This window comes from Cervus canadensis, chromosome 12 (genome assembly GCF_019320065.1).
Source record: "Cervus canadensis isolate Bull #8, Minnesota chromosome 12, ASM1932006v1, whole genome shotgun sequence".
Taxonomy (NCBI): Eukaryota; Metazoa; Chordata; class Mammalia; order Artiodactyla; family Cervidae; genus Cervus; species Cervus canadensis.
In genome coordinates this window covers 20,566,787-20,638,488 of record NC_057397.1, presented here as the reverse complement: position 1 = coordinate 20,638,488, position 71,702 = coordinate 20,566,787, and the positions used below count along the sequence as shown (strand labels likewise).

Sequence of the window (71,702 nt, the reverse complement as noted above, 5' to 3'; positions counted from 1 at the left end):
AAAATGAGGACTGCACCCAGGGAGGCAGCACCTCAGACAGCTCTGAGAGACTGCTCCAAAGAGGTAGTGGGGAAAGGTTGATATATAAGGTTTTGGTGAAGGCGGAGTTCAGTGTGTCAGGGGAGTGTGTAATTTCCTCGGTTCTGTCTCATCACAACAGAAATCTGAAGCGATGGACCAGTGTTACAGCCTTCGGACAGAACAGTGTTACAGTCCTCGTGCAGACCAGTGTTACAGCTCAGTTTTATTTAGAAAGTAAAGGAAAATACATCCTCCAGGCGTGAGGGCGAAAAACCCAAAAGAACAAAGAGAAGAGAGGCCCCAGGCTCGATTTTGGCTCCTCTTTTTATATGTTTTTCTCTCCTCCCCCTGGGCCTGCCCTATGTGAATTAGGCTAGCCAAGAATGCTGTTTGTTTTACCTGAGGTCCTCACTCGGGTCCTCAGACCTTCCTTTGCTCTATTTTCATGGACTTTTCCCTTCCTTATCTTTTAGCCACTGCCATTCTGGACTCCTTTTTCCTATTCTAACTACCTAACAAATGTAATCAAGCTTACTTTACAAGAGGCTTTCTCCTAGTCGTGAGGATCTGATGTCACCCTGAACAGATTTAGTGCTTCTCTAGATATGAGGAGATGCAGGGATTGAGGTCATAAAATCTGTTCCTAACAATATCCAACCATCTAAAGACCTGTCCCACCAGATCCCTGGAGCACAGAGCGCCTCACTCCACCCTGAGCTCCCTCAGGGGTGTTGAAGGTCAGCAGCTGCAGCAGCACAGGCTTCAGTCTCCACAGGGGCAGATGGCAAATGCCCTTGTTGTCACTGTTGTTTAGTAGTTGGCAAATGCTCTTGGCAAGTGCCAATTCGTAGTTGACAAAATCACACACTCCCCTCCCCCATCCCTGAGGAAATTGTCTTCCATGAAACTGGTCCCTGGTGCCAAAAAGGGTTGGGAACCACTGACTTAAAAAACCTTCAAGGGTTCCCCGAGTAAAATCCAGCACCTTTAGCTTGTCATGAGTAAATTCACAATCTTGATTGAACGTACTTCTTCTTCTTTAATCTCAAGTCACAGATACTACACCCTCTAAACCCAAACTTCAAGGGTAACTTATTCTTTCTCCCTTTCCAGCCTGGGCAGTTGCAGACACTGGTCCTTAGCCCGGAGCATGGGAAGGGAAGGGGCCCTTCTTCCTTCTAGGCCAGAAGCTCCTGCTCACCTTTCATCTGCATAGAGGATACTCTTGCTTTCCAAACCCTTCTCTGACTCTCATCTCCCTTCCCTTTGTGTCACCTGAAGGTCACTGTCCCTCTGTGAAGTCCTGCTGTCCAGCTCAGTTTCTGGATCAAGGCACTGACCACAAAACAGGTGAAATTGTACCTGAGGGCTTTCTTCTCACTCCTTTTCAGAAATTGTAAGTTCTCTGAGGACAAGACAGTCTGATAAGATTTTTTTTTTTTTAACTTTCTAGTACTTAGTGCTGCCTGGAACACAGGAGGGGTCCAAAAACTGCTAACTGACTCAATCTCATCATCTCTTTCAGCCTGAAACTTGAAACTCTGCCACAAAGATTCACAGCCTCCTTACCTCCAGGGATAAGTCTACCTTTCAGCTCCTCAAGGACAGAGGTAACTCCTACCTGAAGACTAAAAGGCTCCTCAGTTTTCTTTTAAATTTAAATTAGATGGTTAGGGGAGGAGCATAAGTATAAATACCCTCCAGAGACTTCAGAATTGAAGTCTTCTGTGAATTGACATTAACCTTTCCACAATATCTGCTTTCTTCTACCAGGAGATGGTGAGTGAGACCAAGTTTTTAAGTTGTAAATAACCTGGTTTTTCTAATTGCCTTCTTTTTTTTTATACTCCAAGTACTAAACAAAAAGCAATGAAATTTTTTGTTAGCTTAAAGAGTGAAAATACTTGTTCTGTGAACATTTAGTTTGCCAGTGAGTCAGATGAATTTGGGGAAAAAAATGCAAATACTTTAAAAACATTCTACCTTATAGATTCTGTTGAACTGTGAATTAGATAATTTTAAACAAAACTATTCTTTGAGTGAAAGTTTTTGATCAAAGCCTACTCAAACCAAAAACATTTTCAAAATAAAATTCTGCAGTCTTTGAACAAACCTGGAAGTAAAGCACAGTGAAAATTTGCTAATTAGAGAGGAACAGCTTTTAGCGGAAATGTGCTAAGGTATGTATGCAGTTGAGAAATGTAAGATTTTTGACAATTGAAAGACATTTTCTGTGATAAGAACACATATTTAAAAAATTTCCTCAGTTTGTCTTGGTTGTGCTGGACTGTGCAATTTCTTAGCCTTGGCAATTTGTCTGTCTGGGTAAACATAACATAAACAGGCATGTCTGATTTGGAAACTTCTGTGAAATTCAATTCTTAGGAGAGTTCTACAGGAAAGGATTATTCCAGGAGAATAACTATTGCGAGTTAGATCTCTAATTTGTCAAAAACAGTGATCTTAGAAGTATTCTTAGCTTATTAACTGTTCCACAAAGGGCTTCTGGCCTTCCCAGCTGGCTCAGAGGTAAAGAATCTGCCTGCAATGCAGGAGACATGAGTTTGATGCCTGGGTCGGAAAGATTCCCTGGAGGAGGAAATGGCAAGCCACTCCACTATTTTCCCCTGGAGAATCCTGTGGGTAGAGGAGCCTGGTGGGCTACAGTCCATGGGGTCCCAAAGAGTCTGACTAAGTGACTGAGCATACACACACATGTGATGTCTTACCAGTTGTTAGTCTCATTTAATATATATTTTTTCATCTTAGATATAGTATTTTTTACATCTAGCAATTTAATTTTGTTCTTTCTACAATTTACATTTATTTTCTGCGACCTTCTTGAGCATATTAAGTACGCTTCTAATAGCTCTTTTAATGTTTTGTCTACTGACTATGTCATTTTTGCATCTGCATCTTGGTTTTCTTCCTATTGGTATTGAGACAACATGTTTTACCACTTAATTGTTTGTCTTGTAATTCATGACTAGACATCAGTGCTGTCAATTATGTGCTATTGGATGTTCGAATTTTTAAAAATTTCTTTAAATATGTTTGGATTTCAGTTCTAAAATGCAGTTAAATTGTTTGAAATCTATTTGATCCTTTTGAGGCTTATAGCTCTATCAGTGTAAGTAACTAAATAGTCTGTTTAATCTGATTTCAATTATAACCAAATACCTTGAAAAAAAAAAAAGTGGGTCTGAGAGCGAATCCAATTCCCTTTATTCAGTCAAGGCCAGAAGTAGAAATTCATCCAATATCTTTTTTGATAGCAGTTCCATGAGAACACTTAAGTTCACCTGTCAACTTTCAAGTACATAATGCTGTTAACTGTAGTCACCATGCTCTCGATAAGATGCTTTACATGCATCTACATTAGTTAGAGATGGAACTTATCCATCTTATAACTAAGACTTTGTACCCTCTGACTAACCTCTCCCCGTTTCCTCCACCCATGAGCCACTGGCTATCCACCACTGTTTCTATGAGTTCAGTTATTTTGTTTTGTTTTTGCCATGCCACATGGCTTCTGTTTCTTAGTTACCCCACCTGGGATGGAACCCAGGCCCTAGGCAGTGAAAGCACTGAGTCCTAAACATTGAGGTAATTTCCTACAGTGTCTTTTAAAATCCTCTCCACATGGATGTGTGCTAAGTAGCTTCAGTCTTGTCCAACTCTGTGTGACCCTATGGATCGTAGCCCTCCAGGCTCCTCTGTCCATGGGATTCTCCAGGCAAGAATACTGGAGTGGGTTTCCATTCCCTCCTCCAGGGGATCTTCCCAACCCAGGGATCAAACCCCTGTCTCTTATGTCTCCTGCATCTGCAGGCAGGTTCTTTATCACTGGCGCCACTGCATGCACAATCACGTAGCAAGTCAAATGAAACAGTCACATTCTTAGAATGAACTTCATGGTAATGATTATTTGTGACTGAAAACTGCACACATTTTTGTTTATAATTTTGTTGCCCCCTAACTTACAGACTCTAGAGGGGCAATTCACAAATCAAAGGATGAGGTCAAGCGTTCAACCTCAGCAAGGAGGGCTCTTGGGTGAAAGTACTGATGCAGGTAGTGGTTGCTTGCCTGCTCAGTTGCGTCCCACTCTCTGTGACCCCATGGACTGTATGCAGCCTGCAGGTACCTCTGTCCATGGGATTTCCCAGGCGAGAATACTGGAGTGGGTTGCCATTAGGCTGCTGATAAGCAGAACTACACTTAACAGGAAAGGCTAATGGCTTCTGCAGAGCACGTTTGCTGCATGCTGAATTAGCCCAGCACAGACCTAAGTGTCAGTCAGTTCAGTCAGTTCAGTTGCTCAGTTGTGTCCCACTCTTTGCAACCCCATGAATCACAGCACACCAGGCCTCCCTGTCCACCACCACTCCCAGAGTTTACTCAAACTCATGTCCGTTGAGTCCATGGTGCCATCCAGCCATCTCATCCTCTGTCGTCCCCTTCTCCTCCTGCCCCCAGTCCCACTCAGCATCAGGGTCTTTCCCAATGAGTTAACTCTTCGCATGAAGTGGCCAAAGTATTGGAGTTTCAGCTTCAGCATCAGTCCTTCCAATGAACACCCAGGACTGATCTCCTTTAGGATGGACTGGTTGGATCTCCTTGCAGTTCAAGGGAGTCTCAAGAGTCTTCTCCAACACCACAGTTCAAAAGCATCAATTTTTCGGCACTCAGCTTTCTTTACAGTCCAACTCTCATTTCCATACATGACCATTAGAAAAACCATAGCCTTGACTAGACGGACCTTTGTTGGCAAAGTAATGTCTCTGCTTTTTAATATGTTATCTAGGTTGGTCATAACTTTCCTTCCAAAGAGTAAGCATCTTTTAATTTCATGGCTGCAATCACCCTCTGCAGTGATTTTGGAGCCCCCCAAAATAAAGTCTGACACTGTGTCCACTGTTTCCTTATCTATTTCCCATGAAGTGATGGGACCAGATGCCATGATCTTAGTTTTCTGAATGTTGAGCTTTAAGCCAACTTTTTCACTCTCCTCTTTCACTTTCATCAAGAGGCTTTTTAGTTCCTCTTCACTTTCTGCCATAAGGGTGGTGTCATCTGCATATCTGAGGTTATTGATATTTCTCCCGGCAATCTTGATTCCAGCTTGTGCTTCCTCCAGCCCAGCATTTCTCATGATGTACTCTGCATAGAAGTTAAATAAGCAGGGTGACAATATATAGCCTTGACATATGCCTTTTCCTATTTGGAACCAGTCTGTTGGTCCATGTCCAGTTCTAACTGTTGCTTCCTGACCTGCATATAGGTTTCTCAAGAGGCGGGTCAGGTGGTCTGGTATTCCCATCTCTTTCAGAATTTTCCACAGTTTGTGATCCACACAGTCAAAGGCTTTGGCATCGTCAATACAGCAGAAGTAGATGTTTTTCTGTAACTCTCTTGCTTTTTCGATGATCCAGTGGATGTTGGCAATTTGATCTCAGGTTCCTCTGCCTTTTCTAAAACCAGCTTGAACATCTGGAAGTTCACGGTTCACGTATTGCTGAAGCCTGGCTTGGAGAATTTTGAGCATTACTTTACTAGCGTGTGAGATGAGAGCAATTGTGCAGTAGTTTGAGCATTCTTTGAAAATGCCTTTTTTGGGGATTGGAATGAAAACTGACTTTTTCCAGTCCTGTGGCCACTACTGAGTTTTCCAAATTTGCTGACATGCTGAGTGCAGCACTTTCACAACATCATCTTTCAGGATTTGAAATAGCTCAACTGGAATTCCATCACCTCCACTAGCTTTGTTCGTAGTGATGCTTTCTAAGGCCCATCTGACTTCACATTCCAGGATGTCTGGCTCTAGGTGAGTGATCACACCATCGTGATTATCTGGGTTGTGAAGATCTTTTTTGTACAGTTTTCTGTGTATTCTTGCCATCTGTTTTTAATATCTTCTGCTTCTGTTAGGTCCATACCATTTCTGTCCTTTATCGAGCCCATTTTGCATGAAATGTTCCCTTGGTGTCTCTAAATTTCTTGAAGAGATCTCTAGTCTTTCCCATTCTGTTGTTTTCCTCTATTTCTTTGCATTGATCACTGAGGAAGGCTTTCTTATCTCTCCTTGTTATTCTTTGGAACTCTGCATTCAAATGGGAATATCTTTCCTTTTCTCCTTTGGTTTTCGCTTCTCTTCTTTTCACAGCTATTTGTAAGGCCTTGTCAGACAACCATTTTGCCTTTTTGCATTTCTTTTCCATGGGGATGGTCTTGATCCCTGTCTCCTGTACAATGTCACAAACCTCCGTCCATAATTCATCAGGCACTCTGTCTATCAGATCTAGTCCCTTAAATCTATTTCTCACTTCCACTGTATAGTCAGAAGGGATTTGATTTAGGTCATACCTGAATGGTCTAGTGGTTTTCCCTACTTTCTTCAGTTTAAGTCTGAATTTGGCAGTAAGGAGCTCATGATTTGAGCCACAGTCAGCTCCCGGTCTTGTTTTTGCTGACTGTATAGAGCTTCTCCATCTTCAGCTGCAAAGAATATAATCAATCTGATTTCAGTGTTGACCATCTGGTGATGTCTATATGTAGAGTCTTTTCTTGTGTTGTTGGAAGAGGGTGTTTTCTATGACCAGTGTGTTCTCTTGGCAAAACTGTATTAGCCTTTGCCCTGCTTCATTCTGTACTCCAAGGCCAAGTTGCCTATTACTTACTCAAGGTGTTTCTTGACTTCCTACTTTTGCATTCCAGTCCCCTATAATGAAAAGGACATCTTTTTTGGGTGTTAGTTGTAGAAGGTCTTGTAGGTCTTCATAGAACCTTCAACTTCAGCTTCTTCAGCATTACTAGTTGGGGCATAGGCTTGGATTACTGTGATATTGAATGGTTTGCCTTGGAAACGAACAGAGTTAATTCTATCGTTTTTGAGATTGCATCCAAGTACTGCATTTTGGACTCTTTTGTTGACCATGATGGCTACTCCATTTCTTCTAAGGGATTCCTGCCCACAGTAGTAGATATAATGGTCATCTGAGTTAAATTCACCCATTCCAGTCCATCTTAGTTCGCTGATTCCTAGAATGTCAACTTTCACTCTTGCCATATCCTGTTTGACCACTTCCAATTTGCCTTGATTCATGGACCTAATATTCCAGGTTCCTATGCAATATTGCTCTTTACAGCATCGGAGCTTGCTTTTATCACCAGTCACATCCACAACTGGGTACTGTTTTTGCTTTTGCTTCATCCCATCATTCTTTCTGGAGTTATTTCTGCACTGATCTCCAGTAGCATATTGGGCACCTACCGACCTGGGGAGTTCCTCTTTCAGTATCCTATCATTTTGCCTTTTCATGCTGTTCGTGGGATTCTCAAGGCAAGAATACTGAAGTGGTTTGCCATTCCCTTCTCCAGTGGACCACATTCCTTCAGACCGCTCCACCATGACCAGTCCTTCTTGGGTGGCCCCACACGGCATGGCTTAGTATCATTGAGTTAGACACGACTGTGGTCCTGTGATCAGATTGGCTAGTTTTCTGTGATTATGGTTTGAGTGTGTCTGCCCTCTGATGCCCTCTTGCAACACCTACCGTCTTACTTGGGTTTCTCTTATCCTGGACGTGGGGTATCTCTTCACGGCTGGTCCAGCAAAGCGCAGCCGCTGCTCCTTACCTTGGACGAGGGGTATCTCCTCACGGCCGCCCCTCTTGACCTTAAACGTGAAGCAGCTCCTCTCCGCCCTCCTGCACCCGCGCAGCTGCCGCTCCTTGGGCGTGGGGTAGCTCCTCTTGGCCTCTACTGCGCCTTCGCAGCCTGGCACTCTCGGCCGCCGCCCCTGACCTTGGGCGAGGGGTAGCTCCTCTAGTCCGCGCTTCTGCGGTCCGTCGCAGCCGCTGCGCTTGTGCGTGGTCCCTCACAGCCACCACACCTAACTGTAGCTGAAAGCAAACCTGTAACACAGCTTAGCCTCACTTATCCTCTACAAATAAGAGAAATCAGACTGAAATGCCTATGGTATAGTTTCTCAACTTGAAATCCTTGCTTCTTTATTGGTAAAGAATTTTGTGCATTTTCCTGGGTCAGAGTATCTGTAGCTATAAACAAATTCTGGAAGGAGGGAATGATCTCTTAAAATGGTAAAATCTAGAGTTTGTAACAGGAATTCTATTTCTGTAGACACAGGGTGTCCCACCCGACCAGAAAATTGGAAGTTTTCTTTTTACCTAATCTTCAACCTGTATTTACTCTTTCTGTTGTCTTTATCCTTCATCTGCCTGTTTGTTTTGAATAATAAATACTGAATTTATTTTGTTGTTGCATAATATTCAGATAAAACCCTGTGATTGATATTAACTCAACATTTAAACATGTTTAAAGGTTTCTAGCTTATAGTGACCCCTGGTGTTGTTTTAAAAAACATGCAGTATTCTATTCTTATCTTTCATCTTTAAGACCATCCACTGATGTTACCTGGGGCTTCCCAGGTGGCTCAGTGGTAAAGAATCCGCCTGCCTGAAGAGACATAGATTGGATTCCTGGGTCAGGAAGATCCAGGGTATGGCAGGAGGAGGGTATGGTAGCCCACTCAGGTATGTATTCTTGTCTGGAGAATTCCATGGACAGAGGAGTCTGGCGGACTACAATACATGGGGTAGCACAGAGTTGGCCATGAATGAAGCAACTTAGCATGCACATGCACACACATTTTGGAGATATACATAGCTCTAGATCATGCACTTTATTTTTATTTTTTTTTTAATTTTTTTATTAGTTGGAGGCTAATTACTTCACATAGATCATGCACTTTAAACTATTGGGTAGTCTTCAGTTGTATAACTTGAGTATACTGCTATTTACTTATCTGCATCCCCACTAGTGGGCAATTATGCTTTTCCCATATCACTTTATCCTTTGTCAGAGTGCCTGTTGTTGTTTAGTCGCTTAGTCATGTCAGAGTGCCTGCTGCTGCTGCTGCTAAGTGGCTTCAGTCGTGTCCGACTCTGTGCGACCCCATAGACGGCAGCCCACCAGGCTCCGCCATCCCTGGGGATTCTCCAGGCAAGAACACTGGAGTGGGTTGCCATTTCCTTCTCCAATGCATGAAAGTGAAAAGTAAAAGCGAAGTCACTCAGTCATGTCCAACTCTTCACGACCCCATGGATGGACTGCAGCCTACCAGGCTCCTCCGTCCATGGGATTTTCCAGGCGAGAGTACTGGAGTGGGTTGCCATTGCCTTCTCCAGTCAGAGTGCCTTGGTCCCTGATAAACATTTCCTGAGTGAATGGATAAACTAAATGGATCATCCGTGAGTAACAAGGAAGCTTATTGTGAAGCGTGCTAGACTTCTGGTGTGGACTGTAGTTGAGAATCGCTACTAGAAATTGCAGTGTCAAAAGGATGCCCAGGAAGCTCCAAGCCCAGCCCCTTGCTTTGTTTTCATGATCTTAGAGGCAGATAGACAGGGTTGGGGAAGAATAGCCTTTTACTGCTTTCAAGCTCTGTATAGTTTTTCAGTGTTATGATTGGCATTAATATCCTCAGTCATCTCTCAGCTGAAGAAACAGTACATCTCAAGGATGATCTTTCTACTTTTGAATTCAAACAGCACTCTATTAGCCATCTTTTGAATTGTATGGACACACCCAGCTGGCAGGCTACAGGCCTCACAACCTGAGTGTGGCCTATATTTACTGAGTCAAGAATAAATCTGCCTAGGCTGCTTTGTTGTTACAAGGAGACCAGTTATTTAATGCTCAAGTTTGAGTTCAGATACTCTGGTTCCTCAGTTGGTTTTCATATCGTGACAGAGGGCAGCTTCCAATGAAGAACTTGACAACACTGACTATGCAGTGATGGCAAAGTTTTGGCATAGGACATTATTTACTATTTGGGGATGATGCATTTTGTGGCTGGGGCAAAGCAATGCTGAAATGTGGTTGACTGAAACCATGCTTAGAAATTTCTGATTTTTGGCAAAATGCCACACATACTTTCTCCTGGTATCTAGCGTCTACATCCTCTGAAGCATCTTGATGCCCTTCTTGAAAATCAATTAACTTTAACCGTTCATTTCTGGACTCTCAAGTCTTTTCCTTTAATCAGTATAACCTTATGTCAGTACCACACTGTCTTTTTTTTTTTTTTAATAAATATTTATTTGGTCATCATCCCAAAGTTGGTGGTTGTTCTGTTGCTCAGTCATGTCCGACTCTATGTCCACATGGACTGCAGCACACCAGGCTTCCCTGTCCTCCCTGTTTGCTGAAATGCATGTCCATTGAGTCAGTGATGCCATCCAAGAAGCTTATTCTCTGTCATCCTCTCCTCCTTCCTTCAATCTTTCCCAGCATCAGGTCTTTTCCAATGAGTCGGCTCTTCACATTAGGTGGCCAAAGAATTGGAGCTTCAGCTTCAGCATCAGTCCTTCCAATGAGTATTCAGGGTTGATTTCCTTTAGGATTGACTGGTTTGATCTCCTTGCTATCCAAGGGACTCTCAAGAGTCTTCTCCAATACCACAGTTCAAAAGCATCAATTCTTCAGGGCTCAGCCTTTTTTATTGTCCAACTCTCACATCCATTCATGACTATTGGAAAGACCACAACTTTGACTAGACGGGCCTTTGCAGGCAAAGTAGTGTCTCTGCTTTTTAATATGCTGTCTATGTTTGTCATTGCTTTTCTTTCAGGATTAAGCATCTTTTAATTTCATGGCTGCAGTCACTATCCACAGTGATTTTGGAGCCCAAGAAGTAAAGTCTGTCACTGTTTCCATTGTTGTCCCATCATTTGCCATGATGTGATGGGACTGGATGCCACAATCTTAGTTTTTTGAATGTTATGTTTTAAGCCAGTTTTTTCCCTCTCCTCTTTCATCAAAAGGCTTAGTTTGCTCCTCTTTGCTTTCTGCCAAACTTGGTACTGTGGCTGTTGTTGTTTAGTGCTAAGTTGTGGCTGGATCTTTTGCAACCCCATAGACTATAGCCCGTGAAGCTCCCCTGTCTGTGGGATTTTCCAGGTAAAAATACTGGAGTGGGTTGCCTTTTCCTTCCCCATACACTGTCTGGATTATGTAGCCTTGTGGTAAGTTTTGAATTTGGGAACTGTAAATGCTCCACATTTGTTCTTTTTCAAGATTGTTTTGGCTATTCTGGTCCCTTGGATTTCCATATGAATTTTATGAACTTGCCAATTTCTGCAAAAAAAAAAAGAAAAGAAAAAACCTACCTAGGATCTTGGGAGGGCTTATGTTGAATCTGTAGATCAGTTTGGAAAGCATTACCATCTTCGTAAGTCTTCCAGTTCATGCACAGGGGATGTCTTTAATTTCTTTCAACATTTGTAATTTTCGGTGTACAAGTCCTACAATTCTTTGGCTAAGCTTATTCCTATTATGGGCTTTTAAGATGGATGCTGTTAAAAGAGTTGTTTTCATTTCTTAAATTTTCACTTTTTAAATTTATTGCTACATTACACAATTCTAATAAAAATGCTTTAAGTAAACAATACCACCGAAGCAGACTCATGAAGTAGGAAATCACTTGGTGGGGACTTTTGCTGTTTGTTTTTTTTAATATGTACTATCTGCTCTATTGAAGGCATCCATTCCATAACTTTTTTAAAAAGGCTGCATGAACTTCCTTTCAGGAAACCTGTGATTCTCAGTTTATTCCTTGGTGATGTTGGGCATTTTTCAAAAAGATAATCTCCTTGAAACAGGAATGTTCTTGGGAGACTTGTATAGAAAGAAGACAAGCATTTCACACAAAGATCTCTATTGGGTAGGTTTCCAGAAATTTAGGGATATAAAGAAATGAAGGGGGAAAGAGGAAGAGATAAAAAGCCTGTAATATGTGATAAGAAAGACGTAAAACTAAGAAAATTTTGAAATTCTTTTATGTTTTAAATGCAGCTAGATGTGTGTACTGAAATACATACTAACACTTCATTAATTTCAAGAACTGATGGAGTTTCGTTTTTCAAAAAAAGTATTTTGAGTGGCCAATTATTATTCTGGGACCACACAAAATGTCTGAGTTGTGGTGTATTTTATATGTTCTTTTTTTTTTTTTTTTCTGGCCATGCCTCCTGGCTTGCGGAATCTTGGTTCCTCTGACCCAAGATTGAAACCAGGCCCTCAGCAGTGAAAATGCAGAGCCTTAATCACTGGACCACTAGGGAAGTCCCTACATGCTACTTTTTATCCTAACCTAGAGAGAGATGTGAGGTAGCTACAGTAGGTGTTGCCACCATTTTAACAGGAGGAATTTGAAATCATAGATTTTCCAAATACAAATGAGATCTCTGGTTTTCCTAAATGCTAACAACTTATGATCCAGTTACGTATAAATATACATATTTTTAAAAATTAGGGCACATTTGAGAATAACAAGTGATTTCAAATTAATTCCTTTAAAAGTACAAAGATATAGAAAGCTGTGAATGGATTAGGATTTATCTGATAAATTCATCTTGAGAGAGAGGGTAGCAGTACAGGGGAAAAGGAGAAGGAAGATTTAGGAGGACTGTAAGGATCTGTGAAGATTTAGTCCTTTGTTTCTCAAGGCCATCACCTGTATTAGAATTTCCTTTGCTTTTGTTTAGTTGCTAAGTCATGTCCAACTCTTTGCCACCCCACTGACTATAGCCTGCCAGGCTCCTCTATCCATGGGATTCTCCAGGCAAGAATACTGGAGTGGGTTGCCATTTCCTCCTCCAGGGGATCTTCCTGATCCAGGGATTGAACTCATGTCTCCTGCTTGGCAGGGGATTCTTTACCACTGAGCAGAATTCCCTTTACAATGTGTTTAAAAAGTCCTGGGCCCTGTCAATGGTATATATCCAGTGTATTTGACACTAAAAAGTGGATAAATTTCCAATACTCCATTCTTCTATACAACGAAATTGACTTAAGTAACAATCATGCACTAACAATGGCCAAAAAATAAAGACTGAAAATTTTTATTGTAAAGTCACATAATCAAGGCAGCCAAAACTAACAGTTAAAAAGTAGCATAAACATTAGAGAAACAAAAAGGAAAAGAATCTCTCTATAGTGTTTGTATCTAACTAAGAGTTTTAATTCTGATCTTTTGTTAAGAGATCAACATGAGATTTCATGTAAATAATTGTCTAGCAATTAATAAATCAATTTTAATAAAACTGAAAGATCAAAAGTTACCTTTGGTAAGTACTAAATCATACTGCTGATGTAATACTTTATTACTTTAATCTTAAGTGGAACAATAAGCAATTAAGGATAAATTCCAATTTTAAAGATGCTTTAAATTCTGTAAAACATTCGGCATGTGCACTGAATTTGGCATGTGTCAACTGGTCTCACAGAAGGACTGACAGATGATGGAGTCAAGAGCCATGACTCCCTTACTGGAAGGGGCCAAGTACCTGGAGGGGAACCAACAGGAGGTGTGGAGAGGTCTGCAGATGAAGGAAGGCAAGGAAGGGTGGAGGAGTTCTTTCTCTCACAGCTTCCTTGTGATGTAGGAGGTAAGATTATTGATCAAGCAAGAGGGATTGGAAAGAGGTGGGGCTTAGGGATTTAAGAGCAATATAATCTGATGGAGGGTTGAGAGCTGACTAGGGAAACAGCACAGTAGACTGAGGCAGGACGAAACACCAGTTTTTAAGACACCCAGTTCAGTGCATCTCTTAATAAATCACATTAAAAAGGATGTCTGGTGGTTCAGTGGTAAATAACCTGCTTGCCAATACAGAAGACACAGGTTCGATCCCTAGGTGAGGAAGATGCCCTAGAAATTGGAAAAGGCAACCCACCCCAGTATACTTGCCTGGAGAATCCCATGCACAGAGGAGCCTGGCGGCTACAGTCCATGGGGTTGCAAAAGAGTCAGGCACGACTTAGCAACTACACAACTGGGAGGTATGCTGCCTGCATGGGAGGCAGGGAGGGCTGCCTGAAAGAAATGGAGGAGTGGAGGAAGTAGTAGTTTCTGCTTCAAGACATCCCAGCTCTACTTTTTAACATTTTAAGCACGTTTTCAAAACAATGAGACAGGAACTTGACATGAAAGATGACTGTTTTGTTTTGATCTACTGGTGTAAATCTGTTGGAAAATAGTGTGCTGCATTTTCTTGTGTTGCAGCACTAGAAACAGTGTTGCTCACCAGCTCATCAAGCTCCTCACTAGCTTGAAGACAGTCACTCATAACTATCACCATTATCATTAATAATATGTGTGAACAACAACAGGCCAGCTGAGTAGGGCAGCTGGAAGGTCTGTAAATAGTACTGGACTGATTAACTTAATAATCACGTGCCAGCAGCCTCTAAGTAGCACATGACCACACTTTACACACCAAACTAGCTATGATCTTCAAAACAAAGTCTGAGGCTTTTAAAAGGAGTTAACTTTTAAAAATGGGAAATTATGATTCATACTGTGAGTAATGTCATGTCAGTCGTGGTTGCTGGTTGTTTGAACATAATCTTTAAGAAATTGTTTGAGAAATGTGCAGATGGGGAATGAAATCCCCAATCAGGCAGAGTTAACAAAATTAAGCTGTGTACTATGATCTTCCTGATACCCTAATGTATTTTTTGGTTAAAAGATGTCATAAACTTGTTACTAGAGCGATTTTTGAACAGTCCCCCATCCAAGTTTTTTAGATATTTAAGGGCAGAGGGCAGAAGTTTTCCACAGTACCTTACCTAGTCAACCTTCAACTTGAATATTTGCATAATTCATTACTTTCAATATTTTATTAAATGCGAAGCTCTCTGTAAAGTTCTAGGAACTTAAAAATGAGTCATTCATAGTTCCTTAAGGGTTTTAGATTTAGATGAGATGAGTTTACTTGTGTAACATGAAACAGAGGTGGTGGAAGGGAGAGTAGTCACTATCTAGAAGCTGGCAGCTGGCTGAGCTCCCAATTGTTTTGAAGGATGGCTTTGAGATGAACAAGATTGGAAGAATGTTCCTGGATGATGAAACTCATACCAGGCATGTGTGAAGGTGAGAAGTGCCAGAAGATAACCTAGAGGTACGCTGGTACCTAGGAGATTCTTAGGCTGAGAAGTTTAAGTTGTATCTAACACACAAAACAAAATCAGTGAATGTCATAGGCAGGTAAGAGATAGGATGAGTATGGTCTTAGATAAAGTAAATAACAAAAGATGAGTTGGGAGGTAAGCTGAGCAATAAACTGAAAAATGTGTTGGGTGCTGTTAATAAATGTTGAGTGTCCAGCAGGCACTGGGCAAATAGCTTTATTAGAGAAGGATTTCCATTTTGGCAGGTCAGACAGATACTGAAAGATACTGGGTTAGCCATATAGTTTGTTTGGGTTTTTCTGTAAGATGTCATGGAAAAACCTGAATGAACTTTTCACCAACCCAACAGAAGGATCTAGGTGAACTCTGGGCATGTCAGGGAAAGACTCCTTGAGAAGGTGACACTCAAGTTGAGACCTGGTAGAAAAAAAAGCTTTAACAACTGGACTGACCTGAAGTACTTAAGGTGTTTTAATAGTAGCCTCTTAAGGATTCCTAAAAAGAAACACCTTCTTTTGTCTGCCTGGGAAATCTACAGAAGGACCTAAAATGTTTATTAATGAAATAATGTGATGACGACAACATTCAGTTTCTTCTCTGCTCCTCCAGCACCTCATGTTTTCATCATTTGCATTATCATTACTTTTGAGAATTTGGAAGAGGCCTAAATAACAGATTTAAGAGCAAAGAGGGAGACACTACAGAAGGCAGCAAGGAGAGAAAAAGATTTAAAAATGTAAAGGAGCAGTGGTTTAGAAAGTTCAAATTAAGTCTCAGCATTGTCCATTTAATACAGTAACTTGGGGGGGCTGGTCCTTGGATTTTTTGTTTGTTCTTGTTTTCATTTATTAAGGAAGGGACAGTGCAGAGGGTTGCTAATATCCTTGGCTTTAAGGGAAATATAACTTGCTGAGAATTATTATGGACACATGAAGTATCAGGAAACTGCAGTAGTGTTTTCTCTGTTGTTGTCATTCAGTTGCTAAGTCATGTCCAACTCTTTGTGACCCCATGGACTGTAGCATGCCAGGCTTCCCTGTCCTTCACCATCTACCAGAGTTTGCTCAAACTCATGTCCATCAAGTCAGTGACGCCCTCCAACCATCTCATCCTCTGTCACCCCCTTCTCCTCCTGCCCTCTCTCTTTCCCAGCATCAGGGTCTTTCTCTAGATATGTGCATATGTCAAAAAACTAATCTTGATACATTTTAACTTATCACTGGGAAAGAATATCAGGCATATAAGTTCCTACACTCTGGAAAAGGGGAAGATGAGGACTGAATTAGTTTTATTCTCCCTCCCACCCCAAAGAAAGAAGTCAGACAAGAAACATTTGAAACTTTTTATTCATTAGATTTGTCACCAGCACATTCCAGTCATGATTTTACATACTAAGGTGTATTTAATTTGTAACGATGAATGTCATTGATGACTAAGAGGAAGGTCAAGCCCCAATATATTTTTTAAAGGCCTAAGACTGTGCTTTGCTTAGCAATTTTCTGGCTGAATTCCTTCTTACCGCTTACTCTCTTTGTGCCTATTACTATGCTGTGCCTGATAGAATCAGCTCCTTTCTTCAGTTCTTGCCAGCTCACACCTTCCCCCAAGGCATAACAACAATTTAGCCTCTTCAGTTCCCTGCTGTACATCGTTGGCATGGTGTAATAAGACTCCACTTCAAAAAAATAAATAAATATATAAAGTAAAATGATTTGCCTCTGTGGGATCTGTAGGAGTGTTAAAACAAACAAAAAATAGATAAAGTGGTACCCTGTAGGTCCTTCTCAACCTTTCGGATACCGGGTCAGTGAGATGGAAACTGAGAATCCCTAACGCTAACCAGCTGTTTAGTGTTTATCAGTTCCCAACATGACAAATAAAGGTTCGAAGACTGTCTCCCAGTAGCGTGTGTTCGGCTTGGCAGCCCTTGAAAAGGGTGTTAATACCCGTTTTTCCGCAAACACAACTCTAAAGCCCTCTAATGACAGCCCTACCACCCGCAAGCTGTTAACTCATACCAGATATTCCCCGATTTAACAGGAATTCTAAAAGTATCATATATATTATTCCACCTGTAACTTCTGATCACCAGACTTTTAATACTTAAACGCTGCGGCTTCAAGCCATTGCCCGTTGATTGGTCACCTTCACAGAATCAGGAGCTCCCGGGGATTGCTACAGAATTCAGGGTCGAGCTGAAAGGGGTGGTCGTGGCGCTTTCGACCTCTTCCACCCGACCCAGTTTTAGCTCCCTTCTTCCCCGTTCCTGGTCTTAGAGCGTGCCACCCGCACTGTGGGACCCGGCCTGGGACAGCCCTCCCGGCGCCCAGTCCGCTCACAGGCCCTGGTCCGGTCCAAACGAGGTCCCGGACCCTCGGCTGCCCTCCACCTCCGCGCCAGGTCGACCTCTTCCGCCCAGGCTAACGCAGGATTCGGCGGGTAGGCGGGCGCAGGGCCACTCGCTGTAGTGGAGAAGGTCAGGCTCACCTTGGGGCACTCGCGCCCGGACGACGGCCAGCACCGTCCCAGACCGCCCGGCGGAGTCTCCGGGGTCACGGGAGGACTCCCAGGTCACCAACCCCGGCATCCGCAGCAGCAGGTGCCAGGACAGTTGGAACCGGCCCTACCCGGAAGCACGCCGACTTCCGGCAGCCCGCTGACTTCCGGGCCTGCGCGGAGCTGCGCTGAGCGCGCCCGCCCCTCCCCCGCCCGCTTCCCGGCGTGCCCCGCGCAGGAAGGGCCGGAGTCGACAATAACAAACCCGTGGCGGCCGTGCCCGCGGCCCTACCGAGCCCGGCGCTGCCTCGGGTTCCGTCGTCCGGCCCCTCGGCTCTGACCGGCCGCGGCTCGCCCTTCCCCGGCCCCTGACGCAGAGCCGAGGGGCCTGCCCGTCCCCGTGCCCGGAGGTGGCTGCCTCGGCGGCGCCGGCGGTTGTGTCGGTTGGCGGCGCGGATGGGCGGTTGGTAGCCGCCGCCGAGGACGAGGCGGCGGCGGAAGATGGTGCCGGGGGCCGCGGGCCCTGCTGCTGCTGCCGGCGGAGGAGGAGGCGCTGCCCGGTGAGCGCGGCGTCGGGCCCCTCAGGCGCGGGTCCCCGGGCGGGAAGCGGAGGCGGACGGCTGCGCGGGGCCTGTGCGGCCCGGAGTCTTGGGTGCCCCCGACCTCCCAGTGCCCCCCGACCTCCCGGTGCTCCCAGCCGGCGTCGGGAGCGCCGGGGCCCGGGACGCACCCTCGCCGCCGGGCCGGGCCTCGAGGTGTCAGACGGCGAGCAGGCCGGGGCGAGGGTCGCAGACACGGCTATGTCCGGACCCCGGAGCGCGAGGCTCCCCGAGGGCAGCGTCCGGATAAAGTTACTCCCGGGAATGACTCAGCCTCCGCCGGCCCGCGGGTGGGTGCGGGCCGGGGCGTATGTGCGGATTTCACAACTTCCCCGGCCGGAGCCGGGCGTCCCCGCCGGGAGTGGGGGGGGGTGGGGGGGGTGGGTGTGCATCTCCCCGGCTCCCCGCTGGACGCGCCGCGGCGCTGGGGCTTGTTTGGTAACCGAGTCCCCGCACCGGGCTCCTGCCGTGTGGTCACAGCGCGGGGCCTGCGGGCCGGGGCGGGCCGCGGTGCTCGCGGTGGATACGGAGGCTGAGAGACCTTAAGCCGGAGAGGGGAGACCCCACGCGGGCAGCAGGATGCGGGCCGCAGGAGGACCGGCCTGCTTTGCTAGCCGCCGTATTGTACAGTTTCTCGGTTGTCGTGTGTGGGTGGTGCTTGTGTGTGTGTGTGGTTTCTTCACAGGGTGGGGAGGTTAGCAGCTTAGGAGGGGTACTCAATTTGAGGTAGACAGCCCGCGTGATGAGGAGTCTCGTTGGTGCGTTTCCATGTTTGATACACACAGGGTTCTTCAAGGTCCGGTGTTCCTGTGGGAAGACGCAAGGGGCCGTCGAGGAAGGCGGCTGATTGGATCTGTAAGCAGGCCCTCCTGGGGATCTGAAGATGGTTTTCTCCTTTCTGTTTTTAATGTTGTAACAACAGAATATGGTCTGAATGAACATATTTTCTCAACATTTTAGTGTTTAACATTGTGTCTAAAACCTAGAGTTTTATAAAACCAGGGTGCTTTATATTGATAAACGGTTGTGTTGGTAAATGCCTGTTGATGGAAATCAGATACGGACTCAGACACGGTTTTAAAAAGAGTAATTTAATTTCGTCTGTTTGGAATGCTTTATGTTTGTCACGGTTAGGATTGTGTCTGGCCTGATTCTTGGGTGGAGATGTTGGATGATAGGAGAGGAGGGCCGCATTTTTCTGGCCCTTGCTGAACACACACACTGTCAGAATACAGGGCAGGTTTACTTCCAACAAATGAAACTCATTGAAGGGGCAGAGGGCACAAGACCTTTGTTTTTGGGGGAGGGGGAAAAAAAAAAAACAAAAAGCCCCACACTTTTGAACCTAAATTTTTATTATGTAAGCTTGTTCATTTCAGTCAGAAGCCTGAGAGGAGCTCTTATTGGGCCTCTAATTTTGAGACTATCTTTACACTCTCCTGCATTCAGCAAATGTTTGAACACCTGCTTTATGCTTTACTTTGCAGATGTGTGGAACTTTTCAAAAAAAGCAGTGGGTAGTAAAATGTTCTCTTCCAGACGGTACTGTTTGGTAACCCCAGTCAGCTTTTTGTATTCAGAAAACACTGGCTCAGGCACCTCCAGTGAAAGTCTAGCAGCCCCCTTCCACACTCACTCACTCAGGTGGTTGTTGCTTCCTTACGGAGGCAGACCATGGAGCCGTCTCTGCAGGGCTTACAGGAATGTGTACCATATTGTCTTTGCCCAGTAAGAGAAGGGAGATTGAAGTCCTGTATACAGTCAGTTACTATTTAAGCATTGTCTGAAATCTGAAGGCAAGACCCAAGAGAAGTGAGGAAGCTGACTATTTCTGACCATCTTGGATTAGAAGGAAACTGCAGCAGCTCTGAGGTCCTTGGCATATACAGGGAAAGGAGAGATTACTGAAAGGTGGGCAGACAGGAGTGAGGGGAGAGCAGTAGGAACAGGTGGTTTGCTGGAGGCTCAACAGATACTTAGAGGAGAGTAGCATCCTGTAAACTGCTATGTTTGGAGGCACAGTGGTTTGTTCAGTAAACCTGGTGAATCTGGGAAGCAGTTTAGATTGAGAGTCATTCATTATTTTCATGAAATGTTAAACCCCAGCAAGACCCAGTTTTAACTCTAGCAATGAGCAGTGAACAAGGGGAACTTTATATGTAAGCTTTGTGTGAAGTTGTAGAAAGCGGCAGTGACACTGGTAATTTTAAGGAAGATCAGTTGCAAGTTCACACTGTGTTGAGATGCACTGAAATAGACACAGTGCTGGAGGAGCAGATTGCGGAGTGCTGGGTTGACGATTCCATACTTGCTATGCCTGTCATTACACTGCTGTGGTTCTTCCGTTATTGTGGACCTGAGAAACCTGTAACCTGGGCCTCTTGTTCAGGGCCCTGGGAGGGTGGCCTTTCTCCATCCCTCAGTGAGGCTGCTGTTCTCTTAAGTGGCTCTTTGCAGGCACAGTGCTTGAATACCTCCATACACCCCTTCTTCCAGCTATTTAGTGACTTCCCTGAGGGTTATGGGATGTTCCTCCAATTTTGCTCTCTGTTGAATTCTCCTTTAAAATTTTTTTATTGTAATTATTTTTGGTCCTGCCATGCAGTCTGTGGGGTCTTAGTTCCCTGGAAGACCAGGGATGGAACCCTCGCTCCCTGCAGTGGAAGTGTGGATTCTTAACTACTGGACACCAGGGAAGTCCCTAAATTCTCACTTTATTGGCTTGTAATTGTGCTTAGAGATGAACGTAATTGTGACTGGTTCAGGACTATCTAGGTCATATTTTTCTTTCATATGCTGCACATAATTGGCTAGTAATCATCAGAATACTGAAATATTAGTCAATATTTCCATGACTGTGTTTTTAACCATTATGCTGCAAATTCCAGCTGCTCGCATCCTTTTTTGATACTGCTATGCATTTACATGCTGTGAAAGATTCGAAAATGTTGTAGATACTATTGTGTGAGACGTTAGATTTTAAACAAACAGAATTCACATTTACATTTAAGGACAGTGTCATACGTTGTTTCATCACTAAGTCGTGACTGACTCTTGCAACCCCGTGGACTGTAGCCCACCAGGATCTTCTGTCCATGTTATTCTCCAGGCGAGAATACTGGAGTGGGTAGCCATGCCCTCCTCCAGGAGATCTTGCTGACACAAGGATCAAACCTCGGTCTCCTCCATTAGTAGGCAGATTCTTTAACACTGAGACACATGGGAAGCTCACATTTGCGATTGTTTAAAAACTACCATGTGCAGTCCTGATGTAGCATCTTTTAACAGTTATTCTGAGAATCTATCAAATGACATGCAAATTAAAAAAAAATTTTATTTTTTTTTTAAATTGAAGGATAGTTCCTTTACAGAATTTTGTTTTCTGTCAAATATCAACATGAATCAGCCATAGGACATGAAGATTTTTAAATTACATTAAGGATAAAGTAATAATAATCTCTATCGGGACACAGATTTTAGACTGTTATTTACTAATATAATCAATTCCAATTTATCTTTAAGTCATGTGTTTTCCGCAGCTTTTATGAATGTCAGGACACCACAGTGTGAAATACGTTTATATGTACTGATAAGGAGAGAGTCTCGTGTTGTTGCGCTATTCAGCTCAAACAGATTGCGTGTATGCGTGCTGTTACCTCATTTTTGAGAAACTACTTTGTCCATGTATACTTCCTGTATCTGGAGGACGACCCCAAAGGCCCAGCTCTATCCACACTGCCAGGGGTCTCCCTCTCACTCCATTCCTGTCCTGCTGTCCTCCCATCAGGTCTGGTTACAGCACCCTGGACCTTTCTGGAAAGGCTCTCTAGGGAGTGTGAGGAAGATGGCTGACCTACTCTTCTTTCCTTCTTTTTTCTTTTCTTGGCAGAGAAAGAGGAGGATCAGGTGGGAATAAATCTGATCTGGAGAGGTTGAAGCCCAGTTTGCAGTCCCTGGGTGACCTGGACACTCCCATTTGTGGTGAACACCATTAGTTTCATTGATGCAGCACCCGTGGCCCTCAGGTTCAGTTGCCGAATTACAGTTTGCAGAATTGCAAATCAGACAGAAGTTTTCCTACTTATTCTTTCTCTGAAGCTTTTGGTCCACCTTGTCCAGCATTATCCACATTTCATGTGGTCTGCTAGACTTGAGAGCAACTTGAGGGTCTTTGGACTCCTAACACCTGGCATAGAAGTATTGGTTGCTTAGTTATGTCCAACTCTTTGCGACCTCATGGACTTTAACCTGCCAGGCTCCTCTGTCCATGGGATTCTCCAGGTAAGAATACTGGAGTGGGTAGCTGTTCCCTTCTCCAGGGGATCTTCCCAACCAGGGATCAAACCTGAGTCTCCTGCCTTGCACGCAGATTCTTTTTTACCATCTGAGCCAGAATCTGGCTTTGTTGGGTGTTCAGTAAACACAGGGTGAATAATGACCAGCTGTGTGCCATTTGGGAGGTCAGTTATTGTCTGGGGCTTTCCCTTTGTCTCCCCGTGTAAGGAAGCTGTTTCTGAGTTTTGAATGGATCAGACAGGTTGACAGTAAGCTAGAGTGACAGACCTGATTGTTGTGGTGGTATTGCCTCAAAGAAGAAATTGCAGATATCCAGTGATAAATGACGGACACTTGCGCGAATATGGGAGATGCTTTCTTGTTTTTACAAGCATGAAAGTACAATTGTAACACCTGTATCTCTGGGAATAAATGCATTGGAATCAGTGTTTTTAAAAATACCCCCTCATTTATAGCTTACTGTATCCCAGAAGGACCCAGGAGGAACAGATGTCCTTTCACGATGTGAGATTGTTCTCCCCACATGAGATATTTCATAGGACTTGACAGCTTGAGAGAGTTCTGTAAGTTCAGAGTCAGAGAGGGAAGACTAAGGGCCGTCTGTGACCAGGGGCGACTTCCAGAAGGGCTGATGGACCCAGAAGGGCTTTCTGACCACACTTGAATGAGTAACTTTCAAATGAGCAGAAATGGCAAGTATGGGAAGACTGTGTAAAGTGAGAGGATGGGTTTCATGTAGGGAAATAGCTGGAGATACTTTTGGAAAGGCAAATGGGTTGATTATGAAGTTCTAAAATGTTGGTAAAGTTATGGCTGTCACCATTTTTGGAGTTGTTATTATATTCCTTGCACCGTGCAGTAATCTGAGATGCATTATTGCTATCCCTCTCTGCAGAGGTGGTATTTCAGTTCTTGATGTGCAGAGGTCATCTGAGTCTCCGTGGGAGAGTCGGCATTCAAGTACAGGTGACTCGCCATTTCAGTGGTCATCTAGCCTTAGGCCAGAGTTGGTGGGTTCTCTTTAAAGGGGTGGGCAGATGATGGAGTCCAAGGAGACTGTGTATGGAGTGGGTCCTGTCCCGAGGTCAGTGGGGCAGTGGCTGTGAAGAAACAGATGATAGGTTTGTGACCTGCGGTGGCCACAGCCAAGCTCCAGGGGGCGGAGCATCTGGCCTACGTGCTTGTAAGTGGTGGGCGAGTTCAGGAAGGGCTCGAGCAGAAGAGAGTTTCCAGGCTCTAAAATAAGGATTATGTCATTGGAAAATCAGGGGTTGGATTATATAGGAAAAAAGGGATAGGATGCAGACAGAAATAACTGACGTCTTGGGTAGCAACAGAGTGATAGTTTTGTTCACAGAGGAAGTTAGGGAACAGTTTTAAAGGGAAAGCACTGAAGTGAAGTATAGACCTGCTGAGTTTGAGAGACAGTGTGGTTTCTGGTTGGAGATCCTTGCAATGGCTGAGCACCAGTCCTGAGCTGAGGGCAGAGGTCTGGGAGGGTTCATAACCCTCAGTGGTGGTTGTCTTGCCTTCTCTGCATGTATACATTCTCTGTGTTCTCACAGCCCTATGACTTGGGAAGTCTCCTGCTTTGTTGTATCAGAATAATTTAGGTTAGCTGAGGTCCATCAGAGTCACACAGTCAGTAGTAGGAACAGGACTTGAATATAGGTCTTCTGACGCAGGATCCACGTTCTTTTCACAGTGCTCTTCTACCTCGTATGTGCATATCTAGGGAAGTGTGTGGAGTGAGGGGGTAGTTCTCCCTGGGAGCCCGATGGAGGCCAGCCTAGGACCAGCAGGTGAGGAGCCTTGTCCCTTAGCTGGACCAGCTTGAGATGGTGGGTTTTCAGGTCCTTTATTTCTTTGTAACTGTTTGATGTTCTTTTTTTCTTTTTCAAAAATGGAAACAAGTATTTTTAACCCCCAATTGTGATTTTTAAAGAGACCAAAGTCCAGCATCCAGAGATAGCCTTTTAAAAAAATTGATGTTAAATTGTTCCAGACTTCTTAATGCTTGTGTCTACACATACATCCCTCAGTATTAGTTGATAAACTAAAACCCACAAACAGAATCACATGGTACATTCTGTAACTGAATGATAAATATGTCACTTATCTATAGGTATGGATTTAATGAACATTTTAAACACATTTGAAACACAATAAAACATGGGTGGGCTGCACATCCCCACCAGGAGGAGGCAAGACTGTCCCTCCTGACCCCGAAGAGGACCCCCAGAGCTCTGCACCTGGAGCGCTCTGGACTCCCTGCCATGCAAATCTTCCTTTGCTTTTACCGTTAATGTGTATCCTTTCACTATGATAAAACGGTAATCCAAAGTATAGCACTTTCCTGAACTCTGTGAGCCTAGGGGACGCCTGAACTTGTAGTCTGCTGGTCTGAAGTGAGGGTGGTCCCGGGCACCACCGGACTTGTGGCTGGGATCCCAGGGGAGAGTGGTCTTATGGAGCCTGGTCCATCTAAGTCCGGGTTTGACTGAAACCACTGCACACCCATATGTGGAGTGCATTTTGGGTGTCAGTGTTGCTGTTTATGAAGTATTTGTAATAGTGTGGAAAGACAGTTACTTGTGAAGGACAAGTAATTGATGAGTCAAGATATACTGGATGATGCTCTAGTATGAAATCCTCATGTAGAGTTTTTGTGATTGTTCAGTTTTTCTCTCACACCACAAGCCTCCAGGGCGGGCAGGGGTCTGCACTGACATTACTCACCCTGGACTGGCTCTGCCACTTGGGAGCTCCTGACAGTCAGCTATCCATCACTTCAGTCTGCTGGCTTCCTGCCCTTCGTTCATTAAGGATTTGGTTCTGATCTGCAGTGGGACAGGAACACGTCTCTCAGTGTTAGCGTAGAGCCGCTGGCGTGCATTTGGGGAGTAACTGCCTGTTCTGTGATCAGTAGTGGGGTGAGTGTAGGTGATCTTACTTATCCTTGGTGGAGATGACAACGTTGAAAACCTTAGGGATTTTCCTTAGGGAACTAGCTGAAGAATCCTGTGGTCAGTGTCAATTATGTGACTTCTCCACAGTCTTCACAGGCATATAGGATAATTCTTTGCTGTTAAGTCGCTTCAGTTGTGTCCGATTCTGTGCGACCCCTTAGACGGCAGCCCACCAGGCTCTGCCGTCCGTGGGATTCTCCAGGCAAGAACACGGGAGTGGGCTGCCATTTCCTTCTCCAGTGCATGAAAGTGAAAAGTGAAAGTGAAGTTGCTCAGTCGTGTCCGACTCTTCGCGACCCCATGGACTGCAGCCCACCAGGCTTCTCTGCCCATGGGATTTTCCAGGCAAGAAAGAGTACTGGAGTGGGTTGCCATTGCCTTCTCCGAATTCTTTGCTAGTGTGGGATTATTCATTCATTTTATTGAGAAAGTATTTTAGAGCTGGTTTCCAGGAGTGCAGGATGCTTGCTTTAAAGAAGCTTGTTATTCAAGAGAGGTGAGAACAGTGTGGAGAAACATCCCAGTATCTGCAGCAGAGTAGCGCAGTGGATATGAAGTCAGCACAGCGAATGGCAGGATTGTGTGATTAACTCCATGAAAGAAAATGTGTGTGTGTGTGCTGGGGTGGGGGGGTTTGCAGTTGATCATGGTGGGTGATGATCACAGTGGGCAGAGGAACGAGGGTCCAGGCTGGGGAAGAGCCTCAGAGACTTGAAGTAGCTCATTTTGTTCAGAGTTAAGCAGTGTGGCATTTGGGAGTGAAACCTGGGGAGGGGAGGAGAGGAAGACGCCATACAGTGTCTGCCGTTTTACTGGACTGTCTGGGCTTGGATCCTGTGATATTACTGAAGCCCTGATTTCTTAGTTTCCTTATCTGTGAGCTGAGGATGATGATAGTATCCCTCTTAAAGGATTCTGTGTGTGTGTGAGTATTAGTTGCTCAATCATGTCTGACTCTTTGCATTCCCATGGACTGTAGCCCACCAGGTTCCACTGTCCATGGGGTTCTCCAAAAAGAGCAGTTTGTCATACCCTGTCTCCAGGGTAATCTTCCTGACCCAGGGATCGAACCTGGGTCTCCTGCATTAGCAGGCAGATACTTTACCATCTGAGCTGCCAGGGAAGCTCAGCTTAAAGGATTCTTGTGAGGATCAAATGAAATATTTCATTTAGTTTATTAGAACAGTGACCTAGTGCACAGTAAATAAACACTTATGAATGGTGGCTGCTGCCATGAAGGTCATCCTGATGGTGGTTGGTGTTGAGGAGCGGAACCACATTACACACACAACCACCCCCGCCCCGCCCCCCGCCCCCCGTCCTCCCTGAGGACAGTGGGAGGGTGCTGAGGGAGGTGAGGAGTTGAGGATGCAGGGAATAGATTGAGAGACTTTTATGGAAGTCAGAGACAAGTGAGGGCTTCGTGAACACAGGAGCCTCAGGAGTCAAAGTCGGTGGTCAGTAGACAATAAGACTACTACTAACTGGATTGTTACTGCTGTTTACCTACCTATGAGGAAGACAGGATGGTCTGTAAGACAGCACGTGAGAGATGGGGTTTGTTGGTTCCATCAGTAAAGAGAGGTTTTAGGTGACAGAGCTGTTGGGGGTGGGGTTGTATAGCGAACTCGGGTCTAGGGAGGCGTGCAGCCGGGTTTGGTCATCAGCAGTGGTGCCACGGGAGGTGGTGGGGTCCCAGCCAGACACTGGGGAGGAGGAGCAGCCGCCCAGCAAGGGCACTTCCTGTCTGCTCAGTGGTGTGATGGTCTCTATCACTGTGTTCCTGCGATGCCCCTGTGATATTGGTACTGTATGTGAGAAGTACCACAGTCCTAGCTGTTGGAAACACACAGACATATTATTATTCCACATTTGCTGGGTGCTCTGTTTCAGGAGACTCGGTGATGGTCTCTGGCAGGGGTGGGGTCTTGTCTGATGTTCAGTAGGAATTGTCATGCTTGTCAAGAACCAGCTCCTTGCAGGTTCCTGAACAGAGGCTTCTTGCTGGCTCTGGCTTCCGTTTTTTGCCACGTGGGCCTCTCCATATGACAGCGTGTTCTGTGAAGCTGGCGGGTGGGAGCGGTCAGCTGGCAAGGTGGAGGTTATGTTGAGGAGGTGCTGTCGTGTAAATGACCTCCTGTTACCTTGGCCGAGTTTCAGTGGTTCCAACAGATCCCAGGCCCTGCCCATGTTCAAGGGGCTGGCTTTGAGGCTTGGGGCTATGGTACCCTTATTCCTCTTTTACAGAAGAAACTGTAAGTATTAAATATACAAGTAATGGGGATCATTGTGTGTTAAAGACAGAAGGGACTGTAGGCTTCGACAGTGTTGGGGAGCTCTCTGGGGACTTTGTCTGATGTCTTCTAATGGGATGGTGTAGGTTAAGGTCATGTGCTTGTGGTTCAGTGAAGAAGAGTAGAGATCACTCTTTCAGAAGAGCATGCTGTTGTTATTGTTGAATTATTTCTCTGTATAATAATCCAGAAATTTTTCTTTTCTAGTTCACTGAGTTTAACCAGTAATGCCATTCAGTTGCCAATATCAAGCAAAGCAGACATAAGCCACTTGTAATCTGCTTCTTAACAACAGTGGTAGTCCTTTTAACAGTGCCTGCCGGTGAGTCACAGTTCCTGCCTTTATAATGGAGTTTTGATCTAATGCATTTAAAATAATGATTTTGGAAACATTAATTTTAAAGCCTTGCTTCCTTTCCCCTTCTTCCCTCATAATTCTACTCTAAGCTCATGTGGAAAGAGCATAAAGAAAGATAGCTACTAGTTTCTGAAAATTTAGTTTTTTGTCATCTTTCATTACTTACATTGATCTTGGGGATTTTTACCTCTAGTTGTTAAAAAATAAAATACTATCTCTTGACATCTGCCCCTTTATTCATAGATGAGGAAGCTTTATTTATATGTAGGGTTTTGACTTGGATAACTGGGTAGTGGCAGAGTTGGTTTAAATATTCAGATATCCTATGCACTTTCTGCTGTTCCACAAAGTGATGAGCTCTTAGGGCCAGTGTTTCTTGTGTGGAGTGTTTCTTAGCTCAGCGCAGAGATGGAACTTGGATTAATCAAGTCTGTCCCTCCTGTTGCAAGTGGTGGCTCTTATTTGCTGTTAGTAAGTTTAACCTTAAAGCTATTTTTTGTTGTTGTTCCAAGGAAGAAGTGGGGAGAACTTTTGGAGTTAGAAAAATGTTTGACCACATTTTAAATTTTTATTCTTAATGTTGTGTGGTACATGAGAACAGTGTGAAATATACATCTAATGTTGTAACTCCTGGCCTCTTTCTTCCTGAAATCAATTATTTTTTTTTCATGATAGAAGTTATGCCTCTCATTAGCCTCATTACTGTTCATTATTATTTTTTAAGCACCAGGTTTACTGAATTGTCCAGTTAGCCATGTTAGACATCAAATCCTATTTTCTTTTTTTGTTGCTTGTGTATTATAACTGTGCTCTGTCTTACGGGAACATAACCGCATTTATGCATGTGTTTGTAAATTGACCAGTTCTCTTGTCTGTTTCTTTCAGTAACCGTATCAGAGTGTGAGGTGTAAGCTTACAGAATCCAGGAAACCATCATGAAGTTGTATGTATTTCTGGTGAACACTGGAACCACCCTGACATTTGACACTGAACTTACAGTGCAAACGTGAGCTGTGTTTTCCTTGATTCTCATCAGTTCTTCATTTTGTACATGTAGAAAGTTAAAGATTTGATTTTGAAGATACTGTTCCTTTGTTAAATAAGAGTGGCAACATGGAAAGTCTTAAATCTTTTGTCCTCATTGTTTACATGTACAATTGTCATCTTTCTCTAAAATGTTAACATTAAATTTGTTAAGTTGTGCTTTGTTGTTTGTGTGACTATATTTTCACAGTAAACAAATTGATTTCAAACCAAAACAGTCTAATAGAAGTAAGTTTTCATAGCTGATTGTTTTCCTGAATTTCACAGTGCACTGCTGAGGGGATTGTTGCTAGCTGTATAAACCAGCATATACCAGTCCTATGGTTTTTCATCATTGTTTTTATTATTTTACATGAATAAAGCCAGTAGTGTTTGTTTTGTTAATGATAGAGTAAAATTTGGGATAAACCTTATCTTTTTTAATGGATGAAATTACTTTTTGAAAGTAAATTTGAAAGTCAAATATGATTTGACTTGTAATTGAATGGTTTTTTGAAAGATGAGAAAAAGGGAGCAATTTTCATGTGGTATCCACTTAACGTGTTTTATGTAATGGGATGTCTGTTGAACTCTCCACATCACATGAGGATTTTAACAAAGGCTAATATAAGCAGCGTTGCTAGTTATGTAGAGATCACAGAATAAATATTTCTGCTGGCTGCACTTCGTGGGCTCAGCGTTAGATGTGGCACATGGGTGGTTTACTGACCTTGTAGTTGTTTATGATTGGCTTGTTGATTGTGGAATCCAGTTGCAGAAACAATAAGCTTATATATCTTACTACGGTTTGGGGGGAAACTTTTTGATTGAAGTTCATTTGTCAGATATTTTTACACAGAGTGACTTTGATAAAGAGAAAGGCCGTCCTCAGGCAAATGTAAATAACGGATTTTGCCCCCCTCCCTCTCTGAAGTGTGGCTGACCTGAAGCATGCAATCCACAGCAAGTACAAGATCGCCATCCAGCACCAGGTGCTGGTGGTCAACGGGGGCGAGTGCATGGCTGCCGACCGCAGGGTGTGCACCTACAGCGCCGGGACGGTAGGTGCCCGACCTCGACGCGGGCGGGCTCCAGCTTTCCAGCGGCTGGGAGCTGGGGTCTGACTCCCACAGAGGGCAGTGGGCATATTCTGTGTCTGTATCAGTTTATTTCAGTTCTTTGTTTTTGTTTTTTACTTCTCTAGGACACAAATCCAATTTTTCTTTTTAACAAGGAAATGATCTTGTCTGAGCGTCTACCTGCTATTCCTAAAACTACCTTTTCAACAGAAAATGACATGGAGATAAAAGTCGAAGAGTCCCTTATGATGCCTGCCGTTTTTCACACTGTTGCTTCAAGGACACAGCTTGCAGTGGTAATTGTAATATTATTTACATTTCAGTTCAGTTCAGTTGCTCAGTTGTGTCCAACTCTTTGCGACCCCATGAATCGCAGCACTCCAGGCCTCCCTGTTCATCACCAGCTCCCGGAGTTTACTCAAACTCATGTCCGTCGAGTCGGTGATATCATCCATCCATCTCATCCTCTGTCGTCCCCTTCTCCTCCTGCCCCCGATCCCTCCCAGCATCAGGGTCTTTTCCAATGAGTCAAGTCTTCGCATGAGGTGGCCAAAATATTGGAGTTTCAGCTTCAGCATCAGTCCTTCCAGTGAACAGCCAGGACTGACCTCCTTTAGGATGGACTGGTTGGATCTCCTTGCAGTCCAGGGGACTCTCAAGAGTCTTCTCCAACACCACAGTTCAAAAGCATCAATTCTTCAGCGCTCAGCTTTCCTCACAGTCCAACTCTCACATCCATATATGACCACTGGAAAAACCATAGCTTTGACTAGATGGACCTTTGTTGGCAAAGTAATGTCTCTGCTTTTTAATATACAGCTTAAAATTTAAAACTGGTGTATTTAACAAAATAATGATTGGTAATGTTTTTGTGGACAATTAGGCAACAGCAAATGATCTAAAAAACTGATTACTTCTAAAAGCATTCAAATCTAAATAGCATAGCAGTCTAAATTATAGAAGCATGCCCAAAACATGAAAAATAGCAAACTTTTTGAAAAGATAATTTTGTGATGCCTCTGTCTGGTTTATAATTTCAGGTACACACTGTTAGTCATTCTACAGTTACAGGACCTTAGCGCAGAACAACTATCTGAAACATTTGTTTACCATCTTTCCTTGAGGATGATATGCAGATGATAACTTTAGAACATTGCTTGAATTGTGTTCAGGTAGACAGACACAGGCAGAGAGCTTAAGGAGTGTGGTTCTTTCTTGTATCCATGGTCAGGTCCTAGAGGAGAACCCAGTTTCTTCCTGATACATACTCGTATTGCTGCTTGCAAACCCTATGGGTTGTTTCCCAGTCATTTGGTTTCGTTTTTGTTTATTTGTGTTTGTTTTTGACTTGCTAGTACTTTGCTGTAATACTAGCTGTAAGCTATCAGCAGGGGGACACATGTTGCTTTCAGACATAAAAAATGTCTTAGAATCAACCAATAAGTATTTACCTTTTATGAAGATAAACTAGTAAAATAATAAACTATTACTAAGTATGAATACTTGCTTTCTGAAATATATTTCTTAGCAATCTGTTTTAATGCAGTACATGCATTTGTGAAACTGACTCATTCTTCGCATAAGATGCAACGTAAAAAAGGGAACCTCATCTCTCATCTTTCTGAAATATGTTTAATAAACATTAAAGGGTCTGGAAATGGTTTTTAGAAGGCAGCATTATTTTTAAAGGCCAATCTGTCAACTGAATTTATATACTAAAGTTCTTTAGATATGTTTTCTGTTTTTATTGGTCTACAAATAAACTAATAAAGATAGGTTATACAGTTGCATGCCATTTAAAAACATCCATTTTAGGTGATATGATAAATATGTATATTTGGTAAATTTGAGAGAATTTAATAAAAATACATCAGAAAGAATTGTAAGGTTGATTGGAGTATGTGATAAAAATATATAAACATTATTCATATTTCTCTTATTGGTTCTCCTTTAGAATAGAAATGGGAAATATATTGCATTCTCAATAGCACCATCAACAAAAGCTTATTCAATTCTAGAACATAAAACATTATAAACAAATGGAAAGATATTCTTAATGTTCTTGATCATATTCTAATCACAGTGTTCACTAGCTTAATTAGTTAATTGCTGTGATGAAGCATTTTTGCTTTTGGGGAATGAGGGGAGTTTGCAGGGTTTTATTTGTTTTGCTCGGAAAGATCACTGTCCAGGTGTAGGTAAGAAAATAAGGAGAAAGAAGAATGGGAAATGTAGAGAAGAAGGTACCTCAGGTTGTAGCATTCCCCCAAAAGCTGCTGTACGTAACCAAGACTGTGACCTGCGGCTCAGACTGTCCACCGCATCAGCAATTAGAGACTTGTGTTTTGGGCCATTCCGCGGGGTTTGTGGGATCTTAGTTGGCCCACCCAGGGATGGAACCTGGGCTCCCAACAGTGAGAGCCTGTATTCCTCACCCCTGGACTGCCAGGCTCTGTATTCTAACCATCCAGAGTGCAGTCTCCAGAGTCACATTTCCCAGTTACTTGTGTGACCTTGGACTTTTGTCTTTACTATTAGTAAAATTAATAATAGAGTATTGTTTATTAACATAAATATTTGAAAATGCACGTATCACAATTGGATATTCACTATCATTGTATTTTCACAAAGTGTTCACAAAAAAGAACACAGATTTTAAAATATGGCATCAGCCATGGCCCTCCTGTGTATTCCCTTGCGTTCAGTCCCCATTATTCTCTTCCGTGAAGTTGATCAGTGACTCCTTTTGTGACTGACCTGAGTCAGTGCAATGTTCCTGAGACTCAGTTGTGTAGTTGCAGGTTTGTATTCACTGCCATGTAGTATTCCCTTGTATAAATTCACAGTTATACTTTTGATGGTTATTGTTGCCTGACTCTGCGCAGACCTCCAGCCCTGTATCCTCCCCTAGGTGTGAGTTCCTCCTTGTTACCATGGCAGCAGGCAGGAGCCAAAACTTAGAACAGTCCTGAACAGTGCTTCCTTTGACATGAGTTCAGAGCACATTCATGCATGCACTTAAGTACACATGTGCAGACGTGTACATAGGCATTACCTTCTCTTACCATTTTTTTCTTCTTTTCCAACATAGGAAATGTATGAAGTTGCCAAGAAACTCTGCTCTTTCTGTGAAGGTCTGGTCCATGATGAACATCTTCAGCACCAAGGCTGGGCTGCAATCATGGCCAATCTGGAAGATTGCTCAAATTCCTACCAAAAGCTGCTTTTCAAATTTGAAAGTATTTATTCAAATTATCTGCAATCCGTAGAAGACATCAAATTAAAACTTACTCAGTATGTTTGCCATTAAAATGGATAATAAGATGTTTGTTTAAAATATCTTTGCAGTTTATCAGTACTTTTAGTAACGGTCACTTCATTTCTAGTAGGCCACATGTTTATTATAATTGAGGTTTATTTTTTTGAGACTTTTATAATGACTTTTATGGAGTATAAAATTTGTAAAACTATGGTTAGTTTTATCCTCCACATATTATATGGATTTACCACATTTTGTTTTCTTGTATTTTCTTTATGTAAAAGACTCTATACTTTGAAATTATTTAGAAACCCAAGAATCTTTGTTTCTTGCCTTGCTACCAATAAAGTGAGGCAAAATGCAAATGAAAAGTGTTCAAATGCTAGTCAAAGAAAATTTTTTCTTTTTAAATATTGCCATATAATGTAGGCTTGCTAAGATGGAAAAGAGCCATTGTGTTCTAGTTCTCATTTAGATTCTTTTTTTTTGGTTCTTTGCATGTAAGCCTCTGATACCCATTGGTTCTTTTTTAAAAGGGCTATAATGGATGTAAAAAATACGGCAATAATTCCACACAAATGTAGCCCTTTGTTGTGTGTGTACATGTATGCTTTCAGTGTCTTGTATTCATTTTTTGTTCGGTTTTTCTTAAATTTTTTATTAGAGTTGGAGAGAAGTAGCATGTTCTTTTTTGAAGTCAAGTGGGCCTTATTAATTCAGGTTGTGGTATGAATATTTAGAACATTTTGGTCTTGAGATGACAGTGGGACACATCTTGGAAAGGAAGAGAGTGATTAAGACTGGAAAGAGCTTTTAAAAGTTTCTGTAATAACCTTTTCAAGTAACTGTTCAGGGGTGCGAGGCAGGGGCTAGTCATCTCACATGTTAATGTAGGAGCATGAATGATTTTATATATATTTTTATAGCAGTTAAATCGTCAAGATTTCATCTTTGCTTTATGTTTTTTGACAACATGTATCTATCTGCGAGTCTGTCTACTTTCAAGGTGTGATAACCCCAAGAGTTAACCTTAATCTCTAATAAAACTGTTAATTTTATCCTCTGCTTTCATTATATCTCAAATGTTTGATTAGCTTAGAGACAAAACATTAAACTTTAAGGGGACTGCTATAGTAAATCTTTTTTATAAGTTTGACTTTTAAAAACTGAGTGTCCGTATGCATGGTGTGGCCTTGGTACCTTTGCTTTAGAGGGTCTCAGTGTGTAAAGGTACTCTCCTCCCTGCTTTCTTTAATGGACACCTAGTGGACTGCTCAGATGCATGTAGTCTAAGAGAGAAGGGGTGAGATTTCTGTGCAGTGATAACCTCTTCCTTTCAAAATGCTAACCTCTAACTTGAACAGTCCCATGATTTACTGACAGGTCTTTTGTACTTTAAGTTTAGGAACTGCGGTTTCAGTCATGGCCAAGATTCCACTGTTGGAGTGCCTCACCAGACACAGTTACAGGGAATGTCTGGGGAGAGTGGATTCCTTGCCTGAACGCGAAGGCTCAGAAAAGGCTGAGACGAAGACCTCCACTGAACTGGTGCTCTCTCCTGATACACCTGCAGCAACGAGCAAACCCTCTTTAACCTCATTTCACTCGTCTGTGGAGCATGTAGCCCCAGACACCGCAGATGCTGAAAGTGGAAAAGATGTGAGGGAGCCTTGTCCAAGCCCTGCCCAGCAGGACGCAGCTGCAGTAGAGGCTAAAGAGGGGGACCTGCCTTTCTTTAATGTTTCTCTGTTGGACTGGATCAACGTGCAGGACAGGCCTAATGACGTCGAGTCCTTGGTCAGGAAGTGCTTTGATTCCATGAGCAGGGTGAGGAGTCTTAGTCTGATCTCTTGTGTCACTGTGTTGTTTTCGCCACTTGAAGTTACATCGCCTACACTAAGTATTTCCTGTACAGTAATGGGAGAAAGGGTGCCTTGAGCCTTGGAGTGAAACTTCATAACCACGTGTAGGACTTTGGACAAACCAAATCATTTAATGGATAATGTTAATACTTATGAAACTGACAGCAAATTTGGAAAGATTACTAGAGGTAATGTAGGTAAAATCTCTATGCAGGGCCGAGCCTTGAAGTGTCCACTCCAGTGGTGGTGGTGGTGCTACTTAGAATTTTTTTCTTCATGGTCCTGTAGTATCACTTGGACTTTTTAATATCTCCTGTAATTTGTCTCTGCAGCTATGCTGAGATATAATTTTGCTTATATCTTTAACAGTTAAATTGTTTTACACCGAAAATGATTTACATTCAGTGAAATACACAAGTCTTGAGTGGTTAGGAACCAGCTTCCAAAGGAGGACAACACTGTTCTACCTCCCAGAAAACCCCGTGGGCCTCTTTCTAATCGGGCTCCCACCCCACCCTGGCAACTGGCCTCTGATGTTTAAAAGAAGTAATTTTAGATTCACCTGAGATATTTTAAAAGTCAGAACTTAGACATTGTTGTTTTACTTGTATTTTGTAATCATAGTGACTTGTGCTTAGGGTTATATTCTCCCCAAGTACACTTATAAAAGCTTTTAAACTTGGGGAGTAAATCTGGAGTAAAGCTCTTCAGACCTGTTCAGTAAGTGGTAGAAAATCTTGGCTGCCTGAGAGGAAGTTGGTGGGGCACGTGTGTCAGTGGGGCGGACCAGATGAAACAGTGCATGAAGGTGAACTTCTCAGTCGGACAGAGGCTTGGTCTGTGGCTGGCTGTTGGGAGAAAGGCCACACAGGTCTGCGTCCCTGGAAACAGCAACATTCTGTTCTTGCTGAAGGCGGAGTGCAGTCTGAGTCGTCATTCTCTCAGTACCCGCGTCCTTGATGATGTCCTGTGGGCGTGGCTTTCATTTTGGCCGTTTATTATTTGTTGTCAAAGAAAGCTTCAGTTAAGATGTTTGCCAGGGTAGAGAAGTGTGGAATATATTATGCAAAGATTACTGCCAGAAATGAATGAAAGCTAGTGTTCTATTCAAACTATTGACATTTTAGTAGCCTGAAAATTCCATTTGTGTTTGTGGAAAATCAGTCATGTGCTTGTGATAGAATGATTGAAGTGTCATTTTTTATAGTTCTACATCAGTCTGAGAACAGGCCTCTAGGCCATGGGAGCCTCTTTTTAAAGGGCTTACAGGTGGCTGTGTGTTTGCATGTCTGAATGAAATCTAGCAAAGCCTCAAGGTTTATTCACTTTATATGACAAGGGAGAAGAAACAGTAATCCTTGTCTGGCTTGATGAAAATTCACATTCATTTACACCTACAGAATTGAACGAGTCTTAAGACACTCTTCCATATTCGTCTGTATACTTGTGTTGTTCTCTCAGTGAGTTATGAAATACAGGAACATTGTAACCAGCAGTGTATGGTCTGGAGTTTTTTTCTTCCTTAAGCACTGCTGTTTTATGTGTCGTAATTTTGCCCAAGATGAAATCTGTTTTAGTCATCTTCTATAGCCTTTTGTCACCCTAATAATTTATAGTTAGTCAGTACTTTGGGTATGTGTGCACTGGACTCACCATGAAAACAGAAAATGTTCACATATGCACACAGTTAGCTGTCGTACAAGGCAGATGCCTCCCGTGTTAAATAAGGGCTGTTGACATCTTCATGATCTTAGAAGTGCAGCTGCTTATGACTACACTGAATTCTAGGTAGCTGTAGAATAGTTCATTTTTAATTGCTTCCATGTGTTGTCAGCGTGCTGAACACTATACCAAAAATAAATAATTTATGGTCCCTTAGCCGGTGGTGTTCAGGGAAGATGTGTTTGACTGGACTGCTCACAGTGAGCAGAGGTGGGCTTCAGTAGCTCGTTGGGCAGTCAGCATGAACAGAGACCTAGCTGGAGAAACTCAGGATTCATTCATCTGCAGTTCTGTTTCTCTGGGCAGAAGTAAGCCATTTAGGAACTTGAGCAGAGGACAACTCTTAATGAGTCAGTGATCGTGGCTGATGTCCACGTGGAGATGCTAGCAGACAGGCAGAAACATGGATTGGACACTGGTGGGAAGATAAAGGGTTGAAAAAGGTTGAGAGTTACCTTATTCTGGTTACAGTCACTGCTGAAACCCTGTGAGAAGTAGTAGAAATGGGTCACCGCACAGAACCCTCCAGGATCGCCTGTTTATGGAGGAGGCGGAAGAGGAGCAGGGTCCAGCGGAGGTGACACTGAAACCGGAGGAGGTGGTCTCCGGTGGGCCACACGTACCCTGAGAGCAGCCAGTGTAGGGCCGTCTGCATGGAAAACACCAGTGTGCAGTGTTCTTCTGAGCGGAGAGGAGCAGGTGGAGAGAAATGTTTGGGTTCCTGAATTACATAAATTCCTGGAAACTAGGAGGATTAAAGTCCAGCAACAGGAGAGATTACACAGCAAGAAAGTGTAGAGATGAAACAAGATTTCTGGAGGAGTGCAAACTGAAAATAAAGATACTGTCAAGGGGGGGGAGGTTTGAAGATGTTGATATGTTTTAGGGGGGAGGTTGAATTGATTAGACAGGTAATGACCAAAGAATATGTTTTTGTTACTAATTTTGCTCTACTTCATAAGACCTTGAAAATAGAATTTTCGGTGGGGCTGTTGAGAATTGAATGAATTGTGGCTTGAGTTGAAAGGTGTATGCCTGGCACTTGATTGCTTCTTAAGTATCCCAATATAATCAGTAAAAATTGTGTTTTTGTAATACTGTAATTACCCTGTTCTTGACCTTATAGAAATATAACCTCGATTTCTCATGTTTCCACTTTTCTATAATCTTTACTATCACTTTTTTTTTTTTTAAAGATGTGTATCAAAATAGTGTGAAATGTATTTTAAGCTCTTGGCTGAAAATTTCATTCATACATATTTCCATGTCACTCAGCTTGATCCCCGGATCATTCGACCCTTTATGGCAGAATGCCGTCAGACTATTGCCAATCTCGATAATCAGAACATGAAAGCCATCAAGGGCCTGGAGGACAGGCTGTACGCCCTGGACCAGATGATTGCCAGCTGCGGCCGACTGGTCAACGAGCAGAAAGAACTCGCTCAGGTGCTTACTGCAGACCTCTCTCAGGAAAGGGGATTTGTGGTTTCTAGACTAGTCTTTTATATACACTGTTTGTTTGCTGTGCCCTGTGTTTCCACATCACCCGTGAGTACTGTTAATGGTGGTATTACTGGTTCTGGTAGAATAGGAGGCGGCCGGTTCCTCACGTTCAGAGGTTTGAGCTGAGGCTGCACTGGGCGTTAGGGAGCCCTGCACACGCCGACGGCCCCTGTCCGTGATTCCTGAGCACCTCCTGCTCCCGCTTCAGGAAAATGGGGAGCCTTAGGAGATCTAGTTCAATGCCATGTTCCAAGAAATCAGGTAAAGAATCCGCCTGCAATGTGGGAGACTGATCCCTGCGTTGGGAAGATCCCCTGGAGAAGGGAAAGGCTATCTACTCCAGTACTCTGGCCTGGAGATTTCCATGGACTGTATAGTCCCTGGGGTCGCAGAGTCAGACATGACTAAGCTACTTTCACTTCCAGGAACTCTGATACCAGATTAGATTTATAACCATGAGAAGGTGGTGGGATTGTGGAGAGGGACTGACCTGGAAGTTTTCCCCATGTGGTGACGTTCTGTAATTTTTAACCATGATTGAAATATTTATAATGTTTTTATAGTTTATGGACTGAATTGATCTTGTAACTGCCAGATTCTCTTTTTCTGTCCCTTAATTTTGGATCCAGCCACCTTAACTGATTTCTTCATCTTGTTTGCACTGAATGGGTCCCCACCCCTGCCACCCCCTCCCAGTGCAGTGCTGAGTGTTGATAGATGTTACACTGGCCGTCCTTGGTTAATTCCTGGTCTCTGGGAAATGGTTGACATTTCACCATTACAGTGTTTATCTGGTGGGGTTTTTTTTCCCCCTTGTTTTATTAGAAAGCCGTATAAGGTTAAGGAAGGTACATTCTATTTCTAATCTTGGACCATCCTTGGATTCTTGGAATAAGTTCATCATGGTCATAATATATTGTCTTTTTAATGTATTAGCAGTCTTCCCTTTAAATGATACATTTATCTTTGATGTATTAAAGTCTATCATACATTAAAAATGGGCTTCCCTGGTGGCTCAGATGGTACAGAATCCGTCTGTAATGTGGGAGACCTGGGTTTGATCCCTGGGTTGAGAAGATCCCCTGGAGAAGGGAAAAGCTACCCACTCCAGTATTCTGGCCTGGAGAATCCCCGTGGAGCTTGGCAGGCTACAGTTCATGGGGTCTCAAAGAGTCAGACATGACTGAGCAACTTACACTACTTTTCCACAGTAAAGTATTCTTTAGTATTTCCAGCTTGTGGTAAATTCAGTTTTTGTCATTGGAAAATCCTTTGTTTCTCAAGGATATTTTCTCTTGATAGGGAATTCTAGGCTATTAGTGATTCACTTGTAGCTGTTTGCCTTTGGTTTGGTTTTTAGCAGTTTGTGATGTGGTGAGTTGTGGGTTTCTTTGTATTTCTCCTGTGTTGAGCTTGCACTCCATGGATTGTGGATTGATGTAGTATTTTCCTTGGATTCAGTAAAAAGTATTGAAAACCTCTTAAGATTTTATCAAAGGAGATTAAAGCAGTAAGTTTTTTTTTTATACTAAATTACAGAAAAAGCATAGCCACAGTTAATCTTGCAACATATTGGAAGAAAAATAAAGTATAACATTATTACTATTAAAATTGTCTTGTTTTCAGATATTGAACCATCTTGACTTTAACAGATCATTTAAACCTAAATTTATGTTCATGATGTTTAGAAAAACATGAAACAGTAAAGAGAGAGAACTACAGAAAGAAGCTACATGTGCTGTACTAGCTTGAGCGCTACAAATGTGATTGTGTACGGTGGCAGGTGTGATAGTAACGTGGATGTGCACACCCCGAAACTTCCCTAGCATGTTAACTGTTCAGTAAATAGAACAGGAAGAAAGCCGTCACTACAGTGACTCATCAAGATGTCTCTTCAAGATGTCTTTAGACTTATTTTTTTGAATTGTTTGCTGTTGGATTTGACACGTGTGTCTGAATTAATCTACAGCCTAAGCACAATCCTTACCTAACAAAAAGATGCAAGGCTTACTTGTGAAAATAAATAAGGATAGCTAAGAAAAGAGTCTAATCATTATTTTTCCTACAAAATAATACTGTGGAAATTCATTGTTCTGAAGACATGCACACAGGTCAGTGGAATAAGGTACAACAGCCCAGGATTATTGGAGTGGGGAATGGCTTTTCAGTGAGTGATGCAGTCAACTGATTGTTACTTTATTGGGAGAAGTGTATACTGTTGATATCACTGATTAGATTAAATCTGTTGTGAAGTCAGTGACCCTGTGTGACTTCCCTTGCGCTCTGACTGCACAGCAGCCTAGCAGGGGTTTACCGTCACTGGTTCTGGTTTTCATCTGCCTGCTGTGTCCTTGGACAGGTTGCTTTATCTTCCTGAATCTCTCTCTCTCTCTTTTTTTTTTTAAGCATGAAAATTGAACAGAATTAGATGAGCATAAATTTCTTCAAAACTCTGAATCTTTTGCTGTGGACCCATCTACTACATAGGAGATTTTAAAATCTTATTTGAAAGGAGAACAGTTTGTGTCTAACATGAAGCTTCGTCTCTTAAACGAATATTCCTGTTTTTAATGAAAGTTAATATCCTTTAAAATGTTTTCTCTCAAAGGGATTTTTAGCTAATCAGATGAGAGCCGAAAACTTGAAGGATGCATCTGTGCTACCTGATTTGTGCCTGAGTCATGCAAATCAGTTGATGATTATGTTGCAAAACCATAGAAAGCTGTTGGACATTAAACAGAAGTGCACCACTGCCAAACAGGAGCTCGCAAATAACCTTCACGTCAGACTCAAGTAAGTGCTTCTCAGGCAGCTGGTTTGGGGCGTTGAGAGTTGACACTTCGTATTTCTCCCAAGTGATGGTGTGATTTTATTACCATGCTGAGGTACTTTGTTGGTTGACAACCATGGGCCCGGATGGTTTTTCAGAGTCTGTGCGTCTTGATCTCATTCTGCAGGTGGTGTTGCTTTGTGATGCTCCACGCTGATCAGGATGGAGAGAAGTTGCAGGCCTTGCTCCGCCTGGTTATCGAGCTCTTAGAGAGAGTCAAGATAGTAGAAGCTCTGAGCACAGTTCCTCAGATGTACTGCTTAGCTGTTGTCGAGGTTGTCAGGAGAAAAATGTTCATAAAACACTACAGGGAGGTACGCAGGCTGACTCTGTTTACTGTGTCTGGGCCTCAGTGAGTTGGTGCTGATGCTGACACGTGCTCTCCTTTCCTCAGTGGGCCGGTGCTTTAGTCAAGGACGGAAAGCAGTTATATGAGGCTGAGAAGTCAAAAAGGGAATCCTTTGGGAAATTATTTAGTAAGTGTTTTTTATTAATAACTTAACATTTTTTAAGAAAAAGTGCTGGTTTTATTTTGTAGCTATGAGTGCACTATGCAGCCGGAGTTGTAGAGTAACTGCGTGTTAATCTCTTTACACAGGGAAGTCTTTTCTAAGAAATCGTCTGTTCAGGGGATTGGACTCCTGGCCCCCATCCTTTTGTGTACGTATTTATTTTCTAACATGACTAAGTCCTGTGTGTTCAGACCTTTGTTTCAGAAGTGGAGATATTTATCAGAAACAAATTTTTAATCAAAATAACAGTATTTTTGACTCTAAGATGAATTCATAGTTTTTGGCCAGGAGTCTTCTCTGCTCAGAACTGTGACGTTGTAGGACACTGCTGAGATGGGTGGGAATGGAGTCTCTCCCCCTCACTGGGTCTGTCTCCCTCCTCCTCTCCTTCCCCTGCTTCCCTTTTTTTCATTCATGTTGGACAATCCCCAGTCAGGTCATCTTCATCAAAGCCATGAAAAATAGGTCCCTGTATTTCTAAACCAGAATGGGACCACTAATTTTATTACATGAAAAAAACCAAAAAACAATGCCGTGGTCAAATAAGTTTTGGAAATGCTGTCTGTTTTCTCCTCACACACGTGTTTTCTCTTCACACATGCTGTTTCGCGGTCATGCATGTTTCATGCTACAGGATTCCTTAGGGCTATAGCCATTGTGTTTTTGTGTGTCTGCAAACGGGCAGGGTTTCCTACACACACACCTTTACTGGGGAACCCTGCATAAGTCATGACTAAGGCCATGGCCTTGTCTTAAAAGCTGCATTTCTCAGCAATAATCAAAAGAATGGTAGGTGATTTTTTTTTTTTTAAGAAGCTGCAATTGACTAAGATTTCATACTTTGGAAAATGTAAAAAAAAAAGTTGGAGAAAAAGGGTATGGAAGGAAGTTTTACATCAGAAAGAAAGTCTTTTGCCTTAAAACAGCACTACACACCAGTGGTGACAAAAGTAGATGGAGGGCCAGGGTAGGCCTCAGGACTATGCTGACCGAGCTGTCGGTCAGGTGGAAATTTGGGAATAGCCTGTGGTATCGAGACAGATGGGTTCCTTTAATGTAGGTGGGAACAGCAGCGTTCCTGTGAAAAGATGATGAGAGCAGAGAAGAGAGGGAGCAAGCCCAGCATCCCTATTTCAGACTCGGAGATGGTCTCTTCATTGAGCAGTCCTCCATTTGTAGTTGATCATCTTATTCTGTTTCTATGGGATGAGTAGATCATTTGAAGCATTTTTAATTATTTATTGTATTGAATTATATAGTAAGAAATACAGTATTTATAACAAGAAATACAGTAAGTATAGTCAATACATAGTAAGAAATCATATACAAAATTATCCTGTATTTTTTTGGTAATTTTTTTTATATATAGACACAGAAGCCTCGAAAGTTTGACTGTGAACTTCCAGATATTTCATTAAAAGATTTACAGTTTCTGCAATCATTTTGTCCTTCTGAAGTTCAGCCATTCCTCAGGTAAAGGCCTGTAGTTCCCACCTTGGGATGTTCTTGCTGCCCTGGGTGGTGGGAAGAGCACCGGTGCTCGCAGGGAACTCCAGAACAGAGGAGGATTTCGTGATGGTCTGGTTCTTCCATGGCTCCTTTGGGAAGCTTGCAGGCAATATAAAGATGATTAGAAAATAAAGATCAGAAAACGAAGATGATAAAGTAGAAGAAAATTAATGCCTTACATGAAATTAGTTTTTTCTGATAGTAATCTGTGTTGTTGCATGGTAATGTGTTAGTCTTCTTAAACTTGTTTGGTATTGATTGATAGAGGATGGTTAGTCATTTTGGGCACAGATTACAATATTTGGTTGTAGTTATCCCTTTATCATTAAGAAATCAGAAGTCTAATTTGGTTGCACTCTGTTTCAGGGTTCCCTTACTTTGTGACTTTGAACCTCTCCACCAGCATGTACTCGCTCTGCATAATTTGGTAAAGGCAGCACAAAGTTTGGATGAAATGTCACAGACCATTACAGACCTGCTGAGTGAACAAAAGGCAAATCCGGTTCTTTGCAGTGGTTCGCCCCGTTAGCATGCATGCCTATGGTGTCGCAGCTCGGTCAGCCTGTCCCTCTCTCTTTCAGGCCTCTGCGAGTCAGACGTCCCCGCAGTCGGCTTCCTCGCCCCGGCTGGAAAGCGCGACAGGAATCACAACCACTACCTCACCCAGGACACCGCCTCCACTCGCCGTGCAGGATCCTCTGTGTCCTGCGGTCTGCCCCTTGGAGGAGCTGTCGCCAGACAGCATCGACGCCCACACGTTCGACTTTGAGACTATCCCCCATCCAAATATAGAGCATACTCTCCACCAGGCCTCCTTAGACTTGGATTCGCTAGCAGAAAGTCCTGAGTCGGACTTTATGTCTGCGGTGAATGAGTTTGTCATAGAGGAGCAGCTATCGTCTCCAAACCCCATCAGTGACCCGCAGAGCCCGGAGATGATGGTGGAGTCCCTCTACTCCTCTGTCATCAATGCCATTGACAGCAGACGGATGCAGGACACCAGTGCCCCCAGTCAGGAGGATCTGGGCGACCACGCGTCCCTCAGCGTCCAGCTGGGGAGGTGCCGCACATCCGCCCACGACTCACACCTCAGCATTCAGACCCTGAAGGAGGACTTCTGCCACTTCCGGACGTTCGTGCAGAAGGAACAGTGCGACTTTGCCAATTCCTTGCAGTGTACAGCAGTAGAAATAAGAAGCATTATCGACAAAGTAAAGCACTCTTTGGAAATAACACTACATGAAAAACATCAAAAAGAACTAGAGTCTTTAAAAAGCGAGTATGAGGGCAGGCTTGCTACTCTGGTGAAGGAGAGTGAAGAGAACAAGAGCAAGATCACCAAGCTGCGGGGGGACCTGGTGTGCCTGGAGGAGGTGCTGCAGAATAAGGACAATGAGTTCGCTCTGGTCAAGCACGAGAAGGAAGCCGTCATCTGCCTGCAGAAAGAGAAGGACCAGAAGCTGCTCGAGATGGAGCGCACGGTGCACACCCAGCACTGTGAGATGGAAGCCCTGCGGCAGTCGCACGAGGCTGCGCTGGAGGACTTGAAGAAGCTCCACGTGGAGAATGACGAGAAGCTCCAGCTACTGCGGGCAGAGCTCCAGCGCCTGGAGCAGAGTCATCTGAAGGAGCTGGAGGACACACTGCATGGCCGTCACACACAGGAGTTGGAGAAGGCCATGAGCGAGCACAGGCTCTGCTTGGAGAAACTAGAAATGGAAAACCAGCAGAGGATTGAGCAGATCCAAGATTCTCATGCCGCAGTCATGCAGGAGAAGGAGCAGCAGCTCCAGGAGTTAAAGCTCAAGGTTTCGGATTTGTCGGACACGAGATGTAAGTTGGAGGTGGAGCTGGCTCTGAAGGAAGCAGAAACTGACGAGATAAAAATGTTGCTGGAAGAAAGCAGAGCCCAGGAGAAGAAGACCTTGCAGTCTGTCTTTGAAAAAGAGACTGAACAGTTGAGAGCAGAGATCAGTAAACTAAACCAAAAGATTCACGACAATAATGAAAATTATCAGGTGGGCTTGGCAGAGCTGAGAACTTTAATGACAGTTGAAAAAGATCAGTGCATTTCCGAGTTAATTAGTAGACATGAAGAAGAATCTGATAGGCTTACAACTGATTTAAACAAAATGACATCATTGTATCAGCAAGCATTTGAAATAGAAAAAGGCCTGAAAGAAGAATTAGCTGAACTGCAGAGTAAATTAGACTTAGAATTGAGCGCTCTTGAAAAACAAAAAGATGAGAAAATCTCCCAGCAAGAGGATATGTACAAAGCTATTATCCAGAAGCTAGAGAAAGACAAAGAGGAATTTGTCATGAGACAGGAACGGGACCGAGAACAGCTAGTTCAGAGGCTTAATTGTGAAAGAGAAGCTGCTATTGAGACTGCCAAAAAAGAAATGCACTTGGAAAGAGAAGCTGTTGAGAAAGAGTTGTTAGAGAAAGTTAAACATCTTGAGAGTCAATTAGCAAAAAGGTAAGAAAGAACTTCAGTCTGTAGTCATAAAATTACAGTCTGGTGATGCAAATTTTAATTGTGTGTGTAATCACAGTACCTTAATTTCCTCATTTACGTTAGGTAAAAGTAACCATCGAGATATTTGTGAAGTAAAGATGTCCTTTTTAAAGTAGTCTGTGTTACTTAAAAACATTTGAAAGAAATAACATTGTAAATCCACTGGAATGGCCTCTAAAAATGGATTTGTAGTTTGGATTTCAAGACAAATCAATTTTGAAAATTTCAAATGTTTTCAGGATCTTTTTTTCCTTTTTTAACATATAAATTTCCTTTCGGTTTATTTGTAGTTTGTTCCCTAAATTTTTCATTTGAAAGTTACTGATTTTCATTCTTTTAAAATCATGTATGTATGTACGTATAAAAGAGCAGTAGTTAGGAACGTCTAGGTTGCGACTCGCTTCCTGGTTGTTATTTTCTGATATTACAATCTCAGTTACTTCCTCTGTGATTCAAAAGATAATGTTAAATTCTGGGTTTTATACAGTGGTGGGGTTTTTTGCCTTTTTATTATTGTTGCTGCCTGATGTTACTGCCTTTGATCAGAGAAAATGGTCTTCGGTATTTCTACTCATTAAAATATATTGAGGGGGTTTGTGGCCTAATAAACAATTTCTAGAGCATTATTAGTTGGTTCTATCGTTAATTCTTCCAAGAGAATATCTGTATAGGTGTATGTGCTTTGTGTAATTTAACCTCCAGCCGCTTCTTATCACTTATACGCAGTCTCTTGTGATTGACTATCTGCTGTATACTGTTCATTTATCCTGGTGCACAGTTGAACCTCAAAGTCCATTTTGAAAACAGAAGCTCTGTATGTTTTCTGGAGGGATTGGAGGCTCTTAGAGGAACTGGACCTCTTGAGTGTCCCCAGAGCCTGGGGGATGCAGAGGTCGAGGCAGTCACCACAGAAGGCCAGGGAGGCCGGCGGCACCAGGGTCCTGCAGGGGCCAGTGAAGAGTATGGTGCACAGTGTTCGGTCAGAGATTGTGGTCCTCGTGGGGTACTGCCCAGACACTGCACTCCCTCTCATCCTACCCTTCCTCATCGTGCTTTGAAGTCCTCTGAGAATCCTCTGGACACCGGGCCCTCCTGCAGGCTCGCCGTGGCTGCCGTGGGGGAACGGAAGCCCCTCCATACCTGCCCAGTGCTGTCGGGACTCGTGTGGACCCCACCTTGTGTCCACCGTGTCACCTGAGTGTCCTAGCTCCAGGAGTGAGTCTGTGTCCACTTTATGGTAACTGAGGAGACCATGGCAGGGGTCAGTCTCCACAGACCAGGTACAAGCCTGAAGCCAGGTTCCCTGCTTCAGAATCTGAAGGGCCTCAACCATGGTTCTCCCGTAGGACTTGACAAAGCTCCGTTCAGTGTCCATTTTGGCAGAGCAGCCGCACGGGTATGGGCTGTTGGTGGTGGGGCGGTGGGGGGAGTGGTGGGGTGGGGGTGGGGTGGGTAAATGCTCCCACAGCAGGGGGCGCACAGGTATTCAGGGGAGGAGCTGGAGCAGCAACTCAAATATGCCTGCTCTGTCCTGCCTCTGGGTCTCAGAAATCCTCACCCTTACCTTGGACAGGCCGTCCCATGTGCCTGAACTACTGTATACTTAGAAATCTTGTTGTACTGACAGGCTGTGGGTTCTCATGGCTCACGCCCCTGATAGCTCACCCACTGTGTCTTGCCCTGATAGCTCAAGTAGTTGCTAATTCCTTTTTTTGGTTGTTTAATTTTAAAAATTAATTTATTTTTGGCCATGCCAGCACCTGTGGGATCTTAGTTCCCTGATCAAGGATCAAACGTATGCTCCCCACTTTGGAAGCATGGAGTTTTAACCACTGGATTGCCAGGGACTTACTTTGTTTTTAACTTTAAAAAATGTATTTCATTGACACATAGTTGAAGTATAATCTGAAGCCCCATGGCTCAGACCGTAAAGAATCTGCCTGCAGTGTTGGGAAGATCTCCTGGAGGAGGGGTTGGCTACCCACTCCAGTATTCTTGCCTGGAGAGTTCCATGGATAGAGGAGCCTGGTGGGCTGCAGTCCACGGAGTCACAAAGAGTCGGACACAATGAACATTTTAATAGCTGATGTACATCGTTATCCTAATTTCTGCTGTGTGGCAAAGTGATGCAGTTAAGCATATGTATATTCTTCTCCATTAAGGCATATCCCAGGATATTGAATAGAGTTCCCTGTACAACAGGACCTCATTGCTTCTTCATCTTATATGTTACAGTAGTCCATTTAGACTTTTGTGACCTGCCTCCCCCTCGCCTCTAACCTCATTCTCTCCCCTCTGCCCTGCCTACTTGCCTGGAACTTGGCTTCTTGTTTTCCCCACAATAGTTGGCTTACCCTGTAACTGTAGGTGTGTCACTTACCTGCACGAAGTAGACATTAAGCAGACAGTATGAAGAGATGCTCATATGTAAGCCCTGCATATGGCTCATTTTATCCCGAGTCCGTTTTCTTAGTGAGCAAAGTCCCTGGCTCCATCCTGGTTCCTCAGTGACCTTGAAATGATGCTGCCTGTGATTTTTAATCCACCCCCTCCCCAGCCCCAAAGGAGAAACTTGGAAAAACATTGAAGTGTCCTTTTAAATTGAATAAATGTACATTTAAAACCCTCCATTGACTTGGTTGCTAGGATAGTGTGAGAATGTTTACACGACAGTCTCTTGAGCTGGGGATATTTTAACACCTTGGATGAGAGTATCTACTTCTTGACAAGCAGTTCTGATGTAGAGGATTGTGAGGTTGAAAGCAGATAAAATAACCAGCAGCCTGGGCTTTGCGCTTTCTCGCTGACCTCACCTCTCAGCCCCTCAGCACCCTTTGGAGGTGAGCAAGTTCTGAGAGAAGTGAATCTAAATTCAGGCATATGTCAGTTTGCTATGTGTACACATTTAAGTTTCGCTTTAGTTTAAGGTTATTTATTCATTAAAAAAATGAACCAAAGCCTGTTTAAAGAATGAAAGCTCTTCAACAGATGTGTTCTGCAGGTGTATTTTTATTCAACTCTCAGTCCTGTGTCTGGCAGTTGCAAGGAAGGTAAAACTAGAATTTGAAGCTGAGCTCTTGAAGTATATTGATTTTTATATTGAAAATGTTGCCTTTTGCTGTAGAAACTGATTATCCTAAATATCGGATAAACCACTCAACCACACTGCTGGGAGTATGTGATCTGTATTAGGCTTTTCCCTGGCACTTATTTCTCTTTTGTTGGTGGATAAAAAACGAGAGTTAACATAGAAAGATCTTTTAACACCAGTTAACTACTGTTAGGTTAAAGGAAGATGTTTAGCATTTCTGGTGTCATCTAATTATGATACTTGGTATACTTGTGATTATATCTGTAATACTGGGGAAAAAATATAATACTCTATTTAATTTTTAAAGTCATGCCATGGAATCTGCCAGAGAAGATTCTTCAAGCCTAGTTGCTGAACTTCAAGAAAAGCTCCAGGAAGAAAAAGCTAAGTTTCTAGAACAACTTGAAGAGCAGGAGAAAAGGAAGAATGAGGAGATGCAGAATGTTCGAACATCTTTGATCGCTGAGCAGCAGGTGTGTGGACTCCTGGACTGAGAAGGTTAACAAGTGTGTCTGTGTAGTTGAGGTTTTTGCTGTCTTAAGTGTGACTTTTCCTACATTGATCCTGGTGGTATTTGCAAAGTATCTTCTTCATATTTAAAAGCATTTTCTTTTTAACAGTCATTATTTCACATGAGTACTTCAAAAAGGAAACAGTCCTAGTTTAGAAATTAAGAAATGTAAATTCTGTTCCTGACTTCCTAGCTTCCTCCCTGATCTTGTCAAAATCATTTAACGTTTTCACATCACATTGATTTTTGCAAATGAAAGTGTTTATAGTACTACATAGATAATATTTGAATTTTTTTTCTCTAAGCTGTGAAATTTTCTTCTCCATTGTGTGCTGTTAATTCTTATCCATGTGATGAGCTGGCATTTTTATTTAAAATGTCACCTTGTGAATGATACTTTTCTTCTCCATGTTGAGACGTACCACCAGAAATAGATGTAGTGTGTTTTTTGTGTCCGTCACTGCCCTGTGCATGCAGATCATGTGAGTGGTTCTCGTTCTGTTGTTCCAGACCAATTTTAACACCGTTTTAACAAGAGAGAAAATGAGGAAAGAAAACATAATCAATGATCTCAGTGATAAGCTCAAGAGCACAATGCAGCAGCAGGAGCGGGACAAAGGTGAGTGGGCCTCAGGAGTGCGGCATCTTTGGCTCTGACGGATGCGCACCATGGGTAACTCTGTCCCCACCCCCGGCTGCAGATCTGATCGAGTCCCTGTCTGAGGACCGTGCGCGTCTGCTGGAGGAGAAGAAGCGACTGGAAGAGGAGGTTAGCCGGCTGCGGGGCGGTGCCTTCGTGCCCTCCCCGGGCATGGCCGCAGCCCCAGAGTTGTATGGGGCCTGTGCGCCTGAGCCCCCGGTGGAGGCCCTCGACACCCTTGGTGAGGGGAGGCCAGACTCAGCCATGGAGACCAGCATGATGTCTGTCCAGTGAGTGCCCCGTCCTCCTGTTCAGGCATGGCCAGCCAGCACTGAGGGTGGGAGGGCTGGGCAGCCCTCGTGGTGACCGCAGCCCACGAACTCGGGAGCTGGACCCAGTGGATTGGTTATGGCACAGGCTGTGTTACCATTACTAGTTATCTGTGGGAGCCCATATGGGCGTGTTTCACAGGGTGCCGTGGTGTCCCTGCAGTGTCCACAGGTAGTCAGGAAGGGCTGCCGGACTGGTGTCTGCAGGGGTTCCAGGGTTGAGCCCATTGCCTCGGGGAGCAGGGGTTACCAGAGGCTCAGGTGTATTCATGGGGCTGAGGCCGTGGTGGATGGAGTGGCCACTTACATGTAAAATCTGAAATGAAAGTCATGTAGGTAGAAGTGGAGAAGGAGGAGCGTGGTTTCCCCAGGGCTGTGGGTGAAGGGAGGAGGTAGTCATGTGAGGTGAGTGGGGTGTGGATTAGTGTTGCACAGTACACGTGTCTCAGACCACCTCATTGTGCACTCTAAGTATGTTAACAGTTTTATTTGTCAGTATGGCTAAAGTAAGTCATTTTCTCTTAGAGAAAACGTCCACGTGCTCTCTGAAGAAAGACAGCGGATAATGCTGTTGGAACGAGTAAGTGCGTTTTGTCCGTGTTGAAGCATAGTGGGTAAGGCCTTCACTCTGGATTGCAGTGAAGCGACCTTACACGAGAACAGACTATGTGTGTTTATATATTAGATCTTTTTAATGGTTATTTTGTGGTTATTTTTGAGAAGCTCTGTCATCTCTGATCCTAGTGGCTGGTAACAGTTCAGGATTCAGCGACACAGTTTAAGTGTGAATTCCACATATTAATTTTCAAAAACTAAGTATTAAGTGTTTTCCAAAATAGGGCAAAAATAGACTATGTGAATAATGAAGAAAAGTTAGGTTTTTTTATAGGGACTGATTGAGGTGAAGAGAAAAATATGGCAATAGGGGTTTCTTCTTAGTTGCAGACTTGCCTTTCTTTGTTCATAGAGCACTTTTCATTGCCTAGGCTTTGAAGATTTTTAACAGTTTCTTTTGCTCTCCACAAGATAACTGTCTGAGGATTCGGAGTCTGAACTGTGCAGACGTGTGCCCTCGCTGCTCCCGTCTCTCCCCTGTGCTCTTGTTAGTGAAGGGTCATCACGTCTACTTGCCTGTGTGTGTAACTGTGGGTCCCACCTCCTGGGCCCCACCTCCTAACACAGCCTCTGGGGACAGATCTCGTTAGTGTATATTTGCAAGTCCTCGAGGGCTTCTAATGCAGATTAAGCTTTGAGAACACCTAACATAAGGAAGTATACCTAAAAATTATTCCATTTGCCTTTTATGCTGGTAAATAAAACAGTTGGAGAGACTCTCTAGAAAAGAATGTCCCCAAGATCTTTTTATACTAGAGATTAGCATTAGTCCATTGTGTTTGGATTTGAGTATTTATGAGTATAAACCATGGTGTCTCTTTCTCTTCTCTGCAGACACTACAGTTGAAAGAAGAAGAAAACAAGCGGTTAAATCAGAGACTGGTAAGGTTTCTCGCCCAGTTGATCTTGACATTTAAACTGTTTGTGTCACATTTCATTATGAAGATCAGAAGGTTGTGTGGTCTGATTAATTCATTCCTGGTAGGTTTCGTTGACTAATCAGTTTTACAAGTCAGTCTTACGTGCTTTAATAAAGCAGTTGCTTCATTTTTCATACTCTAATGATTAGGATTTATGAGGCAATGGGTGCAGTTTGAGGCCTGTGTTCAATACCTTAAGGCACTGATTAGAGTGGAGTTATTTTAAAGTAAAGAGTCTTGTATGGAGGCATCCAGTTTCTTGCATGTGCCTGTCTTAACTCGAGCAGCAAAATTTCCACGTTACTTCCATAACTGCTAGACTGTCAGTCCTGAACTTATGACCACAGCAGCTTTAAGGCTATCTGCTGTCTGTGTGCGTGAAGCAGATCCTTTCAGGAAGAGGTGCAGAAGTTGCTGCCACAGCGGCTCCCCGGGTGCTCTGGGCTGCGTCCCCGGGGGAGGAGACTCTGCCTGCAGGGCGTCGTCACTGTGTCCTCTGCGCTCCCAGAGCAGTGGGCAGTGCACAGGACGCTGTAGGTGCTGTTCAGTGTTTAAGACAGAAAGCCATTTATCTGTCCTTGGTTTGTGTGACTAGAGTTGGGCCACTCTGCTTGGGAGGGTTAGATGTCCCTGCCATCCTTTCTGGCCCCCAGACCTGGGGACCCACGTGCCCTGTATCAAGTAACAGTGTGAGAAGTAGGCTGAAGCCCGACTGAGACCAGTTAGCCCCATCCCCTCCCACCTAGATGCTTGCAGGGGAGGATGATAGGCAGGCCCTTCCTGGGCTGCTGCTTGCTCAGAATTGTGGGCTATAAACTTTTATTGAAATCATCAGCTCCTTCCTTCTGATATTTGTTAGGATTAAGTATCTGTTTATTGATAAAATAATTCTATATCCAGTTTTTAATCCAGCCAAATTTGATTAAGAACAGCATAAGTAGAAGTATAGGTAAATTTGTACACTGAGAGTAACTGTTAAAGGAAAGGCATTACATTAATGAAGCATGGGAGTTTGGGCCTTGAAAGCTGGGCCGCAGACGTGACCACACATCATAGTGGAAGAAGTGTTTGCAGTCAGGCCTAGAAAGTGCCCGGAGAGAGCACGTGACTTATGTAAGCTTTTAAACTGTTCTCTTCCAGATGTCTCAGAGCATGTCTTCCGTATCCTCGAGGCATTCTGAGAAGATAGCCATTAGAGAGTAAGTATTGTGTTTGTTTATTTTTTTTCTGTGAAAAAAAAATTGCTAAATTGAATAGTACTGAATTGTTCATGAAAATGTGTTTCAGTGACTATAACCCTTCAACCTCAGTTTCAGTCAACAGAGTGTTATACATTCATTCGTAATTAATATTTTTTTAATTGAAAAGCAAGGTTTTTCTGTGTTATTTTGGGGACGCTGTTGTGCCCAGTCGTGTCTGACTCTTCTTGACCCCTTGGACTGTAGCCCACCAGGCTCCTCTGTCCACGGGCTTTCCCAAGACAAGAATATTGGATTCCTTCTCCAGGGGATCATTCCCACCCAGGCATCGAACCTGGGTCTCCAGTGTCTCCTGCATTGGGATTTGGGGACATTGGGATTGTACTGGAAGTCCTTCCTGTCCTAGCTTTAATTGTCACTTACATTGCATTCCTGAAGCCTCTTCAGTTGCTGCCACTTCTTTTAAATCCCTTTTACCACCTTCATCTTTTTCATTTTAGATTGGAGACTCTTGATTTTTTTAAGCTGCAGTGTTTCTTCCTTTTTTTATTACTCGGACTTTGTTTTATTGATATGCTACACATCAATAATGCACTGCTTATTAGCACTGACTTAAAAAATAAACAAGACTTTCTGTTTTGTCTATAATAGATCTGTCAACCAAATGTCTGGGTTACTGACATTAAACTCTGTGATTTGAAAGGGCTGGGTGTATCTGTCTTTCCCTACCAGCTGTATGTCAAGTCAAATCAACTTACAGTCTTTCAAAAATGAGAGAGATGAGCTGAAAACAAAAACACCATCTCCAAGAAGCCCACCCTCCCTTTTGAGGTGTTGTCTTCTGATGTTTGTCCTGAACATGTCTGGTCCTATTCTTTTAGGCAGGCAGTTAATTGTGAGATAAACAGTTAATGAAGGAAAGACTGTTATCTTTGTAGAGTTTCCCTAGTGATGTTAATGATTTATCAGGTTCAGGACCACTGTTGTCTGAGATCCAAATTAATTTTGAACTGGTATTTCGAAGATAATTCTGAAGGACCCTGAGGAGACAGACAGACGCCATCTGAAACCCCAGGCCATCATACCTGGTCTCCTTACTGCCTCTCCTCCCAGACCGAGGGGACTTTCCTCAGAGCCTGGAGCAGCACTGTTGGACGAGTTAGCACTTCCCTCCTCACCGTGACTACCCGTTTGCTCCCCCTATTTTTGTGCGTTGTTGTAAAATACTAGGTTTGGATGAGTACCTTCTTCCTGTAACTGGGTGAACTTGGGTATTTTTTTTCCTCCTCACCCAAGCCGTGTGTGTGTGTGTGTGTGTGTGTGTGTGTGTTATGTTGGTCTCTGACAGTTGCTGGTGTTACCCTTTGAACATATGTGTATGTCCAGCACTGCGTGAGCAGTCAGGTAGCTGAGACACCTGCTGTTGCATTGATAACTAAGCGTTGGCTGGACCCTGCAGCGTCCACAAGCAGACCGTCGAGGCGGGGTGGTGGTGGCTTCTCAGGTGACTGAAGCTGCTCCTCTGCTCAGTTTCCAGGTGGGCGACCTGGTGCTCATCATCCTGGACGAGCGCCACGACAACTACGTGCTCTTCACCGTGAGCCCCACCCTCTACTTCCTGCACGCCGAGTCCCTGCCCGCCCTGGACCTCAGGCCGGGAGAGGGCGGTAAGTGTCTCACTGAGACATAATCCCAGTGTGTGCTGTCTGACTGTGTCAGAGTTACACAGGCAAAAGAGAGCTCTGCTTCCATCTGCTTTCTTGTTTGTTTGTTTTTATTTGGTCTGCATTATCCAGATTATTTTACTGGATTCTGTTGACAGTTCGGCCTGAGTGCAGCTAACGCAGTCAGGTCAGTTATCTCATACCCTGGTGACAGCAGGATTGTACTGTTAAAGTGCTCATACCTATGTAAGCTTGAATATAACGTGCTCATTTGTTTATAAGGGCACTCCTTGTTTTGGCGAAAATAAATTCTTTTAAATTATAGAATGTCTCTTCTGTGCAACATATCATTCTGTGTTTCTACCTTGTTTTTCATTATTAAACTTGTCACTACTTTCATTTTCTTTTCAAAGCAATGAGCTTTGTTAAAATATACCAAGTTGTGGTTAGTATGTTACAATTATCTGGTACTTTGGCCTTTAAAAGAACTCAAAAAGAGCATAATAGACACCCTGGAATACTTTGCCTAAATAGAAAGACTGTATCCATTTGGTTTGATCTTCCTGTTTGGTCTGAAGAATTCCATGAACTGTATAGTCCATGGGGTCACAAAGAGTCAGACATGACTGAGCTACTTTCACTTCACTTCACTTCCTGTTTGGAGTGGTCAGATGTCAGTTCTCTGACACTGGCTCTGTGGCTGTTATTGGTGGGTTATGTAGAGTGTAACTGTGGAAAGTGAGACAAGACACTTGCAGTTTAATTTACTAGTTTTTTACCTTGAAAGCCATGAACTTGAGTTTTTCTTTCTTTTTTTTTAATGGTTTTTTGACCAGGGTGTTATGCCCTTGACAGGGGTGCTCATCACTCCTGGGACTTTAGTGTTAGACCAGGGGTCCCCAACCTCCGGGATCTAATGCCTGATGATCTGAGGTGGAGCTGATAGAGTAATAATAGAAATAAAGTGCACAGTAAATGTAATGTGCTTGAATCATCCCGAAACCATCTGCACCCCTGTCTGTAGAAAAATTGTCTTGTGCTAAACTGGTCCCTGGTGCCAAAAAAGTTTGGGGACTGCTGTGTTAGATGATTCTTTTCAGAAGCTGTGACTTGTCTGTGGAGCGCTTACTGGGCCTTAGAATAGGCTCGCCACGTCCTGTGGCCCAGGGGTTCATTGTCCATGTTGGCGTCTGTGTGTGTGTTTCTGATGGTTTATTCAGGAGATCTGGTTATTTACGTCTTGCCAAGTAATATTTATAGAATAAAATCAGTTTTATCTTCTCTTGGGAATTTCAGAGGTTTTACTCTAAACAGAAAAATTATTGGTCAAATACTTTTGGAATCAACTTTTTAATGACAGCTTCTGGTGAATTTTAAAAAGAGAATGAGCACGTGTCTCTCGGCTTGTGACATGGGTTTTTTCATCCCGTCTCCTTCCACATTTTTTCCCTTCCCTTCACAAAAATAGTCCCTTTGATATTCTTTCATTCTTAGGTATTTATTTTGCACTGACTGTTTGCATTGTGGTGCCAAAAATAAAAATGCAGTACTTTGCTTTGAACCTAGAAAATCAGCTTTGCGCCTGTTTTCAGCAGCAGAACAGGTCATGTGTCTGCACTTACAGTAGGTGGCACTGCTGAGCTGCTTAGAATACCTGGATTTATTTGTTCCTGATTTGTACTCAGATTGTTTGCTTCTGATTTACTTACTATCTGCACTTAAAGTAAAATGAATCCAGTTTTGTTTTATAAGTCATTTTGCATTTCTGTGATTTCACTTGGAAGAAGGTCCTTAGTCTGTTTTGATTCTGGCAGTTTTGTTTTCATGAGTAATTATAATTGTACTTTCAAAAAGAAATTAATGATTTGATTCCATAGCTTCAGGTGCATCTCGAAGACCGTGGGTCCTTGGAAAAGTGATGGAAAAGGAGTACTGCCAGGCCAAAAAGGTAAGCTTCACGGTGGGATGCAGACCCGGGAGTTGAAAGAAGGTTCTCTGGCTGTGTCGTGTAGAAGTCAGGAGCAGTGCTAGTCCTGGCCTTTTAGTTCACTTGAGTCAGGCCTTGAATTTCATGAGTGCGTTTGCACCAGCAGTTTTATGAATATTTGTGTTACTTGCCTTCTGAAAATAGAGCTAGATTACCAACAAACTGTCAACCTGTCCAGGAAAACTGCAGCAAGTTGCTGTTCTGTGTTGAGTGGCCGGTGCTGCTTGTGCAGTAAAGGAGCTGGTGATGAATCTGTCTGCTGGCAGAGCTGATGCGTCCTGACTCTCAGTGCCCCCCCCCTGAGGAGAGACAAGTGAAGTGCTGCCGCTCAGGCTGCGCCTGACTGTGGTGTTGGCAGTGTCAGTGTTGAGGGCTCAGTGACCCAGTGAGCAGCTTCCCCACCCTCCTCTGTGCCCCGTGCACCAGCAGGACTCGAGCCGGGTGCTGGACCTACTCTGATGCTCATCGTAATGACATACGGCTCACTCGGCACCGTACCTTTATCAGTGATCACTGATTCTTGCCTCAGTATTAGTGGCTGAGTCTCCACTCATATGGGGAGCAGGCGGACGTCCTCTGATAAAGACCCCCCGCCCAGTAATCTAGCCTTGAGTAGTGTGATGGGATGGAACTTGGGCACTTTGGTTTAATCACCCTTTTCTTTCTGTCTTAGGCACAAAACAGATTTAAAGTTCCTTTGGGGACAAAGTTTTACAGAGTGAAAGCTGTGTCATGGAATAAGAAAGTGTAATTTGAGGAAGAAATTGAGACCTTCTGTGATGTTTCCTGGTTTGTCCAACAGTGCTCTTTCATCACTCCAAAAACAGCAGGCCATCTTTTTATATAAAAGTCAACAGGACAATGTACTTCATTGGTGTATATCATTTACTTTTTACCTGACTACACTTTAGGAACAATAAATTCATCAAAACTCTGAGCTGAATTAAAATGGTTTTGTTTTTTTCTACCCAAGTAACTTTAGAAATGGGGACCAAACTAGTTCATTTTCTCAAAGGGCATACCCTGTGCATTGTGGCCTACGATAAGCCATGCTAATTGCCTGTTACATATACATTAGCTTGAATTTAGGTAGTCCGTGTTAGTTACTGTACCAGCATTTGTCTTTTTGTGAAGCCAATATCAGAAGACTTGCACTCTTTAACACATTCTTTATAAAATGTATACATTCTTCAAAACTATTTAAAGAGGAGTGTTCCTGCATGCAGATAATCATGATTTTGTTTGCCTCTGTAGATTACTAAAGCAAATTGTTTCATTTATTTTTTTAAATGCCCTTTGATGTTTCAAAACAAAAAGGAACTCTAATTCAATTGACTGACTTTAAGATCAGGCATATCCACAGTCTTGAGAAGCACTTTGAGCAGATGGTCGCCTGGGTTCTCCAAGGAGGAGTGTGCTGGGGGTGGTCTCCAAGTAGCACACAGCCCCTCCCAACACTTTCGTACTCTGTTTAGAAGAATCATATCGACGAGGTTCATGGTTCAGTTTCAGAAAAGCATATTCATTGTACATTAACCATTTAGAGGTCATTTAAATAACAAAATGTTGTATTGTAAAAGACATGTAGAATTTTAAAACAATAAAGATTTGAACCTGTAAATGTGTGTGCCTTTTAAAGACGGAAACATTTTTAATATATTTGAGTGATTGCTGGGAAGTGTGAAAAACTTGTTCTGTATCATATCAAAGAGAAACATGTTTATTACAAAAATGTTCTTTAACTGTATGCTATGTAACAGGGTCAAATAGCCTTCTGTAGAGTAGAATTGTGTAAACCCGGTCTTCAGATAAATGCCGCGAACAGAGGCATTTAAGTGAGCTGCCTGAGTGGATTGAGATTTGTTTCAGGTTTGTTGCTAGAGAACAATAATAAAATGGCTTTTTTTTTTCCAGAAAGTATTTAATTTCTTCATAAAAATAAGTTAAATATTTTTTTAAACATGTATATCTAATAGTACAGAAAATGGAATAAACACCATAGTGTATAGAAAACTGAATTTGACAACATATTAATGAATAAATGGACAAATGATTTCACGTTTCTCTTCAGTCCTTCCATTGCATCCTCACGCAGACAGCATCACCAGCAAAGAGCTCTGTGTAAGGGTGGGTCTGCTGCGCAGGTGTTCTTGGGTCTGAGTGAGTCTGCCCGATGGACTTTTAGACTTCAGATTTCAGAGTCATGCTGTGAGATGCAGGCTGAACCTGATCTCCTGAGTGGCGCTCTTTAATGTCGACTTTTGTTGCTTATCATTTTTCTTACATCCTATTCTATATCCATGCCATCAGTGGTTACCTATGCCTTCATAAAGCAAACAAAAAGAAAGTATGGTTTTCTTAGTTACAAAGAAGAGAAATGAAGCCTGGTTGGGTTCTTAACTTTGGGTGGGTGAGGCCAGCCATGGCAACAGAGTGCCCAAGCTTCTATCCCAGGTCTGACTTTATCTGGGCAAGCTGCATAAACTCTGAACTCCAGTTTTCTCATGTATAAAGTGGTGTAATAATAAGACCTGCCTCAGAGGGTGGTTTTAGAAAATTAAGTGGTGAAAATAATAAATGTAAAGGGCTTTGAACAATTTCAGATAAAAAGACTAAGTACTGAATAAACATTAGCTATTATAAATATTTCTTTGTCTAATCAGAACCTGCAAATTCACTATTCAAACTCGAATAGAAATGTAGCCTTATTGTGAGAATGAAAGTTTAAGTCACATTTAAATGCCAGTGTATTTCAAGCACATAAGAATTATGTGGATAGTTTTATTTTTGCAAAGGTACCTGGATATACTAACACCAGAATGAGCAAAAATTATGCAAACTTTTATTAAAAATCATCATGGTGTAAAACATGCACATGCTTTCAAAAAAAAAATATGCCCTTAAAGTGAAAAAAGTGAAAGTGTTAGTCGCTCACTCATGTCTGACTCTCTGTGACACCATGGACTGTGTAGCCTGCCAGGCGAATCTTCTGTCCATGGGATTTCTCAGGCATGAATACTGGAGTGGGTTGCCATTCCCTTCTCCGGGAGATCCTCCTGACCTAAGGATCGAACCTGGATCTTCTGCATTCCAGACAGATTCTTTACTGTCAGACACTAGGGAAGCCCTTAAACCCCTGTCCTGTTTCCCAACTTTGCCAGGTAGAGGTAATTTTACTTGTTTGGCCACTTTTATGTGCTAAGCTATATGACTAAATTGGTATTTCTGGATAAAAAAAGCATTTTTATAATGTCATTTTACTTTCTCATATGAAAGGAAGATTTAGTTATTTTACAAGAACCTTTTCTGTCATTCCTGTGTAGTACGTATTAGTTGGCTAGCATTTATGTTATCATGACTTCTTTTTAAATAGCCATTCTAAGTGGGTGTTTTATGTGCCTGTGGGGAATTTCTGTGTTTTTGTTGAAGAAATACCAGTTCAAGCACTTTGTCCATTTTTTTTTTTCAGTTTTCTTTTTATTGTTGAGTTCTAAGGGTTCTTCATATACTGGATTCTACATTTATATGATTTATAAATATTTTCTCCCATTGTCAGTTTCTTGAAAATCTCCTTTGATGCACAGCTAGAATGGATCTGAAACCAGTTCTCACTTTGAGACTTTTGGGCTCTGGAGAAAGTGGAACCCACCACCACCACCACCACCATCCCTTACAGGGCCTGACTTGCCTGTGTCTCTGTTAAACTGTTCCTGCAAAGGAACTACTTCTCTTATTTCATCTCTCTTCCCTGGGCACAACTGAAGGACACCAATGGACACTTGCAAACGTTTCCTGGAAAACTTTCCTAGCCAGAAATACGTGTTTGTTAGTTTTGCCAGTTATTTTGCTGCTAAAAGACATAAGTCACCATCTTTACATCTTCCGTTCCAGTAGCAGTTTTTCTCTTCCAGCCTTCTCAGGCACTTCCCTGTCCTCCCAGCCTCATCGGGGGGGCAGTGCCAGGTGCTCTGGATTTTCTTAGGCAGCGCCTCACTCTGGCTGCTGGTTGCTGCGTCAAGTATTTGGCAACCACTCACCCAGAACAGTGGCTGATGATAACATTGATTGGCTTCACGTGGGTGTGCTCAGCTGGCAACTCACCTTGGGTTGGGAGCTCCGTGACATTGCTCAGGTCATCCAGGTGCTTTGGTTCCTTGTATGTCCTCTCAGAGTACCCTGGTTTCTGAGCGGTGGCCACAGGATTCCTAAAAGTGGCAGGGGGCAGGCAGCAGAGTCAGAGGCTTAGAAGTCTTCACATCACTTCTACCAGTCTTTTGGTCATCCTGAGTCACTGAGCCAACCAACACAGGAGTAGCTGCATAGATATATATAATATCCATGTATGTGTATATATGTTTGATATATATGTATACATATATAAATATATATATATGTGTGTGTGCATGCACAGCTACTCCTGTGCTTCAAGTTGGGTCAATGACATATATATATATATATTTTTTATATACAGTCTTTAAAGCACTACATGTATGCTTTAAAAATAAGTATATATATAAGGAAGTATGTATACTTAAGTATAAAATACATATATGTGTATAAGTATAAATTCAAAGTATATACTTATAATTTATATATTTCAAAGTAAGTATAGTATATAAATATATTTTGTAATATACAAAATAATACATATATACTTACATATATACACACACTACAAAAATAAGTATATATATCCACATACATTAATAATAAATATATAGTGCTTAGTCACTCAGTCATGTCCGACTCTTTGTGATCCTTTGGACTGTAGCCTAGCAGGTTGCTCTGTCCATGGGATTTTCCAGGCAAGAATACTGGAATGGATTGCCATTTCCTTCTCCGGGAGGTTTTTCTGACCCAGGGATCGAACGCAAGTCTCCTGTGTTTCCTGCATTGCAAGCAGATTCATTACCTGCTGAGCCATCAGGAAGCCCTAAGAGTGTATGTGTGTGTAGCTACTCCCGTGCTTCAAGTTGGCTCAGTGACTTGGAAATATATATTTTTTTATATGCATGTATTTTATATACATACAATCTTTAAAGCATCACTTGTATTTTTGAAGTTAGGACTGAAGTAGCTATTGGCCATTAATACTTTGGTGTAAATATCCTTGATTTTTTTTTAAAGCACGTGATTTTAAAATCTAATTTTCATAAATGTACCCTTTTACTTACTAGTGATAACTGGGAAGCAGTTTAATGTTATTAATGTCCATTAATTGACAGCTTTTATGTTAGCCATCCTCTCAGAATATAAACCAGCCATCTTTGACCAATTTGTGAGAACACTTTGCACAGTTAACAGTGTTCATGGGTAAAATGGAAATTCAAATGGTTCCTGGTGTATTGCTGGAGACAGGCTGTCAGCTAGAAGCTATGTGGTTTACAGACTTCTTAGGTGCTTCTGACTCCAGGGAGGTCGAGCCCCACCTGTTTGTTTGTGTCTCACCTTAAAATAGGTGAGGCTTCATAGCAGCATCACTTCCAGTGTTGGCAGAAACAAGCCTCCATATGACAAAATGCACAATCATTCCTCTCTAACATACTTTTAGTGAAAGGTGTGTTTGTGTGCTGAAAATGCCGGGTGTGTGTGTGTGTGCGTGCGTGCATGTGTGCTAAAAATGCCGGGCCATCAACCCGCTTTAACAGGTGGGAAGATCTGCTGGAAGAGGAAATGGCAACCCACTCCAGTACTCTTGCCTGGGAAATCCCATGGACAGAGGAACCTGATGGGCTACAATCCATGGGGTTGTGAAGGAGTCGGACACAACTTAGTGACTAAACAATAACAATCCTTTCCCCTGAGAGTCAAGCACTAAGACCTACTCAAGGCAGGAATCCTCCACCTCACCATCCCTAGGGTTTAAGGCAATATAGGAAGTTTCAGCACTTTGGGGAACTCCTGACAAATGTCAAGTATTGCTTCAGAGGGGTCTCTGCAGTATTGTGGACCCTAACAGCACAGATGCTTCTCTGATGGTCTGATTCCAAACCCTTGTTGTAATGCTTTTTTCTCAGGCTAGTTTAGAAATGCCCCCAACTAACTCCTGCACTGGCCATAGTGAATAAATAATTTGGCTGTCACTTGTAATCTCTTTGGAATTCTGTTTGGCCAGTGGGTGTCTCCTTAACCAGCCCAGGCATCTTCCATGAGTTTGGTTTCCTAAAGAATGAGTTCTTAAAGTGAACTCTTATGGAACTGAGAAGCCTAATCTCACAAGCTTATATGATGCCTGAGTTTTCGGCAATTTCAGTCAAAATTTTAAGCTCCAGGCTTCTCTCCTCTTCCTCGCTGTTTGGGAAGTATGGAGATGTCACCACCTATGTATTAATAGGTACCACTTTTAAAACAAGTTATACATGGTGTATCTAAACGAGTCAATCCTAAAGGAAATCAACCTTGAATATTCATTGGAAGGACTCATCTGAAGCTGAAGCTCCAATACTTTGGCCACTTGATGCGACGAGCTGACTCATTGGAAAAGACCCTGACGGTGGGAAGGATTGAAGGCAAGAGGAGAAGAGGGTGACAGAGGATGAGATGATTGGATGGCATTACCGACTCAATGGGCATGAGTTTGAGCAAACTGTGGGAGATGTGAAGGACAGGGAAGCCTGTCATGCTGCAGTTCATGTGGTTGCAAAGAGTAAGATTCAGCTTAGCGACAACTCATGGTCTACAAAAGTGCATAGTTTTCCCTTTATTTTCACGCCACCATACCCTTAGTTAGATCCTTTTTAAAAAAATAACCTTTTCCTGAGTATTCTTCAAACTTAGCTTGTAGCATTGAGGAATATACATGGGAGCATGGAAGAGCAATGAGCCATTGTCTTCTATGACAATGGACATTTACACTCAAAACCTTACCCGACAGATGGCTCTTCTTGTAACCAATTAGAACTAAAAGCAATTGTGCATAATTTAAAAATATTTTGAGATGCCTTATAAATAAGTATCATTATGTAATAAGTAGGAACATTAGAGGTCACCTTCTAACTGTAGTGCCTGATATTCCACAAAGCATTTCTACATTGACCCATTATAACATGAGACACTGTGCACTCCTTGTAACAGCAGAAGGCTTTCAAACTGCAAAGTTTTGATTTCTTGAAAAACAGGCTGTTTACTGTCATCAGTGATCAAAGTATTAGCTGAGATAGCTGAGACTTCACAATATGAATGAAATGATAATTTCTAGTAAGTAGAGTGGGGCTTCCCACGTGGTAGGTACAGTAGTAAAGAATCTGCTTGCCGAGGAGGAAATGCAAGAGATGCATGTTCAGTCCCTGGGTCAGGAAGATCCCCTAGAGAGGAAATGGCAACTCACTCCAGTATTTTTGCCTGGGAAATCCCATGATCAGAGGAGGCTGGTGGGGTCTCATGGGGCCCATGGGGTTGCAGAGTCGGACACTACTGAGCACACCCACAGTGAGTAGAGACTTGTGGATATAACGAATGTCGGAAAAGTTTCTCGACTTTCAAGCATAAATGCTGCCTTCTTATTACTTGAACTATCACTTTCCTTCTGTTTAATACAAGTGTGTCAGTACTGCCCTGTCTTCTAAATAACTTCTCACAAAGCTTTTTCCTAAGGCATAAGTGTCCTCAGGGAAGTCCCTGGTGGTCCAGTGGTTAGGACTCCATGCTTTCACTGCCAAGAGTGTGGGTTCAATCCTTGGTTGGGGAACTAAAATCTTGAAAGCCTCGAGGTATGGCAAAAAAAAAAAAAAATCCATAGTCACAGTTCTTCCATGTTCATAAATAAAGGCAGAGAGCAGATGTGGTTCTGGTATAAAGCAAAACCATGCTGATTTTTGGTGGCAGAGTATACAGATGGGCCTTGATTTACAATGGTTCAACTTTTTGACTACGCTGTGAAAGAGATAGACATTCAGTAAAAGCCACATTTTGAATTCTGGATTTTGATCTGTATACGAGCCAGTGCAGGCAGACCGCGTGTGAGCGTCGGGGTTGTCAGACAAGGAGTGTGTTGACTCTTTCCTGCTTAGTGAGCCTCTTGTAACAGGAAGAACTGTTCTGCTACAGGGAGTCTCAATTAAACACGGGGAAGGGAGGGGAGGAAAAAAGAAATCCGTCATTTCACCATTAAAGCTGCACATACTGCTGAACCTACTCTGGAACTTGGCACTTTCTGAGATGGACTCAGACATTTTCACAAGATATGAAGTGTGAGGGACCCAGCACTTGTAGAAAATTGAACGTGATAAACTAGTTCCACTGGGTGCACCAGAGAAATTGTGAGCAATACTTAAATCATGTGATTTTTTTTTAGTTGTCATTTTACAAAGAGTACATGGAATTTTCTTTCTTACAAATATTTGCAGATATTTCACAAAATATATATGTCACAACCAAACTACATACAAATATTTCTTGTAGCTAATGTTGCCATTCACAAGCAAGAGCTTAAAGTGTGCTTTTCTAATTAAAAGATAATTTGCAAACAGCATGACTGTCTGTAACACTATATTAAATGCCAAGATTAAAGATAAACTGATGTAGTGATATTTTTACTCATAAAAAACAGGACAAGTTTAAATCCCAGGTTATAGCAGTAGCTGTTTGCTCTCTGAGGTCTCAAAACATTTTTACAGTATTTCTAGTGAAAGGGTTAGTCTGTCATGTCTGACCCATGGACTGTAGCCCACCAGGCCCCTCTGTTCATGGGATTCTCCAGACTAGAATATTGGAGTGGGTTGCCATTTCCTTCTCCAGGGGATCTTCCCAACCCAGGGATGGAACCCAGGTCTCCTGCATTGCAGGCAGATTCTTTACCATCTGATCCACCACTATCAGGAATATAGAAAATGAATTATGAATAATGCAAAATACAACTTCCACAGGCATTCATGTAATTTCACTTTGCTTTCTGGATATTGGGTTAAGGGGCATACTAAACTTTATATTGTTAAATTTTTTTTCTGTTAGAAAAAGTAGATGTAATAAAATTCATAATAAAAAATGTCTGCCAGTGCCTAGCCTGGAGCTCACTGCCACCTTTGTCCTTATAAAGAGATGGAAAGTAAGTTGGGGAAAAGAATCCAAAGAATTCTACCAAAGCAAAAGCATTCATGTCTTCTCCTAAAAATAGCATCTTGGGAAATGCCTGTCTCTGGCCTCACAAATTCAGTCCTGGGTTTCTGCTCACAGGATAAAGTGGAAAAGAGACAGAGTCCAGAAATAGACTCAGATGTATACAGTCACCTGATTTACAGCAAAGGCACCATGGCTGTTCGTACAGAAAGGATGGTCTTCTTTTTAAGCTGTTTATTTTGTGTTGTGGTGCAGCTGATTAACAATGTTGTGACAGTTTCAGGTGCAAAGGGACTCAGTCACACATGTACATGTATCCATTCTTTCCCAAACTCCCCTCCCATCCTGGTGGCCACATGACATTGAGCAGAGTTCCCTGGGCTGTACAGTAGGTCTTTACTGGTTATTCATTTTAAATACAGCAGTGTGTACATATCCACCCCAAACTCCCTAACTATCCCATCCCCCAGGTAACTGTAAGTTCCTTCTCCAAGGCTGTGAGTGGTCTTCTTAATAAAAGATCCTGCATAGAAAATAGATGCATCGTGGCCTTGACTGCAGATTATGCACAAAATCTATTTGAAGCATAAAAAAAAATATTTGAAATGGATCATAAAATTAAATGTAAAAGGCAAAACAATAAAACTTTTAGGAAAAACACTACAGAAAAATATCCTTTTTTCTCCTCTGGGGAAGGACTAAAAAAATCAACTAAAAGACTGAGACATTGGATTTCATTGAAACTAAGAACCATTGTTCATGAAAAAATAAACAAACAAAACTCTTAATTAGAGTAAAAAGGCAAGTCACAGACTGGGAGGAGGTATTTACAATACCTCCATCCAACAAAGGACTCGTATCTAGATTATATAAGAACTATAGATCAATAAAAAAAAAAAAAGACAAGTTGATGTAAAAGTTAACAAGAGTTGATGGGATCTTCACAAGAGGATAACCAATGGACAATAAGTGACTAATAAAGTGCTTAAATCATTAACCATCAGGAAAATGCAAGCCAAAACCACAGTGAAGTGCCACTGCACACCCATTCCACTGGCTTAAATTCAAAAGACTAAGAAGTGTTGACAAAGAAGTGGGAAATTGAAACTCATACCCTGGCTCAAATCATGAACTCCTTATTGCAAAATTCAGACTTACATTGAAGAAAGTAGGGAAAACTACTGGACCATTCAGGTATGACCTAAATCAAATCCATTATGATTACACACTGGAAGTGACAAATAGATTCAAGGGATTAGATCTGATAGAGGGTCTGAAGAAATATGGATGGAGGTTCCTAACATTGTATAGGAGGCGGTGATCAAAACCATCCCCAAGAAAAAGAAATGCAAAAAGGCAAAATGGTTATCTGAGGAGGCTTTACAAATAGCTGAGAAAAGAGAAGTGAAAGGCAAAGGAAAAAAGGAAACATAAACCCATCTGAATGCAGAGTTCCAGGGAATAGCAAGGAGATGATAAGAAAACCTTCCTCAGTGATCAATGCAAAGAAATCAGTTCAGTTCAGGTCAGTCACTCAGTCATGTCCTCCTCTTTGCAACCCCATGGACTGCAGCACGCCAGACTTCCCCATCCATTGCCAACTCCCAGAGCTTGCTCAAACTCATGTCCATAGAGTCGGTGATGCCATCCAACCATCTCATCCTCTGTCATCACCTTCTCCTGCCTTCAGTCGTTCCCAGCATCAGGGTCTTTTCCAGTGAGTCAGTTCTTTGCATCAGGTGGCCAAAGTATTGGGGCTTCAGCTTCAGCATCAGTCCTTCCAATGAATATTCAGGACTGATTTCCTTTAGGATTGACTGGTTTGATCTCCTTGCAGTCCAAGGGACTCTCAAGAGTCTTCTTCAACACCACAGTTCAAAAGCATCAATTCTTCAGCACTCAGCTTCCTTTATGGTCCAACTCTCACATCCATACATGACTACTGGAAAACCCATAGCTTTGATTAGACGAACCTTTGTCGACAAAGTAATGTCTCTGCTTTTTAAAATGCTGTCTAGGTTTGTCAGCTTTCCTTCCAAGGAGCAAGCATCTTTTAATTTCATGATTGCAGTTACCGCTTCTCCGTCTTTGACTGCAAAGAATATAATCAATCTGATTTCGGTATTGACCATCTGGTGATGTCCATGTGTAGAGTCTTCTTTTGTGTTGTTGGAAGAGGGTGTTTGCTGTGACCAGAGCGTTTCTCTAGGCAAAACTCTGTTAGTCTTTGCCCTCCTTCATTTTGTACTCCAAGGCCAGATTTGCCTGTTACTGTATCTCTTGACTTCCTAAGGCCCACTTGACTTTGGATTCCAGGATGTCTGGCGCTACTGAGTGATCACACCATCATGGTTATCTGGGTCATTAAGATTTTTTTGTATAGCTCTTCTGTGTATTCTTGCCACCTCTTCTTAATATCTTCTGTTTCTGTTAGGCCCATACCATTTCTGTCCTTTATTGTGCCCATCTTTACATGAAATGTTCCCTTGTATCTCTAATTTTCTTGAAGAGATCTCTAGTAGGAAAGCTGACAGTAGGAAGCATCACTATGAACAAAGCTAGTGGAGGTGATGGAATTTCAGCTGAGCTGTTTCAAATCCTAAAAGATGATGCTGTTAAAGTGCTGCACTCAATATGCCAGCAAATCTGAGAAACTCAGCAGTGGCCACAGGACTAGAAAAGGTCAGTTTTCATTCCAATCCCAAGAAAAGCAATGCCAAAAAATGTTCAAACTACCACACAATTGCACTCATCTCACACGCTAGCAAAGTAATGCTCAAAATTCTCCAAGCCAGCCTTCAACAATATGTGAACCGTGAACTTCCAGATGTTCAAGATGGATTTAGAAAAGGTAGAGGAACCAGACATCAAATTGCCAGCATCCGTTGTATCATAGAAAAAGCAAGAGAGCTCCAGAAAAACATCTACTTCTGCTTTTTTGATTACACCAAGCCTTTGTGTGGATCACAACAAACTGTGGAAAATTCTTCAAGAGATGAGACTACCAGACCACCTTACCTGCCTCCTGAGAAACCTGTATGCAGGTCAAGAAGCAACAGTTAGAACTGGACATGGAACAACGAACTGGTTCCAAATAGGGAAAGGAGTACGTCAAGGCTGTATATTGTCACCCTGCTTATTTAACTTCTATGCAGAGTGCATCATGTGAAATGTTAGGCTGGATGAAGCACAAGCTGGGATCAAGATTTCCAGGAGAAATATCAATAACCTCAGATACACAGATGATACCACTCTTATGGCAGAAAGCAAAGAGGAACTAAAGAGCCTCTTGATGCAAGTGAAAGAGGAGAGTGGAAGAGCCATCTTAAAACTGAACATTCAAACAACGAAGATCATGGCAGCCGGTCCCATCACTTCATGGCAAATAGATGGGGAAACAATGGAAACAGATATTTTATTTTCTTGGGCTCCAAAATCACTACAGATGGTGACTGCAGCCATGAGATTAAAAGATGCTTGCTTCTTGAAAGAAAAGTTATAACCCACCTAGGCAGCATATTAAAAAGCAGAAACATTACTTTGTCAACAAATGTTCATCTAGTCAAATCTATGGTTTTTCCAGTAGTCATGTATGATTGTGAGAGTTGGACCATAAAGAAAGCTGAGCACCGAAGAATTGGTGCTTTTGATCTGTGGTGTTGAAGAAGACTCTTGAGAGTCCCCTGGACTGCAAGGAGATCAAACCAGTCAGTCCTAAAGGAAATCAGTCCTGAATATTCATTGGAAGGACTGATGCTGAAGCTGAAGCTCCAATACTTTGGCCACCTGATTTGAAAAGAAGAGTCAACTCATTGGAAAAGACCCTGATGCTGGGAAAGATTAAAGGCAGGAGGAGAAGGGGACGACAGAGGATGAGATGGTTGGATGGCATCACCAACTCAATGGATATGAGTCTGAGCAAGCTCTGGGAGATGGTGAAGGACAGGGAATCCTGGTATGCTTCAGTCCATGGGGTCACAACTGAACAACAGCAACAACCCTGTTGGGGGGAGAAGTGGGGAAGGGGTTTGAAAACACTGCAGGATCCTTTGAAAGTACACTCTTCCTTACTGGCATGGCAATCTCACCCTTGTGTGTGTTAGTTGCTCAGTCATGTCTGACTCTGGAACCCCATGGACTATAGCCCACCAGGCTCCTCTGTCCATGGGATTTCCCAGGCAAGAATATTGAAGTGGGTTGCCATTTCCTACTCCTGGGATCTTCGCGACTGAGGGATCGAACCTGGTCTCCTGCATTGGCAGGCTGATATTACTGTCTGAGCCACCAGGGAAGCCCCATCTCACCCTTAGAATTTATCCAAGAATAATGAGTGTGTGTGTTTATTCAAAGATGCACAAGACAATGTAAATAGATAAAACCTGGAAACAATCAAAATGTTTTTTCAATAAACATTTTTCAACATTTATCCATTTCTTATTGAAAAATGGATAAATCAATCATGATATATTCACACAGTGGTATGTGCCCACCAGGGTCCTCTGTCCAAGGGGATTCTCCAGGCAACAGTACTGGAGTGGGTTGCCATGCCCTCCTCCAGGGGATTTTCCCAACCTGGAGACTGAACCCAGGTCTCTCTCATTGCAAGTGGATTCTTTACTGTCTGAGCTCCAGGGAAGCTCAAGAATACTGCATTGGGTAGCCTATCCCTTCTCCAGGGGAACTTCCTGACCCAGGAATTGAACTGGGGTCTCCTGCATTGCAGGCGGATTCTTTATCAGCTGAGTTACCCAGGAAACCCACAGTGGTATATTATGTAGCATCTTAAAAGAATGAGCTGTTGGTACACATAACATAAAGAAATATCATAGAAATAACAGTGAATTAAAATGACAGATATAAAAGATTACATACTAAATGATTCCATTTAAATGAAGTTCAAGTATGACCAAATTAAAGTACACACACTGCTTTATTTAAAAGGGATGGGATGACCATATATCTCTGGATATATGCCCTGGAGTGGGATTGCTGGCTCCTGTGGTAACTGTATTTTTAGTTTTTAAGGAACCTCCATACTATTCTCCACTGTGGTTTTACCAGTTTGCATTCCTACCTACAGTGTAGGAGGGTTCTCTTTATCCCACACCCTTTCCATCATTTACTATCTTTAGACTTTTGGATGATGGCCATTCTGACTGGTGCAAACTGATACTTCATTGTAGTTTTGATTCACATTTTGCTATTTATTAGCGATGTGGAACATCTTTTCATGTGCCTGTTGGCCTTTGGTATGAAGTTTGATGCAGTTTTAGACAACAGAACTCTTGGTCCCTGTCTTCTTACAAGATAAACATGCTTGAAGAGGGGAACTCCAAGCAAGAAAATGGGAAGGCTCTGCTTTCTTATTGCTGGCATTTTAAAGTGTGTGTAGCCCGTGGTTAACAACATGCCAGAAAAACTCAGGGCTCAGGACAGATGACCTGTCCAGTTTTGAAACTCAAATCAAATTAAATGATGTAGTGTGTAGCCTAGGAGGCGTGTGCATGAAAGAGAACGGCAGATCCATATCTTTAATGATGGAGAAAGGACAAGAAATTGGGATGGTTTAATTTGTGTTTTTAAAGCAACCCCCTCCCCACATTGAGGGGCCTCTTTGGTCACTGTCCAGGTGTTGGTAGCACCAGTGGAACCCCACAAAGTGCCCCTCACTGGCATCTCCTGCCTCAACCACGGACAAGACCTCCAGCATCTCTCCCTCTTAGCTAAACCCATCACCCAAGCCCGCAACACACCCCAGGGACAAGCAGAATCCCAGATCTGTCTAAAGCAGCAGAGGAAATAGGCCAGTTTAGCCAAACCAACACACTTTATACGTGTAGTC

General features: G+C 42.8%; 1 protein-coding gene across 1 annotated transcript; it reads left to right on the top strand.

Annotated features, from left to right (window-relative positions):
• The first annotated feature begins 17,737 nt into the window (after positions 1 to 17,737).
• On the top strand, positions 17,738 to 58,860 carry RB1CC1 (RB1 inducible coiled-coil 1). The gene is made up of 24 exons (XM_043483272.1): positions 17,738 to 18,074; positions 27,880 to 27,994; positions 28,916 to 29,036; positions 29,988 to 30,114; positions 30,258 to 30,428; positions 33,224 to 33,426; positions 34,792 to 35,218; positions 38,251 to 38,421; positions 41,087 to 41,271; positions 41,436 to 41,622; positions 41,703 to 41,784; positions 41,907 to 41,968; positions 43,190 to 43,293; positions 43,696 to 43,822; positions 43,911 to 45,811; positions 49,249 to 49,414; positions 49,963 to 50,071; positions 50,154 to 50,382; positions 50,947 to 51,001; positions 51,871 to 51,918; positions 53,097 to 53,155; positions 54,686 to 54,822; positions 56,697 to 56,767; positions 57,480 to 58,860. The coding sequence occupies exons 3-24, from the start codon at positions 28,966 to 28,968 to the stop codon at positions 57,555 to 57,557; spliced, it is 4,770 nt and encodes a 1,589-aa protein (XP_043339207.1). The 5' UTR covers positions 17,738 to 18,074; positions 27,880 to 27,994; positions 28,916 to 28,965; the 3' UTR covers positions 57,558 to 58,860.
• Positions 58,861 to 71,702: the final 12,842 nt, after the last annotated feature.

What these genes read in the sequence shown, in the direction of transcription:
- RB1CC1 (XM_043483272.1), top strand. Translation starts at nt 28,966, where the DNA reads ATGAAGTTGTATGTATTTCTGGTGAACACTGGAACCACCCTGACATTT. An exon ending in ACCTGCTGAGTGAACAAAAG is followed by an intron (nt 43,823 to 43,910) that starts GCAAATCCGGTT and finishes TCTCTCTTTCAG; the next exon opens with GCCTCTGCGAGTCAGACGTC. An exon ending in GCAGCAGGAGCGGGACAAAG is followed by an intron (nt 50,072 to 50,153) that starts GTGAGTGGGCCT and finishes CCCCGGCTGCAG; the next exon opens with ATCTGATCGAGTCCCTGTCT.